The following is a 72,089-nucleotide window of genomic DNA, read 5'->3' as shown; positions in this document are numbered from 1 at the left end:
CTAGCGCCCCAGAGGGATCATGGCTCTGCAACACCTTGGTTCCAGACTTTTGGCCACTAGAACCAGGAGACAGTAAATTTCTGTTATTCTAAGCCACCCAGTCCATGGTACTTTGTTACTGCAGCCCTAGAAAACTAATATACCATGTAAAGCAGCATATTCATAGACTCTGGGGTTTATGACATGGACATCTTTGGGGGCCAGAATTCAGTGTACTGCATTGTTTAACTATTTTCTATTTTCCTCATTATCAACATTATCAAGTATTTAACTCTTTTATTTCTTCAAATTTATTTGGCATTGGATTTTCCCTTAATTGTTTTGTTTTTGTTTCCTATTTGATTAATTTCTGTACTTGATTTTTAATTGAAGTATAATTGATATAGTGAAATAAATGAGTCATAAGTATGGAGTTAGATGAGTTTTGAAAACTGCAAACAGCCTTGTAAACCACACCCCTATCATGAAATAGAACATTTCTTTTCCTTTATCTTATGAAAATTCATCGTGCTCCACCCAAATAATTCCCCCTCACAGATATAATCACTGTTTGGCTTTATTTCACCGTGGATTAATTTGTCTACTTTAGAAATTCACATAACTTGAATCAAACAGTATATACCCTTTTGTATTTGGCAATTTTGCTAGGCATTATATAATCTAGGCTTGTTTGTACTGTTATGTGTATCAGTGGTTCAGGCCATTTTATTGCTGATTAATATTCCATTGAATGTGTGTGACACAAAATTTATTGATTTAGGATCTTGTTTATGGACGTTTTCTCAAATTGATGGCTATTATGAATGAAACTGTTGTGAACATTCTTGTACAAGTCTTTGTGTTGACATGTTTTTATTTTTCTTGGGTAAATGCCTAGATGTGAGTCACTGGGTTGTGGTAGAAATGCATTTAATTTTATGAAAATCCACCAAAGCGGTTGCCCAGTTTATGTTCCAACCATGTTCTAAAATTCCACATTCCAAAACTTTATATTTCAAAAATTTGTAAATGTTTATTAAAAATCTTTTTTCCACATCCTTACTTTTTATTTTGAAATAATTTTAGACTCACATAGAAGTTGCAAAAATAATGCAGAGTTCTCTTGCACATTTCACCCAGCTTTCTCTAATGATAACATTTTACATAACCATAGCTATGTACCATTATCATTATGTACTAGTATCAAAACCAGAAAAATTTATATTGATACAATAGTATTTATTAAACTACAGATCTTATTCTGATTCACCCTTTTTTTTTTTTTTGCTTAAAGAACTTTTTTTTTATTATTATTATACTTTAAGTTTTAGGGTACATGTGCACAATGTGCAGGTTTGTTACATATGTATACATGTGCCATGTTGGTGTGCTGCACCCATTAACTCCTCATTTAGCATTAGGTATATCTCCTAATGCTTTCCCTCCCCCCTCCCCCCACCCCACAACAGTCCCCGGAGTGTGATGTTCCCCTTCCTGTGTCCATGTGTTCTCATTGTTCAATTCCCACCTATGAGTGAGAACATGCGGTGTTTGGTTTTTTTTTTCCTTGCGATAGTTTGCTGAGAATGATGGTTTCCAGTTTCATCCACGTTCCTACAAAGGACATGAACTCTTCATTTTTTATGGCTGCATAGTATTCCATGGTGTATATGTGCCACATTTTCTTAATCCAGTCTATCGTTGTTGGACATTTGGGTTGATTCCAAGTCTTTGCTATTGGATTCACCAATTTTTATATGCACTCTTTTTCTGATATATACTTCTGTGACATTTTATCATATATATAGATTTCCCTAACCACAATTACAATCAGGATACAGAACTATTCCATCCATCACCCTAAATAAACTCCCTATATACACACTCCCCATCCATAACTTCTGGCAACCACTGTCCTGTAATTTTTACATATTGATAGTGTTATACAAGTTATTCCATTATGTGGATATGTACCACACTATATTTAACCATTCACTCAATGAAGCATAAAGTTTCTGAGATCCATCATGTGTTACCCGTACCACTAGCTTATTGCATTTTATTGCTCTGTTGTATTCCATTATAGGAATATTCCACAATTTATTTTTCTATTCCCCAGCTAATGGACATTTGGGTTGTTTCCAGCTTGGGGCTATTATGGTTAAAACTGCTGTAAACAAAAGTCCTTGTGTGAAGATATATTTTCATTTATTGTAGATAAATACTTAAGAGTGGAATTTCTGGTCCTATGTCAAGAGCAATTTATAAGAAACTGCCAAATGATTTTCCAATGTCATACTACTGATTTGCATCCCATCAGCAGGGCATAAAAGTCCCAGTTGCCCCACAACTGGTTGGATGCTTATAACAATTTCAAATACTGTAACTATAATAAAAAATTTGTTAGAGATGGTCATTTATTAAGCTAAGTTTCTTTTCTTTAATTACCATTCTCATACTGCCACACTAGTGTTTATACATTTATTTATCACTTGCATATGCAGATGAAAACTAGGCTACATCTCTGCCCAAGTAAGCTTCCACTGTGGGGTTTGGCTGGAGCCTCAACTGCAGGTTTGGGTACAGGCTTCAGGTGCCTGGGGAGGACTGTGTGCTTGCTGCACAGAAGTAGGTGGCTGAGTCTCCAGGCTGGGAATACATGATATGCAACGAAAACTGCTTGACACTTTTATTGAAGGAGATTTTGAATCTTCCTTCTTCCTTTTCACTCACAACTGAACGTATGGCTATCAATAATGCAGGGCCTTTCCCAGGGAATTGTCGGTACCATGGAAAGTAGTCAAATGCACTGTTCCCATAAGCACAGTTTATCATTGAAATCCCTCCTTTCTGGACTATCAAAGATTGAGGACTTTGTTTCACCTGCTGCTGGTCACTTTTCTCCTTCTGTTGGCCACTCACCCCTGTTTAGAGAGATAACAAAATGTCATTAGGCCCCCAGAATAATATTTTCTTCTTAAAGGGTCTACCTGCATGAGTCTGTCTGTACCCCAATTTTCTCATCCACCCAAGTTAGTAACATATCCTGAAGTTTCTCTTCCATTACTCACAGCATAGTTGAAGCCCCAGAATTAAAAATGATGCTCCTAAGATCTTGTCCATTCCTCCTGGCACCAGAACTCAGTGACAGCCCAGGTGGTCTTCCGGTCTTCCCAACCAGCTGAAACTCTGTAAATTCACCCTCAACTGAATTCTTTCAGCAGGCCCCGCCCTTTCACAAGTGCTTTCACTTAAAGCTGTCTCTGTCAAAGGAAGCACTTCCCCACTTTGTCCAAATTTAGAATTGCTGAAGATATATTCATTGGGAATCAGTAATCCTTTCTTTACACACAGATAAGTATCAGTTTATAATTTCTGTCTCTCAAGCCCCCTCAACTTTTCCTCAGACCTTTAAGATGGCTGGATATGTCAATAGAAAGGGCCTTATTTTACGGTGGTGGAAGAGAGGAACAACTGTGAAACCACAAGGTTAACATGTACAGTGGCATTTCTTTTTTATTGTGAATATTAATAAAGTTTATTGAGGGCACACAATGGGCATAATATCCCATTACAAGCTAAGGTCATGAATCAGAACATGGAGAATATATGGTCCCTTTGTCCTCAGAGAACTTAAATTTTATTACAATTTTTCAGATGTATTCATTCCACATTTTAGAAGATCCTCAGAAATGATATAATACAATTAAGTCAATTTTATTTTTTCTCCATATTTTTTCTAAATTACAGATTAGGTAAATTAAATATTTTTTTAAATGTACCTAGAAAAAGAAATGAGGAAATACTGGAATTACCTGTTCTGGAGAAGCTGTGATCTTTAAATGGATAACAGAGGATAGAAAAATTCTGCAGAATACAGAAGATACAGAGCTATAACCATCCAGTAATGCAGTCACTTTTGGTGGCTCTTATCCTGAGTTTGAATAAACATTTGATATTTTATTCACACTTCAAAATCGATCAACTATGAAAATATAAAGAATAAATTTAACTTTTGATATTAACACACGCAAGATACAAGGGAGAAATTGAAGATAAATTCTAAAGCAGCCCTGAAATAGGGATGATCTGTATTATAAATCATATAAGTTAAAATAACATGAGAAGCACATTTTTTTCAGAAGCACAAAAATGATTTTTTTGTATTTATATTTAATGTCATCTAAAATCCACTCAAAGAAAACACCATCCCAATCCAATAGGAGACAATGGTCCACATTCCTCAATCTAGAATCCAAACCTTTTCTTCCCCAGTACCCTAAGGTGCTTTTTAAAAGTTGTTTAAGTTTTGATGTGCTTTCTTTTCTTTTAATTTATATATGCATATCTTCAATACATATATACTGTCTACGAGGTGCCTACTAAATTAGGCAGTACTTGGGCCTCATTTCATTCACGAAAGAGACACAGTCCAAGTCTTCGGTCAACCTAGTCCCAAGACTCAGGTATCAGCCAATGGAACCTGCCAAAGACACCAGTGTGTCTAGATGATGTGACGAAAGAGTGATGAAATCTGTTTCTGGACCCAGTCAAAGAAGAGTACGGATGGGGAGATGCTTGAACAGGGCCTCAAACCATGATAGATTTCCCTATAAAAAGAATGGATAAGGGAATATTAGGCACAGATTAGTGTGACTGGATATTGGGCTGTATGTGGGTGAAAACCTTATAAAGTTATACTAGAGAAGTTAATGTGGGCTTGAAGGATAACATGTATAATTCAAAAAAGTGTTGACTTCCAAAGTGATGTTTTCCACTCTGTTAGACTAGAATAAATACAGATACTAGTTAGGTAGATGAATGGATAAATTCATAGATGCATTGAATGAAACAGACACGTGAATTGAGACAGAGTAGGAGATAATTTACTAGATTTTAAAAGGATAATCTCTGGCTACTTGCTGAATATGTGTATTTGGACAAATGTTAATCTTCTTTGAAGAAGCATTGCCCCCTTGTGGCCACATAGGGAGTTTACATCAAACAATTTCCTACAGCTTAACTGTTCAGCAACCCCTACATCTATCAGGACACTGAAATAAGTGGCTGAGTCGTCCTCTTGAGCCAATGATTTCTTCAGATGAAAGGAGATTTTGTCCTTGCTGAGGTCAGGTATGTCTCAGGCGGATCTGGAGGAATTGATTGGGATGCTGGAGGTACCAGGAGAGAACAGGGCTACTGAAACAGTGACACCGCAACTGCTCTGGGGTTCCTTCAGAGGCAGAAACTGGCCGTCAGATGGAGTCACCGCATGGGGTCTCCTTCCTCACATAATGGCAACATCAGATCGGGGAGAAGTCTTCACACTAAAGTGAATATGTTCTTAAATAGATCTAACTTAGTTAATTACACTTCATCTTTGTCAACACTTGGTATAGTAGTCATCTTTTCACTTTTAGCCAACATAGTGGCTATATAGGAGCATATATATATATATGATATATATATATCATATATATAGAGAGCATATATATGATATATATATATCATATATATAGAGAGCATATATATGATATATATATATCATATATATAGAGCATATATATGATATATATATCATATATAGAGCATATATATGAAATATATATCATATATAGAGAGCATATATATGAAATATATATATCATATATAGAGCATATATATGAAATATGTATCATATAGAGCATATATATGAAATATGTATCATATATAGAGCATATATATGAAATATGTATCATATATAGAGCATATATATGATATATATCATATATAGAGCATATATATGATATATATATCATATATAGAGCATATATATGATATATATATCATATATAGAGCATATATATGATATATATATCATATATAGAGCATATATATGAAATATATATATCATATATAGAGCATATATATGAAATATATATATCATATATAGAGCATATATATGAAATATATATATCATATATAGAGCATATATATGAAATATATATATCATATATAGAGCATATATATGAAATATATATATCATATATAGAGCATATATATGAAATATATATATCATATATAGAGCATATATATGAAATATATATATCATATATAGAGCATATATATGAAATATATATATCATATATAGAGCATATATATGAAATATATATATCATATATAGAGCATATATATGATATATATATCATATATAGAGCATATATATGATATATATATCATATATAGAGCATATATATGATATATATATCATATATAGAGCATATATATGATATATATATCATATATAGAGCATATATATGATATATATATCATATATAGAGCATATATATGATATATATATATCATATATAGAGCATATATATATGATATATATATATCATATATAGAGCATATATATATGATATATATATATCATATATAGAGCATATATATATGAAATATATATATCATATATATAGAGCATATATATAATATAACATATATATAGCATATATATAATATAACATATATATAGCATATATATATTATATAGCATAAATGCTCCATATAGTGGCTATATATTTTATTACAGTATTAACTTGCACTTCCTTGATTATTAATGACATAAGAGTCAGTAAACTTTTTCTAAAAAGGGTTGAATAGTAAGTATTTTAAGCCTTGCAGGTGATTCAGTCTCAATGGCAACTACTCAGTTCTACCATTGCAGCATGAAAGAAGTCATTGGTAACACATTAAAAAAAAACCCAAGCATCGCTGTGTTTAAATAAAGCTTTATGAAAATAGGTGGATGGCTGAATTTGGCTCATGGGCCATATTTTGTTGACTCCTGATGTAGAGCATCTTTTCATGTGTTTATTGGTCATTTTTATCTTTTTATTGTGAAGATTCTGCGAAAATGTTTTGTTAATTCTTAAATTGGGTCATTTCTTCTCTTTTATTGAGTTGTAAGAGCTTTTTACATATGCTGTACACAAGACTTTGGAATAATTTACATGTTTCAAATAGTTTCTTCGAGTCAATGGCCTTTTTGTTTTCTTAAAGATGTCCATGACCTCTACACTGAAAAGTTCAAAAACAATGCTGACAAAAATTAAAGAAACTTAATAAATGGACAGATATATCATGTTCATGAATTAGAGGATTTAATAGCTTCAAGATGGCAGTTCTACCCCCAATTTTCTGTAAGTGCAATGCAATATCACTCAAAATTTTAGCAGGCCTTTTTATAGAGATTGACTAACTAATCCTAAAATTTATATGGAAATGCAAAAAATAAACCTTAATGAATAACTAAAACAATTTTTTTTTTGAGACGGAGTCTCGCTCTGTCACCCAGGCTGGAGTGCAGTGGCGCGATCTCGGCTCACTGCAAGCTCTACCTCCCGGGTTCACGCCATTCTCCTGCCTCAGCCTCCTGAGTAGCTGGGACTGCAGGCACCCGCCACCACGCCCGGCTAATTTTTTGTATTTTTAGTAGAGACGGGGTTTCACCGCGTTAGCCCGGATGGTCTCGATCTCCTGACCTCGTGATCCGCCCGCCTCGGCCTCCCGAAGTGCTGGGATTACAGGCGTGAGCCACTGCGCCCGGCCACTAAAACAATTTTTAAAGGGAACATAATTGAAGGACCCACCCTACCTGATCTCAAGACATTATAAAGAACAGTAATCAAAACAGTTTGGTATTTGTGAAAATAAAATTTGTAGATCAAAGAAACAAAATAGAACTAGATTCACAAATTCATATTCAATTAATTTTCAAGCAAGATACCAAGACAATTCAATGGGTTAAAAAAAGTGTTTTCAAGAAATAGTTGCAATAAAATAAAACGTGCTTGTATTTTCATGGATCTGGGCAAAGTAAATTGAAAAGCTTCTGGAAAGGATTCATACTCTAGATGCCATTAAGTATATTCATGATGCACAAGAGGAGGTCAAAATATCGATGTTGTCAGAATTTGGAAGAAGACGATTCCAATCCAAATGGATGACTTCAAGAAGTTCAAGACTTTAGTGGGGAAAGTAACTGCAGATGTGTTAAAAATAGCAAGAGAACTAGAATTAGAAGTGGAGCCTGAAGATGTGACTGAATTGCTACAATCTCATGATAAAACTTTAACAAATGATAAATTACTTTTTATGGATAAGCACAGAAATTGCTTTCGTAAGATGGAATCTACTTCTGGTGAAGATGCTGTAAACATTATTGAAATGACAACAAAAGATTTAGATTATTACATAAACTTAGTTGACAAAGCAGTGGCAGGATTTGAGATGATTAACTTCCTTTTTTTTTTTTAATTTTCTTAGTAGTTTTAAAAAGATTTTGAAATTAGGCTGGACGCAGTGGCTCACGCCTGTAATCCCAGCACTTTGGGAGGCTGAGGTGGGCGGATCACCTGAGGTCTGGAGTTCGAGATCAGCCTGACCAACATGCAGAAACCCCGTCTCTACTAAAAACACAAAATTAGCTGGGCGTGGTGGCGCATGCCTGTAAACTCAGCTACTCGGGAGCCTGAGGCAGGAGAATCGCTTGAACCCAGGAGGCGGAGGCTGCGCTTGAACCCAGGAGGCAGAGGCTGCGGTGAGCCAGGATTGTGCCATTGCCCTCCAGCCTGGGCAACAAGAACGAAATTCCGTCTGAAAAAAAAAAAAAAAAGATTTTGAAATCAATTTATTATAGTTGTATGTATTTTGGGGCATTTGTGATATTTTGATACATGTATACAATGTGTAATGATCAAATCAGGGTTATTGGGATATCCACTATTTGAAACATTTTTCTTTTCTTTGTTTTGGGGAACATTACAATTCTCTTCTTCTAGTTATTTTGAAATATACAGTAAATTATTGTTAACCATAATTTCCCTACTGTACTATTAAATAGTGGAATTTGTTTCTTCTAACTGTATTTTTGTAACAATTAACCTCCTTCTTTTTATCCTGACTCCAATTTTGAAAAAAGTTCTACTTTGAGTAAAATGCTATCAAATAGTGTTGCATGCTACAGGGAAATCTTTCATGAAAGTAAGAGTCAATTGATGTGGCAAACTTCATTTTTATCTTATTGTAAGAAATTGCCACAGCCATTTCAACTTTTAGCAACCACCACCCTGATCAGCCACCAACATTGAGGCAAGACCCTACATTTGCAAAAAAAGTAACAACTTTCTGAAGCCTGAGATGATAATTAGCATTTGCTAGCAATAAAGCATTTTTAAGTCGAGGTATGTACATTTTTATACATAATGCTATTGCATATTTAACAGACTGCAGTATATTTTAAACCTTTATGTGTGCCAGGAAACTAAAAAAAAGTATGCCTTACTTTATTGTGATATTCACTTTATTATGGTGATCTGGAACCCTACCCACATTATCTCCAAGGTATATCTCTGTGTGTGTGTGTGCGTATCTTAAAAACCAAAACAGAATAGAAAAACAGCCTGCCAAGGAAGGTAAAAAGAATGAGAGGGGAAACAAAAGGTAAATTTATAAAATGAAATTCTTAGATTGCTTTACTAATCTAGAGTGAAAAAAATTAGATCTGAATTATTTTTCTAAATAAAAGAGTAATACAATTACATTTTGAATGGAGATATAGGTCAATTGTTGGCATTGTCAGAACATTATGCCATCACTCTAAAATATACAGCATCTGCAGAAACTCTTTTGGCTACTAATATTTGGCTTGAAATCTGCAGATCTATTCAGGATAAGCATGTGCCTATGTGCATAATTAATAATTATAAGATGGGGCTCTTCTATAATCTTCAGCCAAGCCAGATGTTAGTTCTTGGTGAAAAGCATTTTTCTCAAGGAAAAATATATACACAGACATATATTATGCATACATATGTACATATATACATTCATTAAGAGGAAGTCTGACTGTGCTATAATGCTGAGACTAATAAGAAAGTAAAACCATTTGTAGAAAAATTTGAAAATCCCCTATATATACACATATCTCCTATATGTATATTTAAAGTTAAATCCACCGATGTTGGATGATTGTTTGGGAGATGGCTCCTACAATTAGAGAGGAGAATAGCTTGCCAAAATAGATAAAATCTGTTTTGATAAACGTGCTGCCCAAAGTAACTGGAGACTTATTTCAGTATTTGCAATATCTTTTTTTGTCCTCTAGTACCATAACGTATATGCGGTTTTTAGATGAAGGCATAATTAATTACCTAAAAGTTTTATGCTAGAAGCACTTAGTATGTTATGTAAAATAAGAAGAAATATTTCTAGTATAGATTTTTTTAATGGAATGTTTTTGATAGCAGTGAAGAATCTTGTTGCTATGCTATGTGGGACACAATCACCCTAAATGTAATCCACAACTGCTTTGAAATAGCTGATTTTGGAATCAGTGACTTCAATGATGTACAAAGCAATAAACATCACCATTCTGGCTGGAATGATCTGCAAAGAGATTCATTTTCTTATAATACTAAATGTTGATTTTATAAGTTCTTATAGCATGTCAACTATTTCTGCTGATGCTGAATATCATTTCAAACAAGAATAAATATCCCTTATGTTAGGTTTGTTTTGAGCATTGAAGAAAAATAGTAAGAAAAGTTGTCCAAGTCCAAATGTCCCACAAGAAAATATACTTTGGCAGCTGTAAAAGGATTTGACACTACTCAATGTGTGAAATAAAAAGACCACATGCATTTATTGGAAATAATAGCAAAGGAGACCTATGAAAATCAGACACAGTCTTGCTGAGCACAACAGATAGCTGATTTATACTGGGTTTTGGGGAAGCATGGAATTCAGGGATTGGCAAACTTCAGAGGTATAAATGAGTTAACATTATCTGCAGAAACAGAGTCACTAGGGTGAGGCTATTGCTGATTGCTTGGCACTCAGGGGCACTGACTAGAAGCCAGAAGCTGACATTGATTAGCTGGCTTGCAAAGGCATGTTCATTGAGACGAGTTGTTATTCAGTTGAACAGGTATAAAACTGGTTCTGGTGGCTACTTATTATGGCTGTGTAACTATCTTTTCCTAAATCTATGGGAATAATTTTATTTTCCTCCCCTCTCCCCACCCCCCATCCCCTTTTGGTCCTTATGCAGCCAAAGCTGCAGAACAGATGTTCAAGAACTGTCCAGGTCTTCTCCACTATTGTCGATTTTCTTGACAAAGAGTTTTGGCCTGTAGAGATTTGATTTTTAGTTTGTGTATTTATAAGCATGACTTTTATTGAATTTTTGTCTTTGGATTATTTGCTCAACCATTTGTGGAGACAGTGATATTTAGAACCCCAACAGAGCCATGCAACAAATGAATAAATCTGAAGCATTAAATATTATAAAAAGGGTAAGATACTTTGCAACCATGATCCAAGATTTCCCAGACTTGATTAAAAAAAACAAGTCCAAATGATTTTCTGAGTCTATCTTACATAACTAGGTTGCTTTTTTATCTATGTCTCATCTATGTATCTACCTACCTGTCTGTCTGTCTATCTATCTATCTATCTATCTATGCTAAAAGTGTTTTTACTCATCTTCAGTATTAATGTAGAGTCAACATGAAGTATTAGCAATGACAAAGATCGCTCCCTGATTGGCCCCACAAAAATATGTGACTATTCTACTACACATAGGCCTTTGGATTAAGAAATTTTAACTGGCTTGCTGTGATTCCAAGATTTTGGATATACTACTATATTTATTATGTTAGCTAATGTGAGAAAATATTTTTCGATAACCACTGCAAATTGTTTAATGATATGGATGGTGTCACTACCCTCGGGAGTTTTTCTTCAGAAAGATTTTCATTGCTTTATGATTTTTGTAAAATAATATGCTCCACTGAGGATTTTTGGGGGTCATGCCTTTAAAATAGCCTAACAAATAGACTTACAGAAGGATTGGCCTTGGCGCTGTTTTGGCAATGAAGAGACTGATTCCCAAACAGAAAACAGTTCCCAGGAGCTGTAGGTATGAAACGAAAATTCCATTTTGAATGGAACTCAAATGGAATTCATTCTTGACAAATAATGACCATCATATGTTATACTTTTTGTAATGTAAGGACGTTTTTCACCTATGGAATGCCTACAAAGAGTGTCACTATTGGTAGTGTTAGCGTACCATACTCTTATCACTTTTCAAATTGGCTGTAATAACATTACATACCCTTTCAAATTGGCTGTAATAACATTAGCTTTGGAGAATTGAGTGAATTAAGTTGATGATTGTTGTCTCTAGTAAAGACTAGACTTAGGCAAGTTATTATTAATCATAAAAGGAACATAATAGGAAAAGTAAAGAAAAAATATGAATGAACAAGAGTATCCAAAGGAAAGTGAGGCATAGAGAGGTCTCATATTCCAACAGTGTTGGTGTATTAACCACGTCTTTTTACCCAAATGTTTTGACATCTAAGGGCCTTAACCATCTCTGGCTAATTCCTAGAGATAGTAAAGACTCACTTGGGAGCACATCTTTCAAATGCAAACCAACTAATATAGAGCCCATACTCCAAGCACCTCCTTTATCAGGCTGTCACTAGGCTCCTACACTCCATCCACTATTCCCCCTGCCCTAAGCATCCCATGGCCAGGTACCAGGCAACTAGGGATAGTCCTGGCCTCAGAGCCCACTGAAATTATTCAAACTAGGCAATCCTAAACTTGTTTACTCTACCTCACTCCATCCTTCCTACAAAAACTATGATTTAAGAAAATATAGTGTTCTTGTTTTTCATCTTTAATACTCTCAGAATACATGCTTATTTTATGATGGTGATACATGATGTGTTTGAATAATTATATCTGTGTCAGGTTTAGGATCAAAACAAGCTGGGAGCTTCACCTTTATTTCTCAATGGAGAAAGTCAAAGAAAAGTTGAACTTTTGATTATCTTCGGTTTAGGCCTGTTCTATGTGATAACATCATGAATGGGAGGCTGTGACTTTCAGAATTGCAATATGAAGAGGTTCATGGTTACTCTCCCTAATTAGTAACAAAACACTATTAATTGGTAAAAAATATTTTAGAAACTTAAGTCCCTGGAAATCGTCCTGAGTATATAGCAAATGGGAGAATTATCTATTCAGGAAAATTTACTAAATCACCATAAGAACAAAATCCTTGGAATTTGAGCCATGACTGCTACTTCCCCCACCACACAGAGCTCAGCATAATAGAAACTCTACTTCAGGTGGGGACAACCAAGAATACAGGGCTTCCTCTTCCCTCAGATTCCAGTGTTGAGCTACGACATCTGCCTGGGAGGGACAGTCTGCCAACAATTCTCATCTTCCTCAACTTTGTATTGCAGAAGTCCTATTCTGGGCCAGGGAAGCTGAAAGGCCTAGGGCTCCTTTTCACTTCCTAGCACCTACTCTTAGGGCAGAAGCTCTACCCTGGCATGGCAGAGCAAGAATACTGGGTCCTTATTTCCCTCACCCCAGCTTGCTCATAAGGTGGAGGTTTCATACCAGGGGAGGCAAGCAAGAAGGCCATGGAATACTGCCCCCATCAAGCACCTTGCTCCTAAAGTAGGGTTATCACTCTGAGGAAAGAAAAGCACTGTCTCTTCTCACATTGCTCTAGAGCAGGGGCACAGAAGTTGTGCCCAGGGAGAGAAGGAGTTATAAGAACAGAGAGCTCTCCACTAGGAAGACTCTATTTGGAACAGAGCTTCAGGAAGTCCAAGCCTTAAGGGTACTGTTGAAATGAATGAAGATTTTTGTGGTAAGCAATTAAGAGGAGGCTGGTAGTTCCACTAGAGCAACAAGCTAAACCACAGATGACTAGCTAAAAGTCTAATAGAGAGAACCAGGAATAAAGACAGCTGGGAAGAGTCCTCCTGAGGTTATAAGAAACTTCAAAGATTGGCCTCAAAGATTACCTCTGCAAAGGGGCCTGAATTTAATTGAATCAGACTATGGAGAAATGTATGCCCCAGAGTGCCACTGAAAATAATATAACAATCAGTCAGCATCTCCTTAGTGGATCTCTTGGCTAAGTGTAATACAAACTGAGGCAGGTAGTTTAACAGAAAAATCAGGGAGAAAGACAGTTAAAGAAAACACTGCTGAAACCACTGTCATATCAAGATGTCTGCACACATACCAAAGACGGTCCTCTGAGGAATAACATCACAGGCTGCACCCTGCAGGAGAATGGACTTAACTGAAATAGTCAAGTTGTTACAACAAATAAACAAGCAAATAACAACAAGCCCTGGATGGGGTAGAGACACAATATCCAGAGTCACTATATGTGATAGCCTGAATAATCATCCCCAAAGATAACCAGGCCCTAATGCCTGGTACCTACAAATGGTACCTGCAAATGGTACCTTATATGGCAAAAATGTCTTTGAATACATTATTAAAGATCTTGAGATGGGAAAAATATTTTGGATTATTTGAGCGGGCCCTAAATATAATCACAAGTGAGGGAAACAGGGGAAGATGTGGCCCCAGAAGAGAAAGGAGATGTGATGATGGAAGCAAAAGTTTGGAGTGATTCAAGAAAGAGCATGAGCCATGAATTCAGGTGGACGGCAGAAGCTGGAAAAGGCAAGGAAGCAGATTCTCCCTGAGAGCCTCCAGAAGAAATCAGCCCTGCCAACACTTTGACTGTAGCCCTGTAAAACTGGTTTCAGATTTCTTGCTTCCAGAACTGTAAGAGAATAAATTTGTTTGGTTTTAAGCTACCAAATTTGCAGTTACAGCAGCTTTATTAGTGTGCTAGAGCTATAACAAAGTACCACAAGTTAGGTGGCTTAAACAATAGGAACTTACTGTTTCACATTTCTGGAGAATGGAAGTCTGAGAGGCTCCCTGTGAGGGCTATGAGAATCTACTCCATCCCTCTTGCCCAGCTTCTCATGGTTTTCTGGCAATCTTTGGCATTCTTTGGCTTGTTGGAGTACCACCCTGATCTCTGCCTTCATCTTTAAATGGTGTTCTCCCTCTGTGTGTGTGTGTGTTTCCAAATTTTCCCTTTTTATGAGGACACCCGTCATATTAGATTAGTGTATTGGTCAGGGGTCTCCAGAACCAGTAGGATATATGTGTATGTGTGTGTGTGTGTGTGTGTGTGTGTGCGCGTGTATGTGTGTGTATACATGTACACACATACACGCACACACACACATATATATATAAAACTTGGCCTTGTAATTGTGTGTGCCAATTCCCCCAATAAACTTTATTTATTTGTTTGTTTATTTATTTATTATGGAGAATTGGCTCACACAGTTACAAGGCCAAGTCTCACGATAGGCCGTCTGCAAGTTGGGGAAAAGAGAAGCTGGTAGTGGTTCAGTCCAAGCTCGAAAGCCTCAAACCAAAGAAGCCAGCAGTGCAGCATTCTGTCTATGGCCAAAGGCACGAGAGCCACCTGTAAGCCACTGGTGCAAGTCCCAGAGTCCACAGGCCAAAGAACCTGGAGTCTGATGTCCAAGTGTGGCAGGTCTCCATAACAACTGTTTCAGTACTGACTGAGTGGTTAAGATAAATATTAAAGGCCAGTGCCCTTATACAAAGGCTGGAATGTAGCAAAAGCCCACCAAGAGTTTTGCCTAGGACTTTCCTGGGCTTTTAAGCGTGACAAAATAACAGAGTAATTCTTAACAGGGCCTCTTTAGGATTAAACAAGTTTTATTGGGGGTCTGAAGAAACTCTCCAGGCCTCCACAAACACATTTATTGGAGGTCTGAAGGAACTCCCCAAACCTCTGTGATTTAGCAGAAGACCAGATAAGTGTAATCACCTCAGCACCTAAACCCATTTAGATTAAGTAAACTTACTGAGATTCTAGAAGAAGGTCTTCAGGACTCAGACCTTAGTTATAGATTAAAAGAAGTTAATCACTTATGTCTTTAAATGAATGCACACTTACACGTAGACATATAACTTAGAAGGTATATAAAACTCTCAAAAAACTTTGTAATTTTGAGTTAGTCTGGCAATAATTTCCAGGCAGTGTCCCTGTAACTGACTACAGAAATAAAAACTCTCTTCCTCTCCATTCATCTGCATCTCGTTATTTGGCTGTAAAAAATAGCAGCCCCAACCTCAGTTTGGTCCAGGAACAAAAGGACAGGAGAAGCAGAAGGAAGCCTCCAGTATGGGACAAAGTAGGCAGCCAGAAGCCTCAGCAAGCAACGTTATCCCACCTTCTTTCACCTGCTTTGTTCTAGCTGCACAGCCTATTGGGTGGTGCCCACCCACAGAGTGTGGGTCTTCCTTTCCCAGTTCACTGACTCAAATATCAATCTCCTCTGGCAACACCCTCACAGACACACCCAGAAACAACGCTTTACCAGTTATCTAGGCATTCTTCAGTCCAATCAAGATAACACTTAACATTAACCATCACAATTAGGGTCCATTCTAATGACTTTATCTTAACTAATTACATCTGCAATGACCCTATTTTCAAATAACGTCACATTCTGAGGTACTGGGAGCTAGGATTTCATCTTGAATTTTGAGAAACACAATTCAACCCATAAGAGTGCCATAGAAAACTAATATAATATGTTATCTAACATGTCTAGTTTAAAACAAAAAATTATAAGATATGCCCCAAACAGGAAAATGTGATTCTTACACAAGAGAAATAAATTGGGTAATGGCAACTGCCTTTTCTATGACTTAGATGTTGGATTTCACAGACAAAAATTTCGAAACAGCTGTTTTAAGTATGCTCAAAGAAATAAAACCATGCTTAGGGAAGTAAAAAAGATATGATGATGACTTCTTATCAGCTAGAGAATATCTATAAAGTGGTAAAAATTATTTTTTATGAAAGGAACAAAATAGAAATTCTAGAGTTGGGAAAGTGCAATAACCAAATAAAAAATTCACTGGAGGGTCAAACAGTAGGTTTGGGCTCCCTGAACAAGGAATCAGTGAACTTAAAGATACATCTGTAGAGATTATGCAATCTGAAAACCAGACAGAAAAAAGAATAAAGAAAAATAAACAGGGACTCAGAGAAATGTGGTACATCATTAAGCACACCAATATATGCATAGTGAGAGTACCAGAAAAAGGAAAGGAAAGAAAAAGGAACAAAAAAATTTGAAGAAACAATGGCTGAGAATTCCCAGATTCAAAAAAACATTAATCTACTCATCTAGGAAGCTCAGTGAACTCTAAGTAAAATGAATGCAAAGAGATCCACACTCAGACACATCATAGCAAAAATGTTGAAAGAGAAATAGAATCTTAAAGTAGAAAGAGAAAAACAAATATTTATAGAGAAACTCAATAAAATTAACAGCTGACTTCCCAACAAAAACAACACAACTAGAAGGCAGTGAGAAGATATATTCAAAGTGCTGAAAGAAATATACCACCAATGAAGATCCTATATTCAGCAAAAGTATCTTTCAGACATGAAGGTAAAATAAAGACATTCCTAGATAAATACAAACTGAGAGAATTTATTGCAAGCAGATCTACCTTCAAGCAATAATAAAGGAGGATCTTCAGGCTGGGAGCAAGGGACTTCAAACAGTAATTTGCATCCACACACATACTAAAAAGTTAGTGTGACTGCATATTTATCCCCTTTCTACTATTAACTGATTTAAATAACTACTGTATAAAACAATACATATATAATTATATTATTGGACTTATAGGAATGTAATATATTTGACAATAGAAGAATAAAGGAGAAAGGCAGATTGCAAAACTATATCGGAGTAAGACAATGACACGAGATGGCAACTTGAATCCACAGGAACAAATGATCACTTCTCGACCTTTTGGCTATGATTAAGTGCACAGGAACAAATGAAGAGAACCAGAAATGAAAGTAAGAAGGTTAACAACAAACACTTCAATATATATTTGCTTTTCTTTTTTCCTTCTCAGCTTATAAAACATAAGATTATATAAAGAAATAATTATAAAAATTATATAAAGAAATAATTATAATAATCTATTGTTTGTAACATATATACATATAATGTGAATAACAATAATAAAGAGAATAAGAAATAGACCTCTATAGAAGTGACATCTGAAAATCCCATTGGAGTTAAGTTAGCATAAAATCTGAAGTGAATTCTGACAAGTTTGGATGTATATATATTGTAAGTACTAAAACTTCCACCAAGAAAATAATTGAAAAAGCATAGTGAAAAAATAAAGGAATTAAAATATTATACTATAAAATATTCACCTAATGCAAAGGAAAGCAGTTAAGGAGGTACAGAGGAAGAAAAAAGACATAAGACAGAAAGAAAATAAAATTAAAATGCCAGATATAATCTATATCAATGATAACACTCAATGTGAATGGATTAAACAATCCAATCAAAAAGCAGAGATTATCAGAATGGCTACACACACACACACACAACTATACACTGTCAGAGACACAAGTTAGATACAAAGATACAAATAAGTTGAAAGTAAAAGGATAGAAAAAGATATAACTGGAGTCACTATGTTATTATTAGACAAAGTATACTTTAAATCAAAAAATGTTACTAGAGATAAAAAGGGAAATTTTATAATGATAAAAAGGCATCCATTAAGAATATATCAGTTGTAAACATATATGCACCTAATGACATATCCCAAAATACATGATGCACAAAAACTGACAGAATTGAAGGGAAAAACAGAAAATTCAAGAATAACAGGTGAAGACTCAATACCTCACTTTCAATAATAGATAGGACAAATAGAATACCAACAAGGAAATAGAAGACTTGAACAACACAAAAGCCAGGTAGACCTAACAGACATCTATCTACCCAAGATCAGATTACACATTCTTCTCAAGCATGCATGGTTATATTTTCCAGGATAGATCATATTCTAGGTTACACAACAAGCTGAAAAACACATATGGGACTAGTTGAGTGGAACATAACATTTTAAAGTTTCTTCTCCAGAGCTATTTCTCAGTATGTTAATATTCAAAGAAATTTTACTTTGCTGCACTAGTGGGATAGGATGCAAATATTTGCCCTTGCTTGTTGGTACATAATGTGGTGAGGCAGACTTGAATGTGCTTGAGACACACAACTAAGCTGGATTACGGTCTAATTAATGTCTAACAACACGCTTATTGGAATGGTGTTTCTTTTCTTTTTACTCTTTTTACTTTTTACCCTTTTGGAGTCCTGCATACTGTCACTTAAATATTTATTTTGATTCTGTCCTCTTATCAGCTACTCTACTCCTTCCAAGTTAGATATTTATAGGGTAGGAGGAGGTGTGTATTGAAAAGGGAAAATAAAGACCAAAGTCTCAAACCTGTAGAGCCAAAAAGAATCTGTGGTTAAAACTCTACCTATGTACAAAAGGAATATTAAGCTGTGCAAATGCTGCTGTCGTGGCCTCGTGATGTAGTTGTTACTGGTAGAGGAACTGAACCCAGGTGGGGGTTTGTGTACAGGCTGCAGGTGCCTGGGGAGCACTGTGGCTCCACAGCACAGAAATAAACGCCTGAGTCTGTGGTCTGGGAAAAGGAAATGTACAATAAGCTGTAGCGTTCCGTAGTGACAGTCGTGGCACTTAATCTTCCATTCTGCTTTGTCCCTGAGGGAATGTAAAACAGGTTGATGAGCTGTCCCCAAGGGTTTTGGTGAAACCACTGCAAATTGTTCACAGTGGCAGAAAAATTGCACCGCAGCGTGGAATTGGCTCCCTCCTGGAGAATCAGGCCTGGAGGACTCTGCTCCACTTGTATTCCTCTCACACCTGGCCAGAAATGGAGAAAAAGTCATAAGTGATGGGGAGTTTAATATCTGAAAACCCTGAAAATGCCCCCACAGATTGTGTGAATAGAAAGACTGCAAGACTTAACTAACTCCTTTCTCTTCCTCCCCTCAACAAGGCTGCAGCTGCTAAATCCTTTTGGATTCCCACCTTGGACAGCCCCAACTCACAGCAAACCTGGGCACTCAAGAGCCCCAGCAGAGCTCCCAATATCCTCTTCATGATGCTTTGCCTTCTTGCTCCGGGCATTTTCACCGTAAGATATACTTAACTAAACCTTGGGGAGGTCGGTGTCATGACTTGGCTCTGGAACTGTTGCTTCTCCTGCAACCAATCAGCTCCACCCGACAAAGCCTGCTCACGCCCAGATGCTACTGAGTTTTTAAACAGCGTTCGGTGACAGGAAGCCCCACCAGCCGGCTTAAACCTGGCTGAGAACCGGGGTGGAAAGGGGTGGAGTGGAAGGGAAAAAGAAAGGTCATTATTCCATAACCTGAGGGAAGTTTTCTAATAATTCTGGATATAGTAAAGAATGTGTAAAGAATGTGAAAGAACGTGCCTCAACTCTAATACTAATTCGAGCCTGGAGGGGATCACAGAATGAGTGTCCACAGTTTAAAACCCCAAAACAAGAATGTGTTCTGACAAGAGGGTCTTTATTAACCAATGAATTAATTTAGGTGAAAGTCATTCCAGTCATGTAAAGTAATAAGAACATACATGTTACGTATTATATATGTAATAATTTTTATTATTAGAATATATGAAATATGTGGATTAGGACTCTCCTGAAATAATCAAGAATTGTGGTAAATATTGTTATAAGAAATGGCCCTAGTAAGACTGTAAATTGTGAGAGAAAAAATAAGATCAATTCAAATATTTTTTCTACATGTTACTCTGGATGGGCAATATGTTTTGTTTTTCTGATTCTTGTTTTATACAAACTTCCTTTATAGCTCATCTTACAGTCCAGTAAATCTTTTTTTCTTTATTTTTTTTCTGTCTTGCTCTTTTCCTTCCACTTTCTCCTATCATTACCTTTTGGTTCCATGTTCTCACTTTTCTATCATTACCTTTTGCTTCCATGTTCTTCCTTTTCTCTCTCTCTCCTTTATTTATGTATTTATTTATTTATTTTTGGTTGAGGATAGGGGGTTCTAGTTACAGGAAAGGGACAGAAGAAAACTAAAGAAAAGATGGCTTTCAACAGTTTAGAAATAATTTTGGACCTGCGAAATAAAAGTTCATATTTTTTTCTTAGGAAATCTTAGGAAATAAAAATTTTTTAAAATCTGAATTCTCTTCTTTGGAATTCTCCACTTTCCTTCTTGCTGTGTATGATTCTGTTTGATCCAGGAATATTTTCTGATAGATACAGATAAAGATAATGATATAGACAAAGACAAAAATTTAAATATAGATATATATATATGCATTTCAAATATAACCTAGAACTTGAATATTCATATGTCATTTATATTGTTTTAGAGGACAGAGCTACAATTGAAAATACTCAGCAAAAATATGTTTCTTATGTGCTGATAATGACTTAGTTTGTCCTTACACATAATTTTTCTTCCGTCTTTACTATTACTGGCCCTCATCCTTATACTCAATCTATTTCTCAGATCTTTCAACAACTATTCACTACTAGATCCTTCAGAGTCGTCCCTCAATTTAAGAAAAGCCTATAGTGCCTCCTGATGTGCTAAAACCTTGAGAAAGAGCACATCTTCCTCAGCATATATGGACAGCTCAGCCCAGCTGTCTTTTCCTAGGGCTGTACCTGTGGGTTGACTTGAACCAACAGAAGTGTCCACAGAATGAAGAGTACCATAAATAGGACCATGAGACCCCACGGTGGCTTTTATGAAGATAAATACTTTAAATGTAATTTAATGTAGTTATAACATCCATTTAATTCATATCTATGAACTGAAAAAATATGAGCTCACTAATTTGATTCAGTTTTAGTAAAACCAATATATTTAAGAGTGTTTGAGACCTTGGAAATTAAAAAAAAAAAATGAATTGGATGCGGTTTTTCCTTCATAGAGCTTGTGATATAGTGAGGAGACAAACATCTCTCTGAATGTAATAAAGGTTTACAGGATATCATTTTTAAAAAGCATCCTTAAACACCACATGAGCACCAAGACAGTAACAATTACGTCAAACTTCTATTACAGGATGTGACTTGATGGGGATGTGATGCTACATGCCTTCTGTGGAGGTGACAAGACTGGAGAGTAACAAAAGTAAAGATGGCAAACTTTGAAAAGTGACCCTTTGTTCTAAATACAAGGAGGAGAGAAGATGAGCAAGGTTCTGGAAAATATGACCCTTAGAATCAGGCAAGAGCCCTACCCAGAGCCTCATATTTTATAGGGCCACCCAATCTCACACACGCACACACACACACACACACACGTACTGAAGAACACAGGCTGTCTCTGTCACTCAGGACCGGGCACAATCTGTAAAAAACCACTAACACCATTTTTCAGATTTGAGAAAAATACCTCTTCACATACCTTGACCTTTGTCCTTTTTGAATATTATAAATATTTGTGGGTTGTGCCGCTCCTGCCATAGGAGGCAGACTCTGTTTATACGAAAATAATTTGTTTGTGCTTTTCCCCCAGAATCCATAAATAATAATAACTATCTGTAGATGGATTTGGAGGTAAAGGGGATGAAAAATGAGAACACTTACATTTTCACTGAAGTAGAAATTAAAGTTCTGCAGGCACAACATTGGATTAACTGCTCAAGAACGTTCCAAATAGTTACTATTGGCACTGTGAGGAATGGTGTAGAAAAATAAGTAAATATGATCTTATAGTAGCTCAGGTTTTAGGTTTTTGAAGAACCTCCATACTGTTCTTCATAGTGGCTATACTAATTTACACTCCTACAAACAGTGTACAAGGGTTCCCTCTTGTCCATGTCCTTGCCAGCATTAACACTTTTTGTTTTTAAATTTTTTGGTTCCATACGTCTTAATTGACTTCATATGACTCTGATTTGGAATTGGGGCCAAGGGTGGAGGGGTTTCAAGGAAGAGAAGGAAAAAATTAATTAGCTAGCCCCATCTTCCCTCTCAGCATGGAGGCAATAGATTCTTACATAAAGAAATACTGTTTCCCAAGGGTGCTGAGGATCTATTTTCTTGCATCTCTTATGTACTCATTTGTGGTTCTTCAGGGTACTCATGAATCAGCATAGTATTCACTATAGTTGCTCATGATTGCTGGAACACTTTGTAATATTCAACAACATTAGTTTTAAATTGCATTTATTTATCCTAGATTGAATCTGCATAAAGAGTGACACTGATTAGCTTCTTTATCAACTAGATGGATGTTGAAACTAGCATTTATTTTAAATATTGTAATCTAATTAAACTTAAAAACAAATAAATTCTAATTTTATTTAAATACATCTTATTAAAACTATTCATTGTTAATTATTATTTATATTTTGCTTTTTAGGTTTACTAGATTATTCTAATGGTTTAAAATAAAATTAGCTGTTTTTAAAAGTTATGAAAATAATTTGTTTTTGCTTTTGCCCCAGACTCCATAAATAATAATAATTATCTGTAAATGGATTTGGAGGCAAAGGGGGTGAAAAATAAGAACACCTATATTTTCACTGAAGTAGAAATAAAAGTTCTGCAGGCACAACATTGGATTAACTGCTCAAGAACGTTGCAAATAGTTACTATTGGCACTATGAGGAATGGTGTAGAGAAATAATTAAATATGGTTAAGGAATCAATAATAGTTATTGGACACTCAGCAAGTATTAGGGAAATTGAATTGAAAGGGAGAAAAACAGGAGAGAGGTAATCTGGGTAGAACTAATAAAGGGCAGGTCATCCATAGAACAACCAACCCCAAGATTCCACGTGGAGCTTTGCCATGATATTGTGTTTAATTTAGATTGCCTTTTGCTGGGGACCACCAGATTAAAAAAATAAAGTCTTTTTTTCCCTTTTTACTTATATTGTCTTTGGAAAGATGGCCTTGCACACATCCTTAAATGTCAGCTTTAATTAAGTCTCCCAGTCTCAAATACTTTCATCAGTAAGCTGAAGTCCTTTGAAGAGGCTTCTTTCCTCAAAGGACTGTAGCTCACTGAGGTCAGGATACCAGGTAAAATAATCTGTAGATAATACAACTTGAAATAAACACTCATTCTGGGTTTCTGATTGCATGAGAGATGAGATTAATAACTAAAAGCAAATTGATTTGCCTTATACCAATCCACATGGCCAACCTTAAGTCATCTCAGTCCATCACTATCTCAAGTAACATGGTGCAAATCACCTCCTCCAGCTTGTTACAAATCCTATAGTCTAATTTCTTCTAGAATCAGGTACAAGCTCTTTCCTTTGCAAAATGGCAAATAAGAAAATAAATTAAAGAAATCTAAGATGTCCATAGGAACTAAATGCTAGACAGGATTCTACTTTCTTTGTACTGTTTGCTTTCACAGAACACGTCAACTTCCTGAAAATAACTGAGGCTGACATCCTCAGTTATTTAAGCTATGTGTCTCAGGTAGTTTGTATGTAGCCCCCACTACAGTCCCAGGCAATGCGGGACTCAGCACAGAAGTACTCAGCATGTCGTTCCAATGGGCTGAGGGTTTCCTTAGGAGGAAGGAGTTTTCATTCTTCCTAAATTCAGCCTCAAAACCATTAATTCCTGAAACAACCCTATATCCCTATATGTACTTCAGGAGAAGCTGGAGTCCTTGACTGAGATATTGCACATATCAGAAAAGATATGTTGGAACAGAAGATCAATAATAGTTGCACCTCAGCTCCAGAGGGGCTCCTTCAGGGACACCGACATGAACATCAGGCTGGGTCACAGACTGGGCACTGGTTTTTCCTACAATGCCAATGCTGTGTCAGTGAACTCAGTTAACACAAAAAGTCTGTATTCAGAGTCAAATAGACAATGCTCCATTTGTGGACAAGAGAGTAAAATGGAATGATACCCACTTGGGAACAGGATTACCCCAAGCATCAAGACACACAATAAGATCTAGCCAAGCAATGAAGGTGCAGCATGCACCTTTCCAGGAGATTCCCCACAGACACAATCTGACAACGGGGTAACTTGAATCCAGGTTGAAACTAAGGAGAAATGGCAGGGATTTAGATTTCTTCTTCTTAGGGATCTTGTAGAAACTGCTAGTAAGATATGCTCTCTTGACAAACTTGCCTGCCTCTGGTGTCTGAGATTCTTTATACATCGCTGTCTAAAAGAATGCTCAGTCAGAAAGGACACCTCTTTAACCTGTAGAGAAGGAAGAAGCTTATTCTAATCTTTTACAGAAAAGCCATTTCCAATTTAGGCAACAACGCCCTCCAGGGGTCAAATAGAGGGCTAAGGAGAAATTCACAATTTTTGTGAACTTCCTCCACATCCTTCCTGCCCTTCTAGTGTTGAATTTCAAAGATTTATGATAATGTACAAAGGAGGATTTACGTTTGTAAGCCTGAAACTTACAAGATGGAGGATTTTTAAAAGAATAACATAAAAATAAGAACAAAACTGGGTACAAAAATAATTTTAGGTGAGAAATAAAATCACAACAAACTATAAATTTTAAAACACAAATACCATAAATATAAAATCAGAAATTTACATATTTTCTTACTTATTTATCTGACACACTTCTATAATACTTTATTTTTAAATTTTTACATTTTCAATTTTTGTGGGTACATAGTCGGTGTATATATTTTAGGGGTATACAAGCTGTTTTGATACAGGCATGCAATGTGAAATAATCACATCATGGAGAATGGGGTTTTCATCTCCTTAAGCACTTATCCTTTGTGTTACAAACAATCCAATTACACTTTTAGTGTAACTGTACATTATTTTAAAATTCACAATTAAATTACTTTTGACTATAGTCACCCTGTTGTGCTATCAAATAGTAGGTCTTACTCATTCTTTCTATATTTTTGTACTCATTAACCGTCCCCACCTCCCCCCTCATTCCCCCACTACTCTTCCCAGCCTCTGGTAACCATCCTTCTACTCTCTATGTCCATGAGTTCAATTGTTTTGATTTTCAGATCCCACAAATAAATGAGAAAATGCAATGTTTGTCTTTCTGTGCCTGGCTTATGTCACTTAACATACTGAGCTCCAATTCCGTCTATGTTCTCGCAAATGACAGGATCTCATTGTTTTTTTATGGCTGAATAATACTCCATTGTGTATATGTACCACATTTTATTTATTCATTCGTCTGTTGATGGACACTTAGATTGCTTCCAAATCTTAGCTGTTGTAAACAGTGCTGCAACAAACAGGAGTGCAGATACCTCTTCAATATACTGATTTCTTTTCTTCTGGGTATATACCCAGCAGTGGAATTGCTGGATCTTATGGTAGCTCAGGTTTTAGTTTTTTGAGGAAACTCCATACGTTCTCCATAGTGGTTATACTAATTTACAGTCCTACTAACAGTGTACAAGAGTTCCCTTTTCTCCACGTCCTTGCTGGCATTAATATTTTTTGTTTTTATATTTTTCGGTTCCATACTTCTTAATTGACTTCATATGACAATAAATTTGTAGTATTTCCTATATAGAGAAAATAAGATAATGCCATCTTTACTCCAAACATGTCTGATCAATTTTTTTAATTCACAGTGCATTGTGTTAATGTCATGTAAATTTTTAGGAATATAGTCAAATTTGAGAAAGTTACTATGTGCTATAAGACTTCACTACATTTCAAGTTTTCTTATTCTGTAATAAATCCTAAGTATTATGAACTGGTGACACTCATTAACTAGTTTATTAAGTCTATATTAGCTTTCCATTGCTGTATAACAAATTGCCATGGACGTAGCAACTTAGAATACCACCTATTAATTATCTTACAGTTTCTGTAAGGAGCAGCTAAGCTGGATCTCATAAAGCTGTAATCAAACAGTCAGTGAAGGTCAGAGTCTTGTCTGAGGCTTGGGAGTCCTCTTCCAAGCTCATTTAGTTATTGGCAGAATTCATTTTCTTGTAGCTGTAGAACTCATGGCAGCTTGACTCCTCTAGCAGGATGCTCTCTGCTCAGAAGCCTAAGCCTTTTAAAAGTCTAACCCTTTTAAACAGCCCACTTGATTGGATAGGGTCCATCAAGGATAATCTCCCTCTTGATGAACTCAAAGGAAACTAATTAGGGACTTTAATTACATGAGCAAAATCCCTTCACCTTTGCCATATGACCTAATTACAGGAGTGACATTCATCAAATTCTAGGGCCTGCCAACAATCAAGGGAGATTATACAACTCATGTACACCGAAGGGCAGATATCTTGGGTACCATCTTAGAATTCTTCCTGCCACAGCTGTTAATGTCCTCATTGTATTGATGTAGTAAGAGTGTTACTTTATCTTTATAAATGTAAACATTTTGTGACCAATTAGAAAGAAGTTAATAAAAATCTTAACGATTGGACAAGGTCTTTTCCTGCCAAAGGAAAAATATAACCAAAGGTAAGGAATCCAGTTTAGATAGCATAGAGTGTACAGACACTGCAGTGGTGGGCAATGAAACTAGCAAACTATATCAGAGGCCAGGCACAGTGGCTCACACCTGTAATCCCAGCACTTTGGGGGCTGAAGTGGGAAGATTGCTTGAGCCCAGGAGTTTGAGACAAGCTTGGGTAACATGGCGAAGCCTCATCTGTATTAAAAATACAAAAATTAGCTGGGCATGGTGGCACCTGTAGTCCCAGCTACTCAGGAGGCTGAGGCAGAAGGGTCACTTGAGCCGGGAGGCAAAGGTTGCAGTGAGCCATGATCATGCCACCGTACACCAGCCTGGGCAACAGAGCAAGTCTCTGTCTCAAAAAAGGAACAAAAAAGTATATCAGAGCCAGTTAGGGAGGTAGAATACAATTTTAAATACTGGAAAGTTGCTGACAATAGACTCTCATGATGTAAAGTTAAGGAAACAAAGATTTGTGAATGGATCATTAGCAAAGGAAAGGCTAAAGAGTGTAATGTAAAGGAGAATTAGTATCAAATATTTTGGTTCAAAGCTTGTGAAATCTTTCTAGCTAACATCTAAATATACAATAAAGTAACTGTGAGTCATGTAAATAAAACCAACTAAATCCAAATTAAATGCATCCCTAATTCAAATTCACATTAGCCTGGTTCCAAATAAACTTATGGTCACTTTGTCACCACCTGACAAAAGTAGAATTGTAATAGAGGGGGAATTGGAGTAGGAAAGCAAGGATCTTAACTAATTGTGGTTAAAATATCTTACTTTTAGAAAAATATGCAAATATATGACAATGTGAGCATAGTGCTAGTCTTTCCTAGAGCCTTGAAAGGTACCTGTTCAAGAAAGAGACCCTGAAGCTTAAGCTTCATTAACTTTACATTAAATCTTTCTCCAATCATAAAGAAAGTATTGTGGAATTATTTATCTGTTATATGTCTCATAGAGAATATCGTACCTAATATAAAAAGCTAATATGTTACTAATTTTAGAAAATTTAGCTTTAGAGATGCTAAGTTAAATTATTTAAGTCCCAATGCTTTTAAGAGATAAAGCAGGATTTAGAACCCAAATCTGTATAACTCCAGAGCCTAGTCTTATCATCTGTAGTCTACTCAGGCTGCTTAGATGATAATTGAAGCCTTTTGAGTAGATGAAATTTCCCATGGACAGAGAAGAGGGCCTACAGCAGTAGGAATGGAGATAATATGAGATGGTCAAAGAACAGCATAAAAAAGACATTGCAAAGGAGCTTCCAGAACTTGGATTTAAAAATAAGAGTAAATAATACTGCAAACATCCTTGTTTCAATAGAAAAATCACACATTATATCAAGAACATGGAAGATCTCAAAATGAATGAGAAAATATAATTAACAGACACGAACACCTAGATGACCCAAGTGTTAAAATTATCTGACAAGAGTTTTAAAACAGACATCATTTTCAAATGCTTCAGCAAGCAATTATAAACATGTTCAAAGTAAATTTTTAAAGTAGAATGTCTCAGCAAAGAAATAGAAGATAGAAAACGAAACAAATGAAAATTTTAGAACTGAAAGTAAAATAACTGAAATTAAAAACTCAGTGGATAAGCTCAACAGCAGAATGGATAGGTCAGAGAAAAGAACCAGTGAACTAGAAAGCTGAAAAAGAGAAATTGTCCATCCGAGTAACAGAGAGAAAATAGACTGAAAAAGATGATCAGAGCCTTAGACATCTGTAGTTCTATAATAAAAGTCTTAATATTTTTGTTATCAGAATTCTATATGAAGTATAAAAAGAAAATAGAGCTAAAAAAGTTCTCAAAGGAATAATGGCTGACAACTTCCGAATTTGTGAAGAGTCATAAACCTACAGATACAGGAGGCTGAGAGCACCCTATTCAGAATATACCTAAAAAAATTATGCCAATACACATCATAATGAAATCTGAAAATTAAAAAAAGAACAAATCTTGAAAGCAGCCTAAAGAAAATGGCAACTTACCCAAGGGAAATAAACAATTCCAATGACAGTATATTTCTCAATAGAAACCAGGGAGACCAGAAGGAAGTGGCCAGATATTTTTCAAGTGCTAAGAGAGAACTGTCAATCAGAATTATATACATATAAAATTATCATTCAGGAGTGAAGTGAAATCATGACCTTCTCCAATAAAAGATTGTCACCAGCAGACCTACCCTAAAAAAAATGTCTAAAGGAGCTCTCTAACCATGAACAAAATGATTTAAAAGAAACTCGGGACATCAGGAAATAAAAAGAACAAAATAACCAAAAATATGGGCAAACACAGTTGGCTTTCCTTTCCCTTGTATCTTCAATTATGGTTGATGGATCAAACAAAAATAATAACACTGTCTGATGAGGTTCTAAATATATATTGGGGAAAACATAAAGAAAATTGTATTATGAATTGATGAGGACAACTGAACGTAAAGGGAGACAATGTTTTTATACTTCATTTAAATTGGTGGAATGACATCACCTATAGATAACTGTGTTATCTATTTATAATAGCCATTAGAGCAAACACTGAAGAAAGCTACACAAAAATGCACATCCAAGGCATTACAGGTAAATTGAATGGAATTTTAGAAAATGTCAAATAATCCACAAGAAGTTAGGAGATAAAACACAGGGAAATAAAAAACAGAACAAACAAACAAAATTAAATGGAAGATTAATCCCTAAAATATACATTACATTAAATGCAAATGATGTACATATACCAATTAAGATACAGAGATTGGTCTACAAACAGCAATGAAAAGAGAGTTACGATACAGAGAAAGTGAAAAGAGTGGAAATATGATCCAACTACAGCTGTCTACGAAAACCTCATTTCTAACTTAATGACATAGGCATGTTGAGAGTAAAATATAGGCCAGGCGCAGTGGCTCACGCCTATAATCCCATCACTTTGGGAGGCCGAGGTGGGCGGATCATGAGGTTAGGAGATTGAGACCATCCTGGCTAACACGGTGAAACCCCGTCTCTACTAAAAATACAAAAAATTAGCCAGGCGTGGTGGCGGGCGCCTGTAGTCCCAGCTACTTGGGAGGCTGAGGCAGGAGAATGGCGTGAACCCGGGAGGCAGAGCTTGCAGTGAGCCGAGATCACGCCACTGCACTCCAGCCTGGGCGGCTGAGCAAGACTCTGTCTCAAAAAAAAAAAAAAAAAAAAAAAAAAAAGAAAGAAAGTAAAATATATATCATGCAAACATTAATCAAAGGAAAGTCAAAATAATTATATCGATATCGGGTAAAGTAGACTTCTGAGCAAAGCAAATTACCAGAGACAGAAGAGACAGAAAGGAACATTATATATTGTTGAAAGGGTCAGTCTATCAAGAAGGCATAGCAATGTTAAATGTGTATACACCAACCAAAAGAGCTGAAAAAATATGTGGAAGAAAAACTCATAGTAATGAAAGAAGAAACAGATGATTCTAGAATTATAGTTGGAAACTTCAACACCCCACTCTCAATAACTAATAGAAAAGCTTGCCAGAAAATTAGCAAGGACAGATGAACTCAACAACTCTGCTAACCAACAGGATCTAATAGCCATTTCTAGAACATGGCACCTACCAATGGCAGAATAAACAATCTTTTCAAATGCCTGTAGAACGTATACCAAGTATGCCATATCTTAGGCCACAAGACAAACCTCAAAAAATTAAATGTAAAAGAATTGAAATAATAAAGACTATTTATAAAAAAATAAAAAAGAAAAAATAAGTCTAAGTAAAGACATGCAAATATCTTTTTCTTTAAAAAAAATAGACTATGTTTTATAACCACAGTAGAATACAACTATAAGTGAATATCAGAAAGAGAGCAGAAAAATCTCCAAATATTTGAAAATTAAACAACATACTTCCTAATAATCCAAGGATCAAAGAAGCTCAAGGGAAATCAATCATACACTGAACCGAGTGGAAATGAAAATACAACATGCCAAAATTTGTAGGACATAGTCAAAGCAGCATTGAGAGAACATGTATATCCCTAAATGCAAATATTAAAAATGAAAAAAAGTATCCAAACAAAAATCTAAGTTCCCGCCTCAAGAACCAAGAAAAAGAAGGGAAAAATTAACCCAAAGCAAATTTAAAGAAGGAATTAATCAAGATAAAAGCAGAAATCAATAGAACTGAAAACAGAAACAAAAATTAAACAGCCGTTTTTAAAAGGATGGGTAAAACTGACAAACTTGTAGTAAAACAAAGACAAAAAGGCAAATTACTAATATTTGGAATGAAAGAGGGCGTGTTATTACAGACCCTGCAGACATAAAAAGGACATTTGGCAAAAACCAAGGAAATAAGAATAAAGTATGGGCTTTAGTTAATTTAAAAAAGAAAGAAAAACCGAAAATGTTTAATGTCACTGGCTATTAGAAATATGCAAAGTCAAACTACAATGATTTCTCCATACCTCTTAGAGTTTGCTGAAGTATTAACCAATGACAACACAAAATGCTAGCAGAAATGTGGAGAAATTAGGTTGCTCAAACATTGCTGGTGGGAATGCAAGACAGTACAGCAATCTAGAAAATACTTTGGTGATTTCTTATAAAACTAAACATACACTTACCCCATGTCTCAGTAATTGTACTACTTGGTATATATTCCAGAGTATGAAGACTCACCTTCATACAAAAACCTGTACATGAACACTTACAGAAGCTTTAATCATAATAGCTCAAAACTGGAAACAACCCAAATGTCCTTCATTAAGTGAATGGTTAAACAAACTGGCATATCCATACTATGAAATTCTACTCAGCAATGAAAAGGAATGAAACATTAATATATACAACAACCTGTATGAATCTCCAGATAATTATGCAGAGTGAAAAATATTCATGTTCATAAATATCCTGAATGATTCCATTTACATAGCATTCTTGAAATGATAAAATTATGGAAATGGAGAACAAATTAGTGGTTGCCAGGGGTTGAACAGTAGATGGTGGCATAATGGAAGTTGCTATTGCTATAAAAGGGAAACATGAGGATGCTTGTAGAGATGGAAATGTTCTGTATCTTGACTATATCGACATCCATATTCTGGCTGTAATTATATCATTGTTTTGATATATATACAATATATCAAAGATAATATATTATTAGAGGAAACTGGATAAAAGATACATGGAAAATCGCTGTATTACAATCCATGTATGTTGAAGACAGCTGCAAAACTGAGAATTCTCCAAAATAACTTCCATGTAGAAAACTGTTTATTACATGATAAGAAATAAAAATGTGATAATTTGAAGCATACATTTATTATTAAAACTAAATTGTAACCTCTGCATTTGTTTAGAGCTTAGGCCAACAAAATATTTTTTATCATTGACATTGTTTAGAATTCCTGGCATATGGTATTAAAAATCAGATTGGCTATTAATCATTTTTATATTGTTTTTAAAAAGCTCTCTAAAGCACCCCGTTATTACCTGCAACTGGGACAAACCACTCCCATTGCCTGACCTTTGGTATGCTTCTGCTAACAACAATTTCTGGAGTGTAAGTCATTGAGTTGATGGCAAAGTCAAAGACAGTCGTACCTCTGAAATACTGCTGATTATAGACCACCATAATAAGGTGAGTCATGCAAACTTTTTGGTTTCTCAGTGCTTATAAAAACTATGTTTACACTACACCGTAGTCTATTAAGTGGACAATAGCACTATGAAAAACAATGTACATACATTAATTAAAATGTACTTTATTACTAAAAAATGTTAACGATCATCTGATTTTTCAGCAAGTCATAATCTTTTTGTTGGTGGAGGGTCTTGCCTTGATGTTGATGGATGCTGACTGATCAGGATGTGATTGCTGAAGGTTGGGGTGACTATAGCAATTTCTTGAAATAAGACAACAATGAAGTTTGCTGCGTCAATTAATACTTCCTTTCATGAAAGATTTCTCTGTAGCCTGCAATACTGTTTGATGGCATTTTACCCGTAGTAGAACTTCTTTCAAAATCTGTGTCAAGCCTCTAAAAACCTGCTATGGCTTTATCAACTAAGTTTATATAATATTCTAAATCCTTTGTTGTTATCTTAACGATGTTCATGGCATCTTCACCAGGAATATATTCCATCTCAAGAAACTCCTTATTTGTTAGTTTTATCATGAGATTGAAGCAATTCAATCACATCTTCAGGTTCCACTTCTAATTCTAGTTCTCCTGCTATCTACCACTATATTTTGATTATCATTTGGATCTTTTAAAACTGACATTTAAAAATTCTGAGCTCCAGAGGGCACCTCAAGAGCCGTTCAACTTGTTTACTGCCTCCAGGAAAGAAAACAACTTAACCATGCCAAACCCATGATTTCCCTCCTATTCTTAAAAGCTTTCTACAGCAGTGTCCTAGATAGTTAAAATAAACAAGAACAATCAATATCATTTCAAAATTATTTCAGTTACTTATTCCACTGAAGTATTTACTCCTGCAGTTACTTACTCCACTGAAGTCTTGAATCTTTCAAAGTCATCTGTGAGTGCTGGAATCACCTTCTTCCAAACTCTTGTTAATCTTGATATTTTTACCTCCTTCTGTGAGTTACAAATGTTCTTAATGGTATCATGTAGAAGATTTTCAATTTACTTTGCTGAGATCCATCAGAGGAATTACTATCTATGGCAGTTATGGCCTCGTAAAATGTATTTCTTAAATAGTAAGACTTGAAAGCCAAAATTATTCCTTGATCCAAGGGCTGCAGAATGGATGTTACATTCACAGGCAAGAAAACATTAATCCCCTTGTACATCTCCATCAGAACTCTTGGGTGACCAAGTGCATTGTTAATCAGCAGTACTATTTTGAAAGGAACCCTTTTTTTCCCAAACAGCAGATCTCAACATTGGGCTTAAAATATTCAGTAAACCATGCTATAAACAGATGTGCTGTTATCCATGTTTTGTTGTTCCATTTATAGAGCACAGGCAGAGTAGACTTAGCATAATTCTTAAGGGCCCTAGAATTTTCAGCATGGTAAATGAGCATTGGCTTTAACTTAAAGTCATCAGCTGCATTAGCACCTAACAAGAGAGTCAGCCTGTCCTTTGAAGTTTTGAAGTCAGGCATTGACTTCCTCTCTCTAGCTATGAAAGTCCTACATGGCATCTTCTTCCAATGGAAAGCTGTTTTGTCTACAATGAAAATCTGTTGTTTAGTGTAGCCACCTTCATCAATAGTCTTAGATCTTCTGGATAACTCGCTGCAGCTTCTACATCAGCACTTCCTGCTTCGCCTTGCATTTTTATGTCATGATGATGACTTCATTTCTTAAACCTCAGGAAACAACCTCTTGTAGCTTCAAACTTTCCTTTGGCAGCTTCCTCACCTCTATCAGCCTTCACAGAATTGAAGAGAGTTAGGGCCTTGCTGTGCGTTAGGATTTGGCTTAAGGGAATATTGTAACTGCTTTGATATTTTATCCAGAACACTAAAACTTTCTCCATATCAGCAGTAAGACTGTTTTACTTTCTTATCATTTATGTGTTTACCTGGAGTAGCACTTTTAATTTTCTTCAATAAATTTTCCTTTGCATTCACAACTTGGCTGTTTAGTTCAAGAGGTCTATCTGTCAGCTTATTGATTGGGCTTTGACATGCTTTTCTCATTAAGCTTAATCATTTCTAGCTTTTGACTTAAAATGAGAGTCCCATCATGGTAGTTCATGCCTATAATCCCAGCTGTTTGGGAGGCAAAGGCAGGAGACTTGTTTGAGCCCAGGAGTTTGAGACCAGCCTAGGCAACGTGGTGAGACCCCATCTCCACAAAAAGAAAAATAAATAATGTGAGAGATATGCGACTCTTTCTTTCACTTGAACAGTTAGAAGTCATTGTAGGGTTATTAATTAGCCAATTTTCAATACTGTTATGTCTTACAGAATAGAAAGGCCTGTGGAGAGAGAAAGAGAGGGGCAAACAGTCACTTGGTGGAGAAGACAGAACACACACAAAAGATTTATTGATTAAGTTCACTGTATCGTACAAGTGGTTCTCTCCGCCTGCAGCTCTTCTTAGCAGGAACCTTAACTTTGCTATTGTGATCTTTCTGACATATCTCAATGTAACTATTTTCTCAGAGAGGCCTTCTCTGACCACCAGCAGCATAATCCCCACCCTGCCAAAGTAAACACAATTTTACCATCTTTCATATCCATTTTTAAAATTTATTGTCCTTATCATGTGTTGAAATTATATATTTGTTTGAATTGCTTTATTGTATGTATACATCTTCCCTGTTAAATTGTAACTGTTCACTGCTGTATTGCCAACAGCAAAGTGTTTGCCTACCTAAGATGCTGTTACCACATGTGTAGGGGAAAGTAACTTCTTTCAACTTCTTTCAAATGTGAACTCTCACATTTATTCTTGCAATGTAGCTCATTAATTTTCATTAACAATAGAAGCTCATTTATATTATGGAATATAATAGCTATTAAAGTAGCACTAATCAAGCCCCCTTTTTCCTAACTATATCCAATTTTATGTTTAATTTTTTTACAATTTCAACTTTTATTTTAGGTTTGAGGGTATATGTGCAGGTCGGTTACATGGGTATATTGCGTGACACTGAGGTATGGGGTATGAATGATCCTGTCACTCAGGTAGTGAGCATAGTATCCGATAGGTAGTTTTTCAGTCCTACCCTCATCAGGAAACCCCAGTATCTATTGTTCCCATTTTTATGTCCTTGTGTACCCAATGCTTAGCTCCCACTTATAGGTGAGAAAACGTGTATTTGGTTTTTCTGTTTCTGCATTAATTCACTTAGAAATTTGGCCTCTAGTGGCATCCATGTTGCTGCAAATGCCATGAGTTCATTCTTTTTTGTAGCTGCATAGTATTCCATGGTGTATATGTGCCACATTTTCTTTATTCAATCCACATTTGACAGGTACCTAGGTTGATTCTGTGTTCTTGCTATTGTGAATAGCACTGCAATGAACATGCGAGTACATGTGTCTTTTTGGTAGAATGATTTACTTTTCTTTGGATATATACCTAGTAATGTGATTGCTGGGTTGAATGGTAGATCTATTTTAAGTTTTTTGAGAAATCTCCAAACCACTCTAAAAACTGTTTACAGTGGCTGAACTAATTTACATCCCCATCAACAGAGTATGTGTTCCTTTTTCTCCATAGCCTAGCCAGCATCTGTTATTTTTTGACTTTTTAATAATAGCCATTCTGACTGGTGTGAGATGGTATCTCATTGTGGTTTTGATTTGCATTCCTCTGATGATTAGTGATGGTGAGAATTGTTTTCAAACATTTGTTGGCCACTTAGATATGTTTTCTTTTGAGAAGTGTTCTTGTCCTTTGTCCATGTTTTAATGTGGTTATTTGTGTTGTTCTTATTGAACTTATTGATTAAGTTCCTTGCAGATTCTGGATATAAGACCTTTGTTGGATGCGTAGTGTGCAAATATTATCTCACGTTCTGTAGGTTGTCTGTTTACTCTGTTGATAGTTTCTTCTGCTAGACAGAAGCTCCTTATTTAGGTCCCTCTTGTCAATTTTTATTTTTGTTGCAATTGCTTTTGGGGACTTAAGGCAAAAATCCTTTGCCCAGACTGATGTCAAGAAGGGTATTTCCTAGGTTTTATTCTGAAATTTTGATAGTCTGAGATCTTACTGTAAATTTTTTTTTTCAATTCTGTTTATTTATTGAATAGGGAATCCTTTCCCCATTGCTTGTTTTCCTTGGCTTTGTGGAAGATTAGATGATTGTAGGTGTATGGCTTTATTTCTCTGTTCTCTAGTCTGTTCCATTGGTCTATCTGTCTGTTTTTGTACTGTTACCATTATCATTTTGGTTACTGTAGCATTATAGTGTAGTTTGAAGTTGAGTAATGTGATGCCTCTGTCTTTGTTCTTTTTGCTTTGGTAATTTGGGCTCTTTCTTGGTTCCATATGAATTTTAGAATAGTTTTGTCTAATTTTGTGAAAAATAATGATGGGAGTTTGATAGGGATAGTGTTGAATCTCTAGACTGCTTTTGGCAGTATTGCCATTTTAACAATATTGATTCTTTCAATTCATAAGCATGGAATGGTTTTTCATTTATTTGTGTTGACTCTGATTTCTTTCAGCAGTGTTTTGTAATTATCCTTGTAGAGATCTTTCACTCTCATGTCATTTACCATAGCCACAAAAAAAATAAATACCCAGGAATCCATCTAACCAAGGAAGTGAAAGATTGATCAGTTCCAGGAGTCTTTTGGCAGAGTCTTTAGGATTTTCTAGGTATAGAATCATATTGTCAGCAAAGAGAGATACTTTGACTTCCTGTTTTCTTACTTCAAAGTCTTTTATTTTTTCTCTTGTCTGATTGCTATGGCTAGGACTTCCAACACTATGTTGACTAGGAGTAGTAAGAGGGTCACTCTTTTCCTGTTCCAGTTCTCAAGAGGAATGCTTTCAGTTTTTACCTGTTCAATATGATGTTGGCTGTGGGCTTGTCATAGATGGCTGTTATTAATTTGAGGTATGTTTCTTCCGTGCCTAGTTTGTTAAAGGTTTTTATTATGAAGGGATGTTGGATTTTATCAAAAGTTTTTTCTGTGTCTATTGAGATGATCACATGGCTTTTGTTTTTAATTATGTTTATGTGGTGAATCATATTTATTGATTTGCATATGTTGAACAAACCTTGCATCCCAGAAATGAAGCCTATTTGATTCTGGTGAATTAATTTTTGATGTAGTACTGGTTTCGGTTTGCTAGCATTTTGTTGAGAATTTTCACATCTAGATTCATGAGGAATATTGGCCTGTAGTTTTCTTTTGTCTTTATGTCTTTACCATGTTTTTGTTTCAGGGTGAGGCTGGCTTTATAGCATGAGTTAGGAAGGTATCCGTCCTCCTCAACATTTTGGAATAATTTCAGCAGGATTGGTCCAAGCTCTTCTTTGTACATATGGTACAATTTGGCTGTGAATCCTTCTGGTCCAGGACTTTTTTTTGGGTGGTAGATTCTTAATGATTGATTTAATTTTTTTCTTGATTGAATCTTGGAAGACTGTGTGCTTCCAGGAATTCAACCACTTTCTCTAGATTTTCTAGTTCATGTGCATAGAAGTGTTTATAATAGTCTCTGAGGATCTTTTTTATTTCTGTGGTATCATTTTTAATGCTGCCTTTGTCATTTTTCATTGTGCTTATCTGGAACTTCTCTTTTTTTCTTTGTTAATTTAGCTAGCAGTCTATACATCTTGTTTATTATTTTTTTTGAAGAACCAACTTTTGGTTTTATTTATCCTTTGTATGAATTTTTGTGTCTTGATTTTATTTAGTTCTGCTCTGATTTTAGTTATTTCTTTTCTTTTGCTAGCTTTGGAGTTAGTTTGTCCTTTTTCCAGTTTCTCTACGTATGATGTTAGATTGCTAATTTAAGGTCTTTCTTATTTTCTGACATTGGCATTTAGCACATAAACTTTCCTCTTATCTCTGATTTTGCTGCATCCCAGAGATTTTTGTATGTTGTGTCTCTGCTTTCATTTATTTTAAATAATTTTTTGATGTCTGCCTTAATTTCATGGTTTATCTAAAATCATCCAGGAGCAAGTTGTTTAACATGTAATTGTGTGACTTTGAGAGATCTCCTTAGTATTGATTTCCATTTTTATTTCACTGTTGTCTAAGAGTATGGTTGGTATAATCTCCATTTTAAAAAAAATTTATTGAGAGTTGCTTTATGGCCAACGAGAAGAATGTATATTCTGTGGTTGATGAGTGAAGTATTCTATAAAGTTCTGTCAGATCCAATTGGTCAAGTTTAAGTGCAGAATTTTTTTTTCTTTTCTTTTTTTTTTTTTTTTTTGAGATGGAGTCTAACTCTGTCACCAGGATGGAGTGCAATGGTGCAATCTCGGCTCACTGTAATCTCCGCTCACTGCAATCTCTGTCTCCCAGGTTCAAGCAATTCCCCTGCCTCAGCCTCCCAAGTAGCTGGGACTACAGGCACGCACAACAACACCTGGCTAATTTTTTTGTATTTTAGTAGAGACAGGGTTTCACCATGTTTGCCAGGATGGTCTCAATCTCCTGACCTCATGATCCGCCCACCTCAGCCTCCCAAAGTGCTGGGATTACAGGCGTGAGCCACCACGCTCAGCCTTAAGTCCAGAATTTCTTTGTTAGTTTTCTGCCTTGATGATCTTCGTATCATAGTCAGTGGGGTGAAGTCCCCCACTATTTAAGCTCCTTTATAGCTCATATATCTGAATGTATTATTTACCCACGAGTTGGTTTGTAATGTCAAGAAAGAAAGCAGCTTTGTAGCCCAGATATGGCAGAGGTTGTGAATGCAAACTCCTCATCACACAATATGGAGCCTGAATATTTACCAGAAGAAATAGATGAGAACAAGAACTTGTTGATAAGAAAATCTTCCAGGAAGGCCAAGATATCTGTTTGGAGTTTCAAGCTTTTATTGATGACAGAGTTTGGGACATAAATATTGAGAACTGGGCTTTACATCAATGCCTCTCTCTGACTTATCTAAGAAGTACTATCTGATTGATGTAGGCTTCGATGACCTATCTGAATGGAGGACAAGCTGCCCTCCAGCTTTAACATTTCTTACGGTGATTCATTAATTTTTCATGTGCAAAGTGACTCTTATGGTGAAGTGAGAACTTGGCAGGGAAGAAAAATTCAGTGCCTTTACAAGAGTTCTGTGGATATAAGTGAAGACCACCTAAATGAAAAAAGCAAAGACAATTTATTCAGAGCTTGCTATACCGAAGGAATCAGCTACCATCCCTTGTGTTTGGCAGACTTAAAGGTAGGCAGAGGAGCAGGGAAGCTTTAGAGTGGAAGAAAACTAACAAAGCTTCAGTTGTGCCCTGGTTGGAGGCTCTTGCATGGGGAAGATATAAGCAGGCTAACCAAAAGTGAGGTATCCTATGTGATTGGTTAGATGTGCATATTTAGCTTTCTCTGGTCCTTCCTACGTCGAATAAACCTCAGAAAATTATGCCATGTGAGAGAAGCCATACACAAAGGCCACTACCTACTATATTATTCCATTTATACTAAATGTGCAGAATAGGAAAATCCATAGAGATTGAAAACAGGTTGGTGGCTGCCAGGGGCTGGGAGGAGTGTGGGCAAGGTAACCATTTAATGGACATGTGGTTTCCTTTTGAGCTTTTGAGATGTTAAAAAGTTTTTGAAACTACACAGAGATAAAAGCTGCACAACATTGTGAATACACTAAATAACACTTAATTGTTCACTTGAAAAGACTGAACTTCATGGCATGTAAATTAATTGAAATAAAACTATTATTTATATTAAAATTGATAAAAATCTAAAGATCAGAGAATTCATAGTTCAATTTCAGATTATTACATCAAGTTTTGTGTATTTAATTGCTTCTATGTGGAGACAGTGTCAATTTAGAAGTCCTCTTAATGCAAAAACATTCCTCAGTCTCAAGATAAAACATGCAGTTAGAGCCCCAACTATAGAGTTTGGGTATTGGTTGCAGGTGCCTGTTGTGCACTGTGCCTCACAGCACAGAGGTAGGTGGCTGAGTCACCAGGCTGAGAAGCTGCAATGGATAAAGTACTACGTCCTGATGATTTATCCAGTGAGGCATTAAGTCTTCCACTTGTTTGCTCTCTCTGACTTGACTGAATAAACAACAGAGATGTGAGACCTTTCCCAGGGTCCTGCCTAAACCACCGGAGGTTGTAAATAGCGCTATCAGTGAAACTGCAGTTGAGAACCAAGTTTTCTCCTTCTGGGACACTCAGAGCTCCAGGAATCTGTGTCACTTCCTGTTTGCTGCTCACCCCTGTTCAGAAAAAGAGCAATAGACTGGTTAGTGGCTAATGATTCCTTAGAAATTACTTTTAAATTTATTTTTTCAATTTCCACAGAAACTCCCAGTAAACCATACAGGCATAACAACTCCCTTTCCTTCTCCCTCTTTCCTGGGAGAAATGTCCTGGAGTCAGCCTACTCTTTGCTCATTTCCATTTCCCTCTAACTCACACTGCAGCTGCAGCCAAAGGATGAGCAGGCCCAAGAGGGTCTCCATTCCTTCTGTCACTTAGACTCACCGAGAACTGAAATCTTATGTCTGAAATATGGAGAATGGCTCACAAGATAAACGCTCTGCTTTGCTATCTCATCTGTTCAAACATTTCTACAGGAAACACAGAGTTGGCCCAGCCAATCTGAGACAAGTCTGTCTCTCTCTCTCTCCTCTCTCTCTGTCTCTCACACACACACATACACACACAGATCTGCAAAATGTGGGAGGTGGAAATGGAATGAAAGAAATGAAAACACTGCCACCTCAGGACCAAGCGCAGTACTGCTAGAGAAATGCTTCTTTCTCCTCCATTTTCACCTCCTCCTCCTTCTAAAGAAACAAAAATGTTTGAATATGAGATTTGTAGAATGCAGCCAAATCAGTGCATAGAGAGAAATATATATTCTTAAATGCTTATATTAGAAAAGAAAAAATATGTAAATATTTTCCATACTGTTACAGCAACTTTCTCCAGATTCCTATGACTGCTCTCTCTTCTTGCCACTTCAGTGCTTAAGGACTGGTTTCCCGTAACTTGCATTTTTGTGAAAAGGCCCTTTCTATCATCTCTTACTTGTCAAATTGCAAAAGGAGTTCAGAATCATACTATTAATATTCATTTTTGTTGATCATGTCAGGAAATGGATACTCTGATATTCTGATAGCTGAAATATAATTAATAAATGTCTACATATGTTATTTACATATTATTGAATGCAAAATTTCTATTTGACCAGGAATTTTTCTTAAGAAATACTCTTATAAATACACTTATAGCATTGTACATTGCATGCAATGGTTAAAAAAAGTGGAAAAAAATTTAAATATTCTTTCAATATAGATAGTCAATACATTATGGTAGCTCTGTATTGTGAGTTACTTACTACACTTGCAAAAAACTATAAGGTGGGTTAAATTTTCTGAGTTGCAAAATCTTCTCTCTCTTATTCAATTGAACAACAGCATTTTATATATAGTGTGATCCTATTTGTGATTTTTAAAAGTATGTTTATTGTGAGTTTGTATTTAAATGTATAGAAACAGTGGAACTGTGATGAAACTTAACAGTGATTAGGAACTTGTCAGAAGAAAATCAATGAAGTATCACTTTTTATTCTATATTGCCTAGATACTTAAACAATTACATATTAATTTACAAAGTGATTAGTCATAAAAATGGAACTCAGGTGCATAGAAAACTAGGGAAATGTTGAAATAAAAATATTAATATAATGATTTCATGTTAGCAAATTTTCAAAATTCATTTATTTTTCAATGCATGTGCTATAGTTGAAAAAATTGAGAGAGCCCAGATATTTCTCAGAAAAATAATGCTCAATTTATGAACTTGACACCAGACCTTTACCAAGAATGAAAATGTTAGATTGGAGAAAGAGCAATATCCAGGATCTTCTCTCTCCTTGTCTTTTCTTTATTGGTGCAGTTCTTGATTTCATGCACCTTTCCTTATTTTTCCCCTTTCCTTCTTCTCATTTCATTTTCTACCTCTTCCATTAATCTCACATTTTCTTGTGCAATTTCCTCTTTAAATGGAGCTTATCTCCCCTCTTCACCTGGGAGACAGGTGTGGTCCAATCTGCCCACAATGTAGTAACACATGGTGGTGCGTTTGAGGGTTATCTGGTGCAGGACCAGGGTACTAGACTTATCGTCCACAGGGATGGGCAGTGATATGGTTTGGATCTGTGTCCCCACCCAAATCTCATTTCAAATTGTAATCCCCAATGTTGGAGGTCGGGCCTGGTGGGAGGTGTCTGGATCATGGGGGTAAATTTTCCCTTTGGTGCTGTTCTTGTGACGGTGAGTGCGTTCTTGTGAGATCTGGTCATTTAAAAGTGTGTGGCTCTTTCCCTGTCCTCTCTCTCTTCCTCCTACTCCAGCCATGTGAAGTGCTGGCTCTGCCTTCACCTTCTGCCATGATTGAGAGTTTCCTGAGGCCTCCCCAGAAGCCAAACAGATGCCAACAACACGCTTCCTGTACAGCCTTCGGAACCTGAACAGCCAATGAAACCTCTTTCCTTTGCAAATTACCCAGTCTCAAGTATTTCTTTATAGCAATGAAAGAACAGACTAATACAGGCAGTGAAGCCATTTGATTGGTCACCTCATTCTTTAAACCTCCAATCAGATATTGTGAGCAATGGTTATCAAACTGTTGATACCAGATTGTGTCCTCATTTCCTCCAGTGGTAGAGTGGGAACAGGGTATATTCACTTCTTGTTTCAGCACTGCCCTACTCTTGTGGCTTTAACATTACACATAATCCCTGAGGAGAAAAACAAGATTATCCCCAGACCCTCAAATCAGGGCAGATTTTTAAGATCAAGGTATAAAGGGGCTTCAAAAAGTTTATAGAAATATGGAATTAAAAGGTAACAATTAAAAAATATAAACTTTATTTCTCAACATAAGCTCCAACAAATTTAAGACACTTTTTTAAGTGATGATATCAGCAATTTAGTCCATCCTTAAGAACTGAGGGTCCAGGAATTTAACCATGTCAATGCAGGGTTTTTTTTATATTAATTGAAGAAAAAATAAGTGCCCATTAAAGATTTTTTTAAGATTAGGAAACAAGAATAAATCAGAAGAAAGAAAGTCAGCATTGTGAGATGGAGGCCTAATGATTTCCCATTGAAACTCTCACAAAATTGCCCTTGTTTGGCAAGAGGAATGAGCAGGAACATTGTCGTGGTGAAGAACTCTCTGGTGAGCTTTTCCTGGGCATTTTTCTGCTAAAGCCTTGGCTAACTTTCTCAAAACACTCTAATGATAAGTAGATGTTGTCATTCTTCAGCTCTCCAGAAAGTCAACAAGCAACAAGCCTTGAGCAAAAAACAAACAAACAAACAAACAAACTAAAAAACCTGTTGCTACAGCCTTTGCTCTTGACCAGTCCACTTTTGCTTTGACTGGACCACTTCCACCTCTTGGCAGTCATTGCTTTGATTGAACTTTGTATTCAGTATTGTATTGGTGAATCTGTGTTCATTTTCTGTTAAAATCCTTTGAAGAAATGCTTTAGGGTCTTGATACCACTTGTTTAAAATTCCATTGAAATGTCTGCTTTTGTCTGCAGCTGATATGGGTGCAACAATTTTGGCACCCACTGAGTGGAAAGTTTGTTCAACTTTAATTTTCAAGTCAGAATTACGTAAGCTGAACCAGTTGAGGTGTCTATGGTGTTGGCTATTGTTTCTGCTGCTAATCATTAGTCCTCTTCAATCAGGGCATGAACAAGATGAATTTTTTCCTCTCAATCGATGTGTATGGTCTGCTGCTGCATGCTTCATTTTCAACATCATCTTGTCTCTTCTTAAAATGAGTTATTCATTTGTAAACTGCTAATTTTTTTGGGGAATTGCCCCCATAAACTTGTCAATGATTTCACCATTCTTCCACCCAACCTTTACCTTAAATTTGGTGCTTGTTTTTGCTTCAATATTGGCAGAATTCATGTTGCTCTGATAGGAGCTCTTTTCAAACCATTTTGTCCTTCATCCTTCTTAGTGCCTCAAATTAGATACTGTGCACAAGGTCATAACAAGTTAGTAGGAGTTTATTTTGATGCAAAAATTTAAAAATTATGCATAATTTCTTTGTAATATGCATTTTTCACGAATTTGTTGAAGACCCCTGGTATAGTACTGAGAAGTAATTTTATCTATGACTCCCATCCCCTAGAAAGAGCCAAATACGGCTAGGGTCATGTAGACTCACTAGTTAAGAGGCAGGACTCCCTGGATCTGTCTCTCAGTTTCCCTTGGGCTCAATAACACAGGAAATTCTATAGCAAAGAAAACTCTTCTGTGAGCTTTCGCTGAGGGTTATAAGCTAAAATTTGTCCCTCTAAAATTTATATGTTGAACTCCTAACCCCAAGTACTTCAGAATGTGACCTTATTTGGAGTTGGGTTCAAGATTACTTCTTGATTATAGAGGTATCTAAGTAAAATGAGGTGGGCTCTAATGCAATATAAAAGGAGAAATTTGGACACAGATATACACAGACGGAAGATGATATGAAGACACAGGGGTATGATGGCCATCTATAAACCAAGGAGAGAAGCCTGAAACAGATCCTCCTTTCCTGGATTCTGTTGGCATCTTGACTTCAGACATTGCCTCCAGAACCATGAGACAATAAGTTTCTGATTTTTAAGTCCTCAGCCTATGGCACAAACTAATATACTGGGTATGATGTAGCCCCTCACACCGAGGATGTGACCTTCTCAAGAACTAAACAGCTGTTATTTGATCGGTTGCCCTTAGCACCTTGGGTGAAGGAGAGTAAGACTGTGCGGGCAGCAGGTTCCTCTTCTGATTTCTTGGTTTAAAACACCATCCTTTCTTAGGCCTAAACTCTTACCCAGGAGTACAGTCCACTCTGTCATGAGCTTCTTTATATTCAGGAAAACCCCATCAAGGCTTATACCATCATAAGAAGATGGAGAAAGCCCATCTAAATAACAATAAAGAGCAAATGAGGCTCAGATGCAGAGAGTAATGTGTCCAAAGTGACCAGAAAAGTATAATCAGAACCTGATCAGGAAGCCATGTCTCCAGATGCCTGAAATGCCTCTAGATATCATCTATCTCTAGGAGAGCATTTATAGACTGCATATATTGGTACAAAGGAAACAAGAGACCTGGAGTCACACTCATCCTTACACCCCAGAAACCCTATCCCTGACCCACATTTCCCTATTCTCCGTGTGTATGTCTAGTGGTGACACACACTAAGAAATGAAATGCAGAGAAGAGAAAAGACAGAAGAAAGGAGGGGACTGTAAGAAGGAAGGAAGCAACCTAGAAGACCTTTTCTCATTATCTTCTCAAGTATATGTATGTAACTAACCTGCACATTGTGCACATGTACCCTAAAACTTAAAGTATAATAATAAAAAAAAGTTTAAGATAAATGAAATAGATTGAGAAAAAAAAGTGTCTTCCCCACCAAAAATATCTACTTTTCTCTATTTCAAAAACTTGAAAAAAATAGATCAATTCAACTTGAAAGCTGTATAGCTACTTCCTGTCTCTGTCTTTCTATATTGTCCTATTTTGTGTAGAAACAAAACTTTTCATAATGGATTGAGGCAAGGCCGGGAATTATTGAATGTTGGAAGCTATGCGCAGACTACTCTGCTTAGAACAAAGAGAATAAAACGTATCATTTTTCACAGTTTCTGCAATGACTTCACTACTGACTGTGAGCCAAACACTCTTTCCCCAACTGAACAGGCATCTTATTGACAGACACAGCAGCCCCCTCTTGTGACTAAATACATGAGTGCTTTCGTTCAGGTCCTGGGCAGGTCTTCCACCTGCTTTCGTAAAGTTACTTTACAGTTATGGAAAATAATCACTTAGATGTGCCTGTGATGTTACAGAAAGGACTTCACCAATTTTGGTCATTTGTGGTTTCAGAATGATCACCATGTGTGACAAGCCATTTTTGCAATATTAACAGTGGTTGCCTTTTTATATCATTATTTTTAACCACTTAATTTTTCCTCCATTCAGGCAGTTGGGTGATTCTCTGCTTATCACTTTCAGGAAAGGAGGCATAGCTGGAAACCAAAAATAAAGAAGTCTTTCCTACCTTCTTATTTCAAAACTTTCAGCTTTATAGGCAAATTAAGGAATCCAGCATAAACTGACTTATAGGAAATGATACAAAGATATAATGCAAGTCTGCCTCCCCGAGTCTATATAAACATTTTCTAGGTGGAGTGATAGGGAGAGGAAAGGATGCCAAAGAAAAGAGCATCAAAGAGGCTTAAGCGGGGGAGGAGCCAAGATGGCCGAATAGGAACAGCTCCGGTCTACAGCTCCCAGCGTGAGGGACGCAGAAGACAGTGATTTCTGCATTTCCATCTGATGTACCGTGTTCATCTCACTAGGGAGTGCCAGACAGTGGGCGCGGGTGAGTGGGTGAGCACACTGTGTGCCAGCCGAAGCAGGGGCGAGGCATTGCCTCACTCGGGAAGCGCAAGGGGTCAGGGAGTTCCCTTTCCAGGGGTGACAGACGGCACCTGGAAAATCGGGCCACTCTGACCCGAATACTGTCCTTTTCCAACGGGCTTAGGAAACGGTGCACCAGGAGATTATAGCCTGCACCTGGCTTAGAGGGTCCTACACCCATGGAGTCTCACTGATTGCTAGCACAGCAGTCTGAGATCAAACAGCACGGCGGCAGCGAGGCTGGGAGAGGGGCGCCTGCCATTGCCCAGGCTTGCTTAGGTAAACAAAGCAGCCCAGGAAGCTTGAACTGGGTGGAGCCCACCACAGCTCAAGGAGACCTGCCTGCCTCTGTAGGCTCCACCTCTGGGGGCAGGGCACAGAAAAACAAAAAGACAGCAGTAACCTCTGCAGACTTAAATGTCCCTGTCTGACAGCTTTGAGGAGAGCAGTGGTTCTCCCAGCACACAGCTGGAGATCTGAGAATGGGCTTACTGCCTCCTCAAGCGGGTCCCTGACCCCTGACCCCCAAGCAGCCTAACGGGGAGGCACCCCCCCAGCAGGGGCAGACTGACACCTCACATGACCGGCCAGGTACTCCAACAGACCTGCAGCTGAGGGTCCTGTCTGTTAGAAGGAAAACTAACAGAAAGGACATCCACACCAAAAACCCATCTGTACATCACCATCATCAAAGACCAAAAGTAGATAAAACCACAAAGATGGGGAAAAAACAGAGCAGAAAAACTGGAAACTCTAAAAAGCAGAGTGCCTCTCCTCCTCCAAAGGAACGCAGTTCCTCACCAGCAACGGAACAAAGCTGGATGGAGAATGACTTTGACAAGCTGAGAGAAGAAGGCTTCAGACGATCAAATTACTCCGAGCTACGGGAGGATATTCAAACCAAAGGCAAAGAAGTTGAAAACTTTCAAAAAAATTTAGAAGAATGTATAACTAGAACAACCAATACAGAGAAGTGCTTAAAGGAGCTGATGGAGCTGAAAACCAAGGCTCGAGAACTATGTGAAGAATGCAGAAGCCTCAGGAGCTGATGCGATCAAATGGAAGAAAGGGTATCACCCATGGAAGATGAAATGAATGAAATGAAGCGAGAAGGGAAGTTTAGAGAAAAAAAAATAAAAAGAAATGAGCAAAGCCTTCAAGAAATATGGGACTATGTGAAAAGACCAAATCTACGTCTGATTGGTGTACCTGAAAGTGACAGGGAGAACGGAACCAAGTTGGAAAACACTCTGCAGGATATTATCCAGGAGAACTTCCCCAATCTAGCAAGGCAGGCCAACATTCAGATTCAGGAAATACAGAGAATGCCACAAAGATAATCCTCGAGAAGAGCAACTCCAAGACACATAATTGTCAAATTCACCAAAGTTGAAATGAAGGAAAAAATGTTAAGGGCAGCCAGAGAGAAAGGTCGGGTTACCCTCAAAGGGAAGCCCATCAGACTAACAGCAGATCTCTCGGCAGAAACCCTACAAGCCAGAAGAGAGTGGGGGCCAATATTCAACATTCTTAAAGAAAAGAATTTTGAACCCAGAATTTCATATCCAGCCAAACTAAGCTTCATAAGTGAAGGAGAAATAAAATACTTTACAGACAAGCAAATGCTGACAGATTTTGTCACCACCAGGCCTGCCCTAAAAGAGCTCCTGAAGGAAGCGCTAAGCATGGAAAGGCACAACCGGTACCAGCCACTGCAAAATCATGCCAAAATGTAAAGACCATCGAGACTAGGAAGAGACTGCATCAACTAACGAGCAAAATAACCAGCTAACATCATAATGACAGGATCAGATGCACACATAACAATATTAACTTTAAATGTAAATGGACTAAATGCTCCAATTAAAAGACACAGACTGGCAAATTGGATAAAGACTCAAGACCCATCAGTGAGCTGTATTCAGGAAACCCATCTCACGTGCAGAGACACACATAGGCTCAAAATAAAAGGATGGAGGAAGATCTACCAAGCAAATGGAAAACAAAAAAAGGTGGGGGTTGCAATCCTAGTCTCTGATAAAACAGACTTTAAACGAACAAAGATCAAAAGAGACAAAGAAGGCCATTACATAATGGTAAAGGGATCAATTCAACAAGAAGAGCTAACTATCCTAAATATATATGCACCCAATACAGGAGCACCCAGATTAATAAAGCAAGTCCTGAGTGACCTACAAAGAGACTTAGACTCCCACTCAATAATAATGGGAGACTTTAACACCCCACTGTCAACATTAGACAGATCAACGAGACAGAAAGTCAACAATGATACCCAGGAATTGAACTCAGCTCTGCACCAAGCGGACCTAATAGACATCTACAGAACTCTCCACCCCAAATCAACAGAATATACATTTTTTTCAGCACCACACCACACCTATTCCAAAATTGACCACATACTTGGAAGTAAAGCTCTCCTCAGTAAATGTAAAAGAACAGAAATTATAACAAACTATCTCTCAGATCACAGTGCAATCAAGCTAGAACTCAGGATTAAGAATCTCACTCAAAACTGCTCAACTACATGGAAACTGAACAACCTGCTCCTGAATGACTACTGGGTACATCACGAAATGAAGGCAGAAATAAAGATGTTCTTTGAAACCAACGAGAACAAAGACACAACATACCAGAATCTCTGGGATGCATTCAAAGCAGTGTGTAGAGGGAAATTTATAGCACTAAATGCCCATGAGAGAAAGCAGGAAAGATCCAAAATTGACACCCTAACATCACAATCAAAAGAACTAGAAAAGCAAGAGCAAACACATTCAAAAGCTAGCAGAAGGCAAGAAATAACTAAAATCAGAGCAGAACTGAAGGAAATAGAGACACAAAAAACCCTTCAAAAAATTAATGAATCCAGGAGCTGGTTTTTTGAAAGGATCAACAAAATTGATACACCGCTAGCAAGACTAATAAAGAAAAAAAGAGAGAATCAAATAGATGCAATAAAAAATGATAAAGGGGATATCACCACCGATCCCACAGAAATACAAACTACCATCGGAGAATACTACAAACACCTCTACACAAATAAACTAGAAAATCTAGAAGAAATGGATAAATTCCTCAACACATACACCCTCCCAAGACTAAACCAGGAAGAAGTTGAATCTCTGAATAGACCAATAACAGGAGCTGAAATTGTGGCAATAATCAATAGCTTACCAACCAAAAAAAGTCCAGGACCAGATGGGTTCACAGCCAAATTCTACCAGAGGTACAAGGAGGAACTGGTACCATTCCTTCTGAAACTATTCCAATCAATAGAAAAAGAGGGAATCCTCCCTAACTCATTTTATGAGGCCACCATCATCCTGATACCAAAGCCGGGCAGAGATACAACCAAAAAAGAGAATTTTAGACCAATATCCTTGATGAACATTGATGCAAAAATCCTCAATAAAATACTGGCAAACAGAATCCAGCAGCACATCAAAAAGCTTATCCACCATGATCAAGTGGGCTTCATCCCTGGGATGCAAAGCTGGTTCAATATATGCAAATCAATAAATGTAATCCAGCATATAAACAGAACCAAAGACAAAAACCACATGATTATCTCAATAGATGCAGAAAAGCCCTTTGACAAAATTCAACAACCCTTCATGCTAAAAACTCTCAATAAATTAGGTATTGATGGGACATATCTAAAATAATAAGAGCTATCTATGACAAACCCACAGCCAATATCATACTGAATGGGCAAAAACTGGAAGCATTCCCTTTGAAAACTGGCACAAGACAGGGATGCCCTCTCTCAGCACTTCCATTCAACATAGTGTTGGAAGTTCTGGCCAGGGCAATTAGGCAGGAGAAGGAAATAAAGGGTATTCAATTAGGAAAAGAGGAAGTCAAATTGTCCCTGTTTGCAGACAACATGATTGTATATCTAGAAAACCCCATTGTCTCAGCCCAAAATCTCCTTAAGCTGATAAGCAACTTCAGCAAAGTCTCAGGATACAAAATCAACGTACAAAAATCGCAGGCATTCTTATACACCTATAACAGACAAACAGAGAGCCAAATCATGAGTGAACTCCTATTCACAATTGCTTCAAAGAGAATAAAATACCTAGGAATCCAACTTACAAGGGATGTGAAGGACATCTTCAAGGAGAACTAAAAACCACTGCTCAAGGAAATAAAAGAGGATACAAACAAATGGAAGAACATTCCATGCTCATGGGTAGGAAGAATCAATATTGTCAAAATGGCCATACTGCCCAAGGTAATTTATAGATTCAATGCCATCCCCATCAAGCTACCAATGACTTTCTTCACAGAATTGGAAAAAACTACTTTAAAGTTCATATGGAAGCAAAAAAGAGCCCGCATCGCCAAGTCAATCCTAAGCCAAAAGAACAAAGCTGGAGGCATCACACTACCTGACTTCAAACTATACTACAAGTCTACAGTAACCAAAACAGCATGGTACTGGTACCAAAACAGAGATATAGATCAATGGAACAGAACAGAGCCATCAGAAATAACGCCACATATCTACAACTATCTGATCTTTGACAAACCTGAGAAAAACAAGAAATGGGGAAAGGATTCCCTATTTAATAAATGGTGCTGGGAAAACTGGCTAGCCATATGGAGAAAGCTGAAATTGGATCCTTTCCTTACACCTTATACAAAAATTAATTCAAGATGGATTAAAGACTTAAACATTAGACCTAAAACCATAAAAACCCTAAAAGAAAATCTAGGCAATAGCATTCAGGACATAGGCATGGGCAAGGGCTTCATGTCTAAAACACCAAAAGCAATGGCAACAAAAGCCAAAATTGACAAACGGGATCTAATTAAACTCAAGAGCTTCTGCACAGCAAAAGAAACTACCATCAGAGTGAACAGGCAACCTACAAAATGGGAGAAAATTTTCGCAACCTACTCATCTGACAAAGGGCTAATATCCAGAATCTACAATGAACTCAAACAAATTTACAAGAAAAAAACAAACAACCCCATCAAAAAGTGGGCGAAGGACATGAACAGACACTTCTCAAAAGAGGACATTTATGCAGCCAAAAAACACATGAAAAAATGCTCATCATCACTGGCCATCAGAGAAATGCAAATCAAAACCACAATGAGATACCATCTCACACCAGTTAGAATGGCAATCATTCAAAAGTCAGGAAACAACAGGTGCTGGAGAGGATGTGGAGAAATAGGAACACTTTTACACTGTTGGTGGGACTGTAAACTAGTTCAACCATTGTGGAAGTCATTGTGGCGATTCCTCAGGGATCTAGAACTAGAAATTCCATTTGACCCAGCCATCCCATTACTGGGTATATACCCAAAGGACTATAAATCATGCTGCTATAAAGACACATGCACACGTATGTTTATTGCAGCACTATTCACAATAGCAAAGACTTGGAACCAACCCAAATGTCCAACAATGGTAGACTGGATTAAGAAAATGTGGCATATATACACCATGGAATACTAAGCAGCCATAAAAAATGATGAGTTCATGTCCTTTGTGGGGACATGGATGAAATTGGAAGTCATCATTCTCCGTAAACTATCGCAAGAACAAAAAACCAAACACTGCATATTCTCACTCATAGGTGGGAATTGAACAATGAGAACACATGGACACAGGAAGGGGAACATCACACTTCGGGGACTGTTGTGGGGTAGGGGGAGGAGGGAGGAATAGTATTGGGAGATATACCTAATGCTAGATGACGAGTTAGTGGGTGCAGTGCACCAGCATGGCACATGTATATATATGTAACTAACCTGCACATTGCGCACATGTACCATAAAACCTAAAGTATAATAATAATTTAAAAAAAAAAAGTTAAAAAAAAAAAAGAGGATTAACCATGGTCGGCTCCTTCAGAGGGGCCCTAGTCCTTATGCCCTTGAAGAGGTCTAAGAAAAAAAACTGTAAACCTCTGGGCCACTTTCAGTGGTTAAATAAACCTCAGGGCAGTTCTGTTTAACACTCCAGTCTTTACCTTTCCTCTGCTCTCCACACTTCAGGCCTGATCCCGAGCTACAGTGAGGTGGACATGGCCTACTTCGTTCTCTTCTTCCCTCCTTTTTCTTTGATTTTAACTTCTCGGGATTAAGGTGAAAGAAAAAGATTAAGGGGATGAAGCAACAAAACTGTTCTTACTTAACCACTGTGCACCTCTAGTGTTGTTACTTCCCTGGCCGACCACTGATGCCTGTGTGTGGTGAGTGTCCCCATGAGAGAGCACCCAGGGGACCTCAGGGACTCCTCAAGGGAGGTGTCTCCCTTTCCTGTCAGCCCCTCCTTCAGGAGAACCCTCCACAGCCCCTTACTTTCTCCTCTGGGTGAAGCTCTGGCAGGACAGCTCAGCCCTGGCACCTCAGAGGCGGCACCTGCCCACAGAATACACGTGCCTCCTCACCATGCCCAGTGCAGAAACCCAGGCAGGCCATGGCTGCCCCTCTCCACTCCACCATCTCTCTCCAGTTTCCTTGTCTTCTGCTTAAGTAGATGTAAACATAGGTCAAAATCTGCTTCAGAACAAAGACGAAAATGTCATACAATGTTCCTTTTTTATGCAGCAGATCTCTGTCTTTGGAAGTAATTATTTTGGAGTATTGATCCCTCAAGTGGCTTGTGGGAAAAGGGGAATACTCTGATGATATTCTCTTCTTGACTCCTCCCATCCCTCGCTACCTCCTTACACCAGCTAAGAGGTGAGAATTGGAGGTTGCAAAGCCTGTTCAGTTGCTGCTTCTTAACTCTACAGAGAATGTCCAACTGCGGGCCATTCTTTTTTTAATTTTTTTTATTTAAAAAAATTTTTGAGAAGTGCAGCTGTGCTTAAAATGTGAGCCATTCTTAATGAAAAATAGTGGATGCCTAATGACTCTTGGTTCCTAGCTTTGGGTCCTATTTGCCAAATTCATAACAGAAAATGTCCCACAATATATCCTATTGATCTCATGGGAAAAAGAAGTCTGTTTGATTCCATAGCAAATTCTCCAAAAGACAAAATAAATATATATTCCAATAATTAGATGTCATATAACATATAAATAAATATAAATATGTAATGTATAACATATAGATTATAAATATATAAATATAAATAGACATATTTGTATTCCAGTAATATTAGGAATATAATATTAGATGAGCTTTGGGGACAAAATTCAATTACAGTCCTCATACCAACCAAACTCATCATGGATTCAGGAAAAGGAAAGCCTGGCTATGAGGATGCAGCAGAAGATAACCATGCTCATTAAACAATAATGAGCATTAGCATGTTCTATACTGGAATTATTATGAGCATGTTAAAGGCGGAGTTTGGAGCACTATTTGCTATATTCTGTAATAAACAGCTTTAGCGGTATTGCAACCAACTTTCTTTAATAGAAAGTTAAAATGTTGTAAAGAATCCAGAGAGAGTAAAAAGAGTAAATAAAATAATTAGATAAAATGTGTCTAAATTTTAGAACATTGAAGGAAACACTAAGATAATTGGCTTATGGCCTTTAAAATATATAGACGTTTTATTTTTTAATTGACAATAAAGAATGAAAAAGCTTTAATTCATAGTGGAGAATCTCATATATTGTTTTAGCCTATTTTCTTCTTGGAAAGTCTGCAACTAAAACGCTTGTCTATCCCCTAATCTCTCTGCTGCTTTTGAAATCATAAATAAATTTCTTTCTGTTGTTGAAACAAAAATCATTGCCTTCTTTATCATCAAAACAAAGTATCTTCTACTAATTATGATAGGATATAGTTTAATCAGAATAGGCATAACCCACATTAAGGCATTCCCAGGTGTGTTTCCTGGTTCCCTAAGCCCTGTTATCTAAGTTATCACAAAGTCACCTGCATGTCTATTCATCCATCCTCCTGAAATGCAGTACTCTCCCAACTGCAGTGTTTTTCAAAGTAAGATCTCCAGATCTAATGATCAAAATCATTAGACAACTCACTATAAAAAGCAGACTCCTGACCCTGTGTCAGACCTATAGAATCAGAATCTATGGAAATAAAGCATTTTTAAAATAAACTCTTCATGTGATTCTTAAATGTACAGTAAAATTAGAGAAGTGCTGTCTAGTTGGTTAACTCTGGAGTTTCATGTATTTTTCTTCATCTTATTTTATGATACCTGCAGCATTTACTTTATCTCAGAAATGCTTTCATCTCAAAACTTATGTAAGCCTCAGTTTCCCAATCTGAGAAATGGGTTAATATTACTTCATAGTTTTTGTGACGATAAAGATGATGATGAGAATGACAAAATTGGTACCAGGTAAAGCATGAATCCTTCGGTGATTTTTGTATTGCTTCACCTGAATACATTGGGCAAACTGTAAGGCTGTAAACCCAAAGGGTTAAATACAACAAAACCAGATGACGTGGGTAAAATAACACTTGTGCCTCTCTTCCTAAATCAGGAAGCTTCTACTTCTGCTCCCTTGTTTCTAGGCCTCCCTGCATTTCTTCTCCACAAAGCGGGGGTGGAAAGAGCTGATTCTGTTGTTTAGAGTCCATTTATAAGTAGGGCATTAGTCATTACTTTGACTCAATAGCTAGAACTCCATAAACCACTCGCTCACTTTATATCTCTTACAGTTTTAAGTTCCTGCCTCCCTGGGATGATAAGCAGATCTAAATAGAGTGGCCAGCTCTTCCACTAAGTCTGCCCAATAAGGAAGGAAAGGAAAATAAATAAGATACAAAGATTATAACGCAAGAAACAAATTTTTCTTCGTTTGCAGGTGGCATGATTGTGGACTTAGAGAATCCAGAATAATGTATGACCAAATGATTAAAATTAGTAAGTGTAGCAAGTTCAATGAATATAAGGTCAATATGTAAAAACCAATTGTATTTCTATACACCAGCAACAATTAGAAAATAAAATTTCAAAATCTGCATGAAATGTCTATACATGGAAGTAAATCTGATACAGGATGTGCAAATCACTACATTGAGAACTAAAATCATTGCTTAAGACATTAGATGACCTTAGCAGGTAGACAGTCTATGTTTTTGACACAATGACTCAATATTTTTGAGGTAGCAATTCTCCTCAAAGTTATCTATAAGCTTAATGCAATACCAATCAAAACTGCAAGGGAAATTTTGTAGATTTGAAAATGATTTAGAATTTGGAAACTAATTCTAAAATTTGTATGGATTCAGAAAGGACATAGAATGGATAAAATAATAAGGGGAAGAACACAAATGAAGAAAAAACACTGATGAGTTTCAAATTCTATTCTAAAGCTATATTAATAAGCACATTATGAGATAGCTGGGAGGCTGAACTAACAGATGAAACAAAATAGAGTGCAGAAATAGAGCTATACATGTAGGATCACTTGATTTATGACTCAAACACCACTGCAATTTAATGGGGGAAAGGAAGATCTTTTCATTAAATGGTCATGGGGCAATAGGAACCTTGACACCTTTTGCATAGCATCATGAAAATTGATTTGAGGTGGAAAATGGACCTACATGAAAAAAAGTGTGTCTGTTACTTGAAGTAGGGAAAGATTTCTCAATAGGGCACAAAAACTACTAACCAATAAAGAAAAATAAATAGTTATTTGGACTTTATCAAAACTAGGAATTTCTGTATCTCAAAGAAAATCATTATGAAAGTGAGGAGTCAAGTAATGGATTAGTAGAGAATTCACAATAGATGGTTTTGACAGGGGCTTATAGCCAGAATCTATGAAGAATGCCTACATGTGAACAATAAACAAACAAATAAGCAAACGACTTGAACAGGTACTAGACAGAAAGGAATATCCAGATGGACAATGAACATAAGAAAAGGTGCTCAGCATCATTATTCTTCAGGAAAAGCAAATTAAAACCACAATTTTATGAGATACCACTGCATGTCACCATAATGGCTTAAATTAAAAAACAAACAAAAAGAAACCTGATACCATTTTTTGGTGAAGACATGGAGTAACTAAAACTCCCCAACATTGTTCATAAGAGCATACAACTTCAGAACCTTTCGAAATACATTTGATAATAACCACTAAAGCTAAATATATGCCTATTTTATGGCCTAGTTAAGTCCATTCAAGTCCATTCCAGTGGAATTACCCAAGAATAGTGAGTTTATATGCCCACCAAATAAAATTTAAATAAATGTTTATAGCAACATTTTCCATGATGGCACAAAACTGTAAACAATTTAAAAAACCCAAATGTCTATTTCAAGAAGAATGGAAAAATAAATTATTACAGATTGATACAGGGGAATTTTACATATAAACTTAAAAATAACGTGCATACAGCAATATTAATAAATTTCAAAAATATGATATTGAGAGAAGAAATTGAGACAGTAGAATATAGGCTGTACAATATAATTCCAGTCACACAAAGTGTAAGACCAAATGATGAAAGGCAGAATCATGGTTACTCCAGGTGGAGAGTGGGGGAAGGGCCGTTGAATTGGAAGGGGCATGTGGAAATCTTCTGGAGTAATGGAACATTTCAATATGTAGGTCTGGATGGTGTTACCCAGATACAAAGAAGTGTAAAATTCCATTGAGCTGTAAGCTAAAATTTTATTCACCTTATTATGTGTTGTACCTCAATTTCAAAAAGAAAGAGAAGAAAGCGAACAAACAGCATTTTTAAATGTTCAGATAAATGTGAGTACCACCACCTGAGAATGGGGAGACCTGACTGGGGTGTCAGACAGTGCTGTTGGGTTTTGTAAATGTATGTGAGTATTATTTTGATTAAAGTAACATTTATTTTAATGAGAAGGGAGGAAAGACTGCTGAAAATCTTAGACAAGATGTGTACTGAAAAATATCTGATAGCCTTATCAATACCAAAACTGCTAAAGTGAGAACTTCCCTTGGAGTGATGCTAACAGGGGCTGAATGAAACTGAAGAATGGAAATTAAGAGAATGAGTCCAGACAATTCTTTCAAGTAATTTGATGTTGAAGGGATGAGAAATATAGAGATGTGGCTGGTGGAGATGTGGGTTTCAAGAAGACTATATTAAAATGAAAAAGATTTACTTATATTAATGTGACCAGATTATTGTGAGACAACACAGACACATACACACATTTTTTTTTTTTTCGGCAGGGAGTGTATGCACCTGTGCAGTCTTTTTCCAAGTGGTCCACAACTGGAAACCAGGACTCTTCATATTACATCTGGCCCTTCTGAATTTATGTGAGGGAAGTTCTGGGATGTTATTAAGAGTAGAATGACCCATTAACATGCACAAGGGACTGTCTAGGATGCCTGGACAGAATGAACAGTAGTCCGTGCCCTCTGACTTTGTCTCATGACTTCATTCTCCAAAGGACCATTTGGAAAAAGGTCCTGGGCATTAAATAAATACTCCTTCAAGAGGAAGAACAGCAGAGATGCTTCTGCCATCATTTCAGATCCCTAGCTGCAGGGTTTTGATACAAGTTGCAGGTGCCTGGGGAACACTGTGCCTGCACAGCACAGAGATAAGTGGCTGAGTCTTCAGATTTAGGGGCTGTGATGTGCAGAAAGCTTTCCTTCTTTGTTAATGTGGCTTTTAGCCTTTTTTTTCTCCTTTTCTTCCCCAGCTGAATACAGGATGAAGAGTAATTCAGGGCCTTTCCCAGGATCTTGCCTATACCAGAACAGCCCTCTTAAACCGCTGACTGTGTAACTGCAGTTGAGACTGCTACTCTCTCCCTCCTGGAGTCTCAGGGCCTCAGGACTCTTCTCCTGGTCTTCTCCACTCAACCCTGTTCAGGAAAGCAAAATCAGAAATTATACAAAGCTTTTAGTTTAGCAGCTTTGAAAAATTCCAACAGGAAAACTGAATGAGCTGAGATTAAATCTTCATCTCTCTTCCTCAGCTTTGCATGAATGGTTCTCATTTCTTAACCTCCAACTTACAGCCAAGCTGAAGCCACAAGACTGTGAATGCACACTCCAACATTTTCTCCATGCTGGTATCTCAGCCTAGAGACAAATTACGATAATTCCAACCTTCTTTTCTCAGAGGCGCTACTTCTGTATCTTAGTTCATATTCTCTAATGCAGGAAAGAGCCTTTCTGTTGGCTGCTCAACCAATCAAATGCAAGTCCTCTAGTAATTTTCATGCTTTTGAAATTAAAGGCAGTTGCAGAATGAGAGTAAATTGAGCTACTGCTACGTCATGGCCACAGTACTGTCCCACAGTACCCATTTCATGCCACCTACCAAGAAAAATATTCTTCATATTTGGTGGGCATAGTGCATATGAGGTTTAAAGTGGCAATCAGAAAACCCTTATTTTAATTGGACTCTTAATTCTCTAGATTGTTTTTTGAATGGTTTTTAAAGCTAAGCTGCAACCAGAGATTATAAAGGAGTTGAACCCAACTGGTAGGTGTAATTATATTTCTCACTAAACTATATTTCTCACTAAAATACACAAGAACCTCAGCAGGTGAAACCTTAAAATCTTAAAACCTCAGCAGGTGAAACCTTAAAAAGACTAGAGCTCTGAAAATAAAAGATGGGGTTGAGGGGCTCAAATAGCTTGTGGATGTGTCTAGAAACCTCTCTGATGCAATGTGCAGAGAATTTGGAACATAAATTAAGAAATCCATGTCTTCAAATAATTTTCTGTGTGACTACAGGATTGAGACCAACTGTGACCAAAATTCAGGGTCACAAAATTGATAGATCTTAGAAGGAAGGAAGTTTTGAAAAAGCATGGCAGGGAGAAAAAAGAGGTCTCCATTTCTGGACCTCAGAGAGACCTGAAAGTCACTGTGTGTGTGTGTGTGTGTGTGTGTGTGTGTGTGTGTGTGTGTGTGTGTGCTGCGAGGGAGATTATTCCATGCAAATTATAAATATTTTACACAAAATTAATAATACACAGCAAAAGTAAGTCTTTCCTCCTCATCTGTCCTTCAGTATCACAGTTCTCATTATAGAGGCATCTATGCATCTGTTCTTTCAAACACTCTCATACATGTACATACTCATTATTTTCAGACAAACATACATATCATTCTGTGCCTTGTTTTTTGTCCATGCAAAACAGCCACGTAGTATTCCGTTGTTTGGCTGTACTATATTATATTTAAAGAGTTTTGCATTTTTGTGTTTTCATTTCCCAGTCTTTTACTACAAAAGATTATGGTGAAATGATTATCCCCATAAAAAGATGTTTGCCAACATGAACAAATATATTTATAAAAATTATTGAAAATATGTAAATGATAACAGAGAACCCATGCATTTTTCATTTAATAAATATTGCCAAAATGCTTCTAACAAGCAGTAGCACTTTATATATTTATAATGTGTGAGTGTCAGCTTCACTTCCTTGCCAACACAATGTATTATTAAACATTTTTATCTTTATGAAGTTAATAGGTGAAAAATGCTAATTCAGAATACCACTTCAAAATTTTCTCTATTATTACTGAAGCCTGGGTTGAAAAAATAATTTTAAAATCCATTTGTATGTCTCTCTTTGAATAGTCTATTGAAAATTATGTTTAAGTGTTCATTTTGGAGACAGAATACCACTGATCAAACTCTAGCTCTATGATTTATTTTCCATGAAAAAATTGCTCAGAGATTTTCTGTGACTTAGTTTTATCTTTGAACTTAGTTTTATCATTGGATGGTGGAGAAAGAACAGTACATACCTTAAATAATTACTGTGAGAATCACTTGAAATATGTATTGAAATCAACAGATATATATTGATTGATAATGATAGATACATAGGTAGATAGGTAGATTATACACTACCTAGATAAAAAATAAAATAGTGGCTAAAACATAACAAATAAGTAACATTAGCTATTATAGTATTAGCACAATTTTCTTTTGGAGAGTTAATTTTTTGTTGGTTTACTAAAGCTCTTTATATATTAAAGTCATGTTTTAGGTGACTTTATATTTTGAAGCTTTTTATTCCATTTTGGCATTTAGTTTTTGCTTGTTTATTGTATTTTTGCCATGTAGAAATATTTGCTTTCATATATCTCTTACTTATGGTATATTCAAATGCATTCATCTTTATAATATCTCCTGAAATTTTCGTCTTGCTTAGAAAACCTGACCCACTCTAAGCTTACTTTTTTAAATCCTGAAAATTTCTGGTGTGTTTATATTTAATCTTTTAAGCCTATCATTTGGAGTTATTTTGATCTAAGGAATAAGGTAAGGGGTTAATTTTTTTCAAGTGGCTGGACAATTGACTCAATATTATGTGCTCAAAAATCTATTATTTTCTCCCTGATTAGTAATACTTTTGCAGTATAGTAATTTTCTCTATGTAATTTGTTTCTGTCTTCTGATCTATCAATCTATCTAGTTATACTTTCACTATTGCCAACTATTTTTAATTATTTCAGCTTAATAATATTATTTAATGCATGATTGAACTTGTCTCCACTCTATTGCCCTTCTGTTTTAAGACTGTTTCTCATTTTCTACATGTTTAGTCTTCATTTAAATTTTTGAATGAGCATGTCTAGTTTCAAATAAATGTGTAAAAATTTCAAGGTAATCATAATTTAGACAATACCCACTACTACAAAAATAAGAGTAGTTACCTTATTAAAACTGAATTAAAAGAGTAGTTACCTAATGAAAATTAACCTCAATAATATTCTGACATAACCCCTAAACTGTTTTTCCAAGAACATTGAAATTAGCAATACTAGGCTAAGATATCATGGCAAAACTAGTATTGCCTAATTAGTTTGATTCTATGACACACCACTGGATTTTATAATTGCGATGTGTTTATCATATGCCAATAATTTTGTAGGTAAATTTTGTCATTAAATATGTGCTTATCTCGTTGAATTATCCATTACTTATACGAATTCTCTTTGGATTTGTGCCAATAGCAGTCTGCTCCTAGTCCCCATTAATTTTGATGCTCCTCCAACCCTTCTTCCATTCAGCAGAAAAAAAAGTTACCCAGCATATACTGTACTAACAGTATAAACACGTGGTTCGTTGACTTTTTTTGAGAATAAGATAATTTCTCAGTTATCTACAAATCATTACACTAGCTTGCATATAATTCATCATTCACTGATTTGATTTATTTTACCCACGTTAGCAAACTCTGACTCTTACAAATCATTTTCAATAGGCAGTTTTTCTCTGTTTCTGAATATACGTACCTAAGAAAAAAGGTGAAAAAGATGAAAGATAAATGCAAGATTGGGGCAGGGCTATTTATAGTGCAGGGACAATTTATGTTTATATTTATTAGTGCAGGAACTAAGAGAACCTAGACTGAATGTGTGATAGATGGGTAACAGAGCCACAGAAGGTGATTTAGAATTGTGAGTTTTATGCAAAGTTTTGTTTAATTTTTAAAAATATTTTTATTTTTTATTTGAAATAATTATAGAATTAGAATTTCAAAAACTGTACAGAGAGGTCTCAGGTATTCTTCACTTAGCCTCCCCAACGATAACAACTTGTGTAGCTATAGAACAGTATCTAAACCAAGACATTAACATTGGTATAATCTGTAGAGCTTATTTAGGTTTCTGAAGTTGTACATGCACTAATTTGTATGTGTATGGTTCTATGCAATTTTATCGTCTGTATAGATTCATGTAACCACTGCCACAGTCAAGACTCACAAAGGTTTCACAATCACAGCTTTCCTCATGCTACTCCTTCACACAGCCACACCCATCCCCTCCCCACATCATTAATCCCTGACAATCACTAATCTGTTACTTACCCCTACAATTTTGTTATTGCAATAATGTCATATAAATGGAATTGTGCAGTAGTAACCTTTTAAAATTGGCTTTTCTCACTCTGCATGAGGGATAAAAGCATGATATCTATGCAAGTTATTGTGTGTATAAATGTTTTTGTTCCTCTGTATTGCTATATAATAGACTATGTTATGAATGTGCCACAGTTTGCTTAACCATTCGCCCACTGGAAGACATCTGGGTTGTTTCCAGATTTGGGCTGTGATGAATAAAGCTGCTATTAATATTCATATACAGGTTTTGGTGTGAATATAAGCTTTTGTTGCTCTAGGATAAGTCCCAAAGAGTGTAATTGCTGGGTCATGTGGTAAGGCATGCATAATTTTATAAGAAATTGCTAAACTATTTTCCAGAGTGCCTGTATCATTTTATATCCCTACCAACAACATATTAGTGATCCAGTTTCCCTAAATTTTCAACAGCATTTGATGTTATCTTTATTTTTTATTTCAGCCATTCTGATAGGTATATAATAATATCTCATTGTGGTTTTAATTTGCATTTCATTGATAGCTGATAATGTTGATCATCTTCTCATATGCTTATTTGCAATATGTATATCCTCAAAGTGAAATCTGTTTAATGCTTTTTGCCTATTTTCTAACTTCTTTTTTTTTTTTACTGTTTCATTTTGGGAATTCTTTATATATTCTAGCCACAACTCTGTGTCAGATACCTGGTTTTTAACTATTTACTCCCAGTCTGTAGTTCATCATTTGATCTTCTTAACAGGATCTTTTACAGAGCAAAAGTTTTAAATTTTGATGAAATCCAATTTGTGTGTGTATATGTGTGTGTGTATTGCGCTTTTGGTGTCAAACCTAAGAACTCTTTGTTTGGCTCTGCATCTTGAAGATTTTCTTTATTTTTTCCTAAAGTTTCACAGTTTTACATTTTACATTTAATTTCATGGTTCACTTTGAGTTTATTTTTTCTGATGTGTATTTTTAAATAGATTTTTTGGAAAGGAGGAATGGGTCATTATTTTTATCTTAATAGCCACAGCTATTCCTTCTCCCCAGTCATAACCCCTGATAATCACTAATCTGTTATTAATCCCTACAGTTTCGTTATTTCATGAATGTTATATAAATGGAATTGTACAGTGGTTATTCTGCTTTGAATAACCAAAATGTATATCAAAGACTTTTAATAGACGACTTAAAAACCTTTTATATTTTGAGGCTGAAAAATTTCCTTTTTATCTCACTATGATTATTCTACCTGAAAATTTAATTTAGAAATATAGGAACCACATCAAACCCTTTTCAACCCATCACCTTCGGAAATTTCCTGTCATTTACTACAGGGCAATTTTTTATTATAGATTTGGAAAATAGTTTTATATCTGTCTTATTATTGAGAATAACTGGAAACTTTTCCTAAAATTTATGTTCTTTTAAAACTTAATATTCCCCAGGAAAATTGCCCATCCATCTTTAAGTCATCAAAATGAACTGAAAATGAGATTTTCTTTCTGCCTCTATGACTTCTTTTCTGATATTTAGGCACATGTTTCCTGAAGAAAAGACTAATTCTCTCCAAATTGTCCCAAGAGTAAGAAATCCCTCTTTTTGTCATTACTTTTTGTGAAAGTTATATGCTTTCATCTACCTCTTTTCACAATCACAGTTTCAAGGCCAAATGGCCTGGCTCCCTGGGATGTAGTCATGCTTCTTCCCGGAACAGGGTTCTGATTTTGCTCTCATGGGTGAATTTTGAAAAGACCAATATTACAATTGAGGATAATGCTTTCTGAAAGTCTTCTTAAGGGTTAAGAATCAAGAAGTTTTTATTTCAGTTGAAATAATTCAGCCTTTGGAACCAGAGTCAGGAAAGTAGAAAAGCAAGCTCATTTTCCTTAAGTCTTAGGCTAGGACTTGTAATGGAGGGAATATCCACCCAGAAATTAAGTAAATCAAGTAGGTCACTCAAAGGGAAAGAAAAAAACATAAAAAGAAGAAGAGCAAGTCATGGCAATACACAGACAAATGGCAACAGACAGCGTGACCCCATCCAGTTGTACACAAGGGCAGCAGATGCTGTATGACAACACTACATACAAGAATAATTTTGTTTGTTCCACAGAATTTAAGATGGAAGGGAAAAGTATGGGGACTCAGAGAGAACTGAGACAACTGTGATTTTCTTTCAGCCTAGTCCCTATATGATTGCTCTTAATTTTATAGAACTCATATCTCCAGCCACAGTAAGTAAATATTTGAGGCTCAAATTCTAAAACTCCCAGAATAAACCAGAAAAGAGATAAGACAGAGGGATGCCATCACTGGCCAAAGCCAAAAAGAATCAGCATACATATATAGGACAAACTTCCAAGTCTGCAAGAAACCAAATCAGGTATAAACCTTTGTGTAGAATCACTCAGGTGATCATGATGCCACTGTCAATGCCAACAAGGTGGAGACCATCTAAACTGCAAACCGAGAAATAGCACCTCATGAGAAAATTGTGTAAAAATGGAAAGGAGATATATGACACATGTAAATATAAGGAATGCTCTCATGGTGACGAGAAAAGGACAAATTCATAAAATAATTGATCTATACTTATCTAACAGCATCCAAAGGATAAAACTGTATACCTGTTAATGCTATCAATACATTTGATCTTCGATCAGCAAATATTTAATGTGCAATCACTAGGTGGCAAGATCTAGCTAATGGTGTACAATACATACGTATTTCCTGACTCTACAGTGCTCACTTTTATAGGTGTAACAGGAATTTTTAAAATCTATACATAAATGTAGACATAGACATAGATGTGTAAAAGATATTAACTGCAACATTTCCTATTGAAATGGACTTTGGAAAGAACCAACAAAGGCTTATAGACCAGAATATGTGTTTGGGGATTTTTGCAAAATGTGTATAAAACAAATAGATTGGAAATAGCCCTTAAATAAGATAGGTAATCTATTGTTTCAGGTCTTGTATTTTTAAATTTCTGCTAAATGTTGAGAATCCTCTTTTGAGTATCTCTCATTATTACTGTTTCCTGCACCAGATTCTAGGATTTATTTTCCTTGTTTCAAATCTTTAATTTATTCCTTTGTAAACTACTTAAACATCTTTTTTCTTTAATATAATATTTCTCTGGAACACTCTACTTATTTTCCTCCCATATGTTTTACAAAATTTTTTTTAATTATTATTATACTTTAGGTTTTAGGGTACATGTGCGCAATGTGCAGGTTAGTTACATATGTATACATGTGCCATGCTGGTGCGCTGCACCCACTAACTCGTCATCTAGCATTAGGTATATCTCCAATGCTATCCCTCCCCACTCCCCCTACCCCACAACAGTCCCCAGAGTGTGATGTTCCCCTTCCTGTGTCCATGTGTTCTGATTGTTCAATTCCCACCTATGAGTGAGAATATGCGGTGTTTGGTTTTTTGTTTTTGCGATAGTTTACTGAGAATGATGATTTCCAATTTCATCCATGTCCCCACAAAGGACATGAACTCATCCTTTTTTATGGCTGCATAGTATTCCATGGTGTCTATGTGCCACATTTTCTTAATCCAGTCTATCATTGTTGGACATTTGGGTTGGTTCCAAGTCTTTGCTATTGTGAATAATGCCACAATAAACATACATGTGCATGTGTCCTTATAGCAGCATGCTTTATAGTCCTTTGGGTATATACCCAGTAATGGGATGGCTGGGTCAAATGGTATTTCTAGTTCTAGATCCCTGAGGAATCGCCACACTGACTTCCACAATGGTTGAACTAGTTTACAGTCCCACCAACAGTGTAAAAGTGTTCCTATTTCTCCACATCCTCTCCAGCACCTGTTGTTTCCTGACTTTGTAATGATTGCCATTCTAACTGGTGTGAGATGGTATCTCATTGTGGTTTTGATTTGCATTTCTCTGATGGCCAGTGATGGTGAGCATTTTTTCATGTGTTTTTTGGCTGCATAAATGTCTTCTTTTAAGAAGTGTCTGTTCATATCCTTTGCCCACTTTTTGATGTGGTTGTTTGTTTTTTCCTTGTAAATTTGTTGGTGTTCATTGTAGATTCTGGATATTAGCCCTTTGTCAGATGAGTAGGTTGTGAAAATTTTCTCCCATTGTGTAGGTTGCCTGTTCACTCTGATGGTAGTTTCTTTTGCTGTGCAGGAGCTCTTGAGTTTAATTAGATCCCATTTGTCAATTTTGGCTTTTGTTGCCATTGCTTTTGGTGTTTTAGACATGAAGTCCTTGCCCATGCCTATGTCCTGAATGGTAATGCCTACGTTTTCTTCTAGGGTTTTTGTGGTTTAACTGTTTAGTTAGTTTATTACTTGATGACTTGGCTACATAATTTACATAATTCCACCCTTCTCTATCTCTGACTCTCTCTCTCTCTCTGTTTCCTTCTCCCTGTCTCTATTTCCCTCTCCTCTTTCTCTCTAAAACACACACACACACCATTTTCCTCTCTTTTTTAGTATTATTATTTGCACATCGATGATAGGAATTCCTTTTAAAAGGAAGAATATCTTTCCATTTGGAGTTCCAGATGCAAACAGATCCACCAGGTTTATTTCTATCTAATATCTTCAAACAACAGCAAAAGGGCATGACTGTTAAGTAGTTTTATGACAGTTAATCTGCACATGAATTTAATGCAGGACTGTAGGAAATAGAGGCCACATGGAATCATCAGCAGTTAGATCATAAGGAAGCTCCCAGTGATAGCTTACTCATGACAGGAAAGTAGCTAGGAGGTAGAAAAAAAAGCTGGATAGTCATTAGTAGCTAGATAGATACATAAAATTTTGTGAATCGGGGCACTTACAAGAGTGTTTATTGGTTGCAGAAGAAAAATATGCTATATTCCAGGGTCACAAATGGTCAGGGAGCAATACTTGAAAAATTTAAGGGTAAGTATCAGGTATTCAACTCCTGGAAATAATCTAGGAAATCATGAAATAGCTAAATATGTGTGTTCATCTCAGCATTATTTGTTACAGTAAATAATTAAGACAATCTAAATAGCCAACAAAATGGAATCACTTAAAGTATTATTAAAATCATACATTACGATATCATCATTAGAATGTATAATGTTAAACTATAAATAACATTCTGTAAGTAATTGTTTCTCAATATACTGTTGGGTAAAAATGTGTAGTAGAAAGCATCCTACATCACATGATTCCATAATATAGTTTTTTTCTGAAAGGTAGAATTTTGGAGCTATCTCATTTTTAGCTTTCATTCTTTGGATATATATTTTTTTTTTTTTTTTTACCTGAGACGTGAATAACTCTGTAATTGCATACAGAGAATGTGACCAGGTGGTGAAGTTAGTTCTGAGCAAAATGAAGAGCTTCATTTCTCCTTGGTGTTAAGATGTGCAGTAACGTTTGGGCCGGGCGCAGTGGCTCACGCCTGTAATCCCAGCACTTTGGGAGTCCAAGGCGGGTGGATCACAAGGTCAGGAGATCGAGACCATCCTGACTAACACGGTGAAACCCCGTCTCTACTAAAAATACAAAACATTAGCTGGGCGTGTTGGCGAGCACCTGTAGTCCCAGCTACTCGGGAGGCTGAGGCAGAAGAATGGCATGAACGCGGGAGGCGCAGCTTGCAGGGAGCCGAGATCGCACCACCGCACTCCAGCCTGGGAAACAGAGCGAGACTCTGTCTCAAAAAAAAAAAAAAAAAAAAGAGAGAGAGATTTGTAGTAACGTTTATCCTATGCATACATTCCAAGTCACTCATGGTTCAGCTTGAGTTGAAGGAAGAGCAAGGGTCCGAGAGGTGTGATTTCCAGCTCTAGATATTCCAGCTCTAGAACAGCGCTCAGCCTTAGTAAGCAATGCATAAATACCTGTGGAATGAACCTAAATCATCTAACAATCTGCATATAGATTTGGCCAAGTGTTTCTTAACTTTTTAAGAGTCAGTTTCACACTTTAATGTAGTCACCACAAATTTCTAAAAAAAATCTTTTGTTGGCTGGGCACGGTGGCTCATGCTTGTAATCCCAGAACTTTGGGAGGCTGAGGCTGGCAGATCACCTGAGGTCAGGAGTTCGAGACCAGCCTGGCCAACATGGTGAAACCCCACCTCTACTTAACAAAAAAATACAAAAATTAGCCGGGCGTGGTGGCGTGCACCTGTATCCCAGCTACTTGGGAGGCTGAGGCAGGAGAATTGCTTGAACCTGGCAGGTGGAGGTTGCAGTGAGCTGAGATAGTGCCATTGCACTCCAGCCTGGGCGATAAGAGTGAAACTCCATCTTGGAAAAAATATATATATGTGTATATATATATATACACACACACACACATATATATACACACACACAAACACATATATATATCTTTTGCCAAATAATCTACTTCAAGATAAAGAACTGAAGATAAACATGCTTTTGATGAATGACAATTTAAGATATGCTCTCTGAGCCAGAGAGAACATTTTCCTTAGAGTGAAGTTCCTTCTAAATCTCCGTCTCTGTTGACACTGCCTCCCTGCCTCTTTCTGTTGACACTGTGACTCTTGCCCAGGTGTTTATATCGGGGGACATTGAGATATGAATGTTTTAGGCCCCCCTCAGGTGAATATTTCACTGTAGTTTCACTCCGGGGACGAAAGAACATTGCCAAAACCTCAAGCTGTGAGGCTGTGAAGATACGGCTGATGGAACTGGCTGGTTTCTGGAAGTTCAGAGAATACCAACCCTTTGTTCCATTCTGCTCATTAAAAGACTCCTGATCTAGAAGGAAAATAATTCTCCCACTTGGTGGATGTCTGTACCAGAGTAAATAATAACCAAGTTTTAGCTTCTTATACACAACCCAAAGTCACAGCCTCCTTCTGCAGCATAAAAATTGCAGCCTGGGTTTGAGTTACCTTCTGGGATTGGCTAGATCTTGAAAAAGAGAGAAAAGAGAGGAGAGGAGATGAGAGGAGAGGAGAGAGGAGAGGAGAAGAAGAATGAGAAAATTATAGTGATTCTCCTCGTAGTATAGAAATTCCCATCAGGACACACAAGCAATGGGGAAAAGATTCCCTATTTAACAAATGGTGTTGGGAAAACTGGCTAGCCATATGCAGAAAACTGAAACTGGACCCCTTCCGTACACCTTATACAAAAATCAGCTCAAGATGGCTCAAAGACTTAAACCTAAGACCTAGGACCATAAAAATCCTGGAAAAAAACATGAGCAATACCATTCAGGACATAGGCATGGGCACAGACTTCATGACTAAAACACCAAAAGCAACAGCAACAAAAGCCAAAACTGACAAATTGGATCTAATTAAACTAAAGAGCTTCTGCACAGCAAAAGAAACTATCATCAGAGTAAACAGGCAACCTACAGAATGGGAGAAAGTTTTTGCAATCTATCCCTCTGACAAAGGGCTAATATCCAGAATCTGCAAAGAACTTAAACAAATTTACAAGAAAAAAGCAAACAACCCCATCAAAAAATTAGGCAAAGGATATGAACAGACACTTCACCAAAGAAGACATTTATGCAGCCAACAGACATATGAAAAAATGCTCATCATCACTGGTCATTAGAGAAATGCAAATCAAAACCACAATGAGATACCATCTCACGCCAGTTAGAATGGTGATCATTAAAAAAGTCAGGAAACAACAGATGCTGGAGAGGTTGTGGAAAAATAGGAATGCTTTTACACTGTTGGTGGGAGGAGTGTAAAATAGTTCAACCATTGTGGAAGACAGTGTGGCGATTCCTCAAGGATCTAGAACTAGAAATATCATTTGGCCCAGAGATGCCATTACTGGGCATATACCCAGAGGATTATAAATCATTCTATGATAAAGACCCATGTGCACGTATGTTTATTGTGGCACTATTCACAATAGCAAAGACTTGGAACCAACCCAAATGGCCATCAGTGATAGACCGGATTCAGAAAATGTGGCACTTATACACCATGGAATACTATGCAGCCATAAAAAGGATGAGTTCATGTCCTTTGCAGGGACATGGATGAAGCTGGAAACCATCATTCTCAGCAAACTATCACAAGATCAGAAAACCAAACACCGCATGTTCTCACTCATAGGTGGGAGTTGAACAATAAGAACACATGGACACAGGGAGGGGAACATCACACACCAGGGCCTGTTGGTGGTTGGGGATAGGGGAGGCATAACATTAGGAGAAATATCTAACGTAGGTGACAGGTTAATGGGTGCAGCAAACTACCAGGGCACGTGTATACGTATGTAACAAAACTGCAAGTTCTGCACACGTAACCCAGAACTTAAAGCATAAAAATAAATTTCTGTCGGGGCTTGAGTTACCCTCTGGAACTAGCTAGATCCTGAAAAAGAGAGACAAAAGAGATGAGAGGGGGAGAAGGGAGAGAGAATTATACTGATTCTCCTGGTGGTACCCATGAGGTTGTAAGGAAATAATGTAGGACAGGGCTGTGACTCCCTGTCCATTACCTTTTTCCCCTAAACCCTATCAGGTTTAGGAGAAAATAACAACCTGCTGCTGCCCCCAGATTTTAAAGCTGAGAAAAGCCAAAGTCCTGCATTTGTGGCCATCTTTACCATCCTTTGTCAGAAAGAGGCTATGACTGTCCTCAGTAGGCAGGGGAGCAGGATGTTGCAAGTTCTTCTGAGTACTGAGCTGTAAGGTGTTCCTGCGCCAGAAAAGAAAATGTGATCTGCTGATATCAGTTTGCCTGTGTTAAGCCATAGCTTTTTGACACAGTTGGAGATTCTAACCTGCCTATTTGGTCTTATTGTAATTTAATAGACAGAAATTACATCTGTACATGTACATAAGTTAAATTAAATTGAAGGGTTTTAATGATTCAACCATTTGCTATATTCAGCCAATGCATCAGAGATGGACTCATAAGTTTCATAAGAAATAAGAATTTATTATGGGTTATGATGACTACTGAGAACAAGTTATCATCCATCTTTTTGCATGGTGTATGCT

At 36.6% G+C, this 72,089-nt stretch overlaps 1 pseudogene and 2 gene segments (V, D, J or C); all 3 read right to left on the bottom strand.

The window, feature by feature from the left end:
• Positions 1 to 2,568: 2,568 nt before the first annotated feature.
• LOC129054201 (T cell receptor alpha variable 23/delta variable 6-like) lies at positions 2,569 to 3,102 on the bottom strand. The segment is given in 2 exon segments: positions 2,569 to 2,903; positions 3,051 to 3,102. Coding segments are annotated over 2 exon segments (387 nt in total).
• Positions 3,103 to 19,300: 16,198 nt separating this feature from the next.
• On the bottom strand, positions 19,301 to 19,969 carry LOC134760143 (T cell receptor alpha variable 22-like). The segment is given in 2 exon segments: positions 19,301 to 19,692; positions 19,881 to 19,969. Coding segments are annotated over 2 exon segments (471 nt in total).
• A 20,802-nt stretch (positions 19,970 to 40,771) lies between these two features.
• On the bottom strand, positions 40,772 to 59,317 carry LOC134760142 (uncharacterized; annotated as a pseudogene).
• Positions 59,318 to 72,089: the final 12,772 nt, after the last annotated feature.

Source organism: Pongo abelii, chromosome 15 (genome assembly GCF_028885655.2).
Source record: "Pongo abelii isolate AG06213 chromosome 15, NHGRI_mPonAbe1-v2.0_pri, whole genome shotgun sequence".
NCBI lineage: Eukaryota > Metazoa > Chordata > Mammalia > Primates > Hominidae > Pongo > Pongo abelii.
This window is presented reverse-complemented; position numbering and strand designations above follow the sequence as displayed.